The sequence below is a fragment of the Rhyacophila brunnea genome, unplaced genomic scaffold, assembly GCF_057557595.1.
Source record: "Rhyacophila brunnea isolate RB1 unplaced genomic scaffold, BYU_Rbru_1.0 scaffold_16, whole genome shotgun sequence".
In the NCBI taxonomy this organism is placed as follows: Eukaryota; Metazoa; Arthropoda; class Insecta; order Trichoptera; family Rhyacophilidae; genus Rhyacophila; species Rhyacophila brunnea.
In genome coordinates this window covers 487635-559723 of record NW_028232816.1, presented here as the reverse complement: position 1 = coordinate 559723, position 72089 = coordinate 487635, and the positions used below count along the sequence as shown (strand labels likewise).

The following is a 72089-nucleotide window of genomic DNA, read 5'->3' as shown; positions in this document are numbered from 1 at the left end:
CTTATATGCACTGTATGTATGTAAATAAAATATCAAATTGATGTTTGTTAAATAGATATTTAAAAAGAAATGAATGTGACATTTGCTGTTTTTACACAATTTTTGGACCTTTGTCGTTTTTATAACAAAATTGAAAACATGGAAAAGCAAATAGTATGAATAAAATTATAATTTTATTAAATAAAACAAAAAATATATATTTCTGTTATTTTTTAATCATAATACTACATTTAAGAAGGTTTTGACACATCATAACCAATTATTAAGCTACGTACTTACATGTTTTAAAAAAATCTTCAATTAAATATTTAAAATAAAATCAATCATGTGCATATTACTACTGATTAGTCTTGATCACTCACACCTTCACTGTCTTCTTCAACGTTATCATTTGTATCATTGTCACACGGCAAATTTTCATAAAATGATGCATTTATTGGATTTTGTAAATACTTAGTTAATTTTAAAATATCTTTTTTCTTTGCGCCTTTCAATGGAATTAAGCCATCATATGCTGGCTTAAATGCAATCGTGACTGGCATTTGATGTCTTTTCACTATATTGAATCTATCCCACAGTCCAGAGAAACTGAGATGTTTGCAAAGCACTTCTCCCTTACAATCCTTGTCTATTTTGTACATTCTAACTTGCCTAAGATGAAAATCTCTGCCGAAGGATGACTTAAAGTAAGGCTTTAACGTATCTTTAATATTTAAAAAATCTTTTTGCTCCGGTTTCTCCAGAATAAAGGGCCCAGGAGTTTTTCTGGCTTCCAATACAACTTTATCCCAATCCTCTGGCACGTCTGCAAGGATTGTTTTCCTTGCACTGCTGAACAAATGAAAGTCAGCGTCATTTGGTAAAAATGTGTGCCCTCTGATAGGAAATATATGGATGACTCGTTCAATTTTTTTTAATACATGTACCACCATATACCAAAACCAAATCATAACAAAATTTTTGTTTTGTCCAGCACATCCGTCACTCAAAATATACAATGTTTTCGTGCCTGCTGGCAGATGGTGGTTTATGTAATGTAGTAACAAAGATGTTACATCATTTTGACCTCGTTTGGCGAATCCTTCATGATACGTGTACATATATACATCATTTCTGGCTAGGTCATGTATCCCAAAAATGTAATACCATAGCTGTCTGGAATAAAATACCGCATTTGTTACCATATTCGGTAAAGGCAAATTTTGCATAAAATCAAACGATATGACTGTGGTATCACTTGAACCACTTGCGAGTTCTTTTAATCTTCGCTTCGTTGTAGTAAACTGTTGTGCTTTAGCCAGGTGAAGTTGATAATCTATCTCAATCTTACGTTTTTCATCTTCAGAGAGATCGGGTAATTTCAGTTTGGTTGTAACTGAATCACAGTATGAACACGTATCGCTTCGAGGAGCTCCAAATGACAAATTATATCTAGTTGTAAATACTCTGTAGTATGTGTCATAGTTTAGTTGAAGCCTGTATTTACTTAAAAACATCTCGTGCATTTTCATAATAGTCAAATTTTCCGGAAGATACCTAACATTCTTATTTTTCGCGAAAGAATAATGACTTTGACGTGCCTTAAATGATTGTATATGAATGTGAATCAAATGAATCACTGATTCAGGCACTGCTCTTGGGCGATTTGGATGCTTTCCTCGTTTGTCCATAGGAGCCGAACCCGAAAATGTGATGTTGTCTTGAATACGTCGCAGCCGGGAATGCGTAATACCATGTATTGCCACAAATGCCTTCATACAGACTTCTTCGTTAATACCATCAGATGTAGATCGTATCTAAAGTAAATAAAGAGAAAAAATAATTAGTTTTTCAAACACATTATCATTAGGTATAATAGGTGTAATGCCTAATTTGAATGTACATTTTTTATTAATTCAATGAATACTCACTTTATATTTATATGATGCTGAATGCTTGAATATACCATGATCATTGACATCATTTATTATTATCGGAGTATTTTTTCTCGGACGTCTTCTCTTGATCGGTACTACTTCTATACATCCAGATATATAGCCATCTTGTTGATTTTTAGAATCCATTTCATAAAAATTCTCAAATATTTCTTTCCGTAAATCTTCATTTATTTTTGTAAAACAATGAAACCTCTTGCACCTGGAAACATAATAATCAATTAAGTACAATCCTACATAATATACTTTATTACAATCATACATACATTTACATAAAACAACATAGTAAATACAATGCTTTGCATTCGAAAGAAGTCATAACTTCAAAGTAATCACAGCCATTGTGAACTAAATTTAATCACACAAACTATTCAGCATGGTAAATATTTTAGTACGTAAATAATGTATAAGTTTTTAATTGAATATATGTTATGAATACATAATTATTCCTACCTGCAATCTTCACCGATAACTTTTTTTGAGAGTCGTTTCCCAACATGATTGACATGATCACTTCCCTTTATTTTGGCGGTTTTTATTATTGTTTGCTTGGTTTTATTAACTTTTCTCTTACGAGGCGTTTCGGATGTCTGTATCCTATTACATTCCATGATAAAATATACAAACAATCGTTAAGGAACTTCATAAAATGGCAATGCCAATGACTGAACGAATGAAAGATAATTTTGACAGGTCAGGCACTAACAAGTATGGAATGTATACTAACGCCTAACGCCGCCTGGTGATAAAAGTGTGGAACTACTGGACCTTTGTTGTTTTCAAACAAAATTCCTTGGACTATTGCTGTTTTTAGAAAAGTGGCATATTTTTGAGAGCGGATTTGAGGGACTTACGATTTTTTAAAAAAAATATATCTTTGCACAGTTGTATGTAACCATACACAGGGAATATAGAAATGCAATAAAATGAAAATGGAAAAAAGTGGACATTTGATGTTTTTATGCCAAGATCTTCAATTGATTATATTCGTTGTCAGTGTGTATTGACCTTTTGGTGAGTGCATTTAGTGCATGATAATGCCATGCCGAAGGGCGAAAACCCGGTTCGCAAAAACGACTCAAATGGAATAGTACAAAATGTATATCCATTAGAATTTAAATTCAAATTCCATCAAGTAGGTACCTTCGGTCGATAGTATTAACTCACTCGCTGCTGACAAGATAATGATTTTTTAATTACCACCTTTAAAATGCACGTTAATTACATCGATCAGCCGCCTGCTCATTACGCGCCAGGTGCGTCTTCAGCGTCCAAAATATTAATAATATATTATATTTTGAATCTGATTCAGAAGTGCGGCAATTGTTTTTAACATCAATGCATCAAAACAATCCGATTACGGTCGTATAAAGCAAGAGAATACTTACGATGTATTGACACTACACAACGATCATTTGACTAGGTAACTACCTACCTATAGGTTCTGCGTCTCTGTGGCTGCTGATTCACTACATTCATTCATCTGAAGACAGCTGGTGAACGTTTATTAATAATAGGTAGCTAGACAGTATCGAACCGTGATACCTACAGTAGGAAACTTTCATGTGTTTGCGCTAAACGCATAGGTAATAATAATATTGGTGTAAACACATATTATAAAATATCTTCTGTCCTATTTTTCAGAGCCCTGTAACCAACCTTGCTGGTATTAAAACTGAGATTGATACTCTCCGAGTTGTTTTCAATGAAGAATTTGTCGAAGACAGTGATCCGAAACCTAGTTGCTCATATTCAAAATGCGACCCAATAAATCAGGCGCTTCCCACTTTTACAATAATTGTTATTTATTTTTAAATAGGTAGGTGCTATTATGCGATTATCTGCACATATTATAGTTAATCTATAATATCTAGGATAACACACTTCTTATTTAAACATTAGTTTCTTTATTAATAAACCTTTTCACTTCTTTGAAGTCCCTAACTTACTTTAATTTCAATGGAGCACAATATTTTCATTAAGTACGTAATCATTATACTATATCACTTTCAAAAATGCTTATATTATTTTAATATTAGTAGTTATGTATGTTTCTTCTGCTTCTTTTATTTTTTAAGTGTGATCGTGAAAAAATTATATACAAGGATCAAATCATAATATTGAAATTTGAGGCAAATTTGTTTACGAACGATAACTGTTGTTAAACTTGTCTATTTAGGTAAAATTTAAAAAAAAAAGTGAATAAATCAATGCAAGGACCACTAATGCATTGACTGATTTAAAAAGACAAAGTGAAGGCATACATAAAGGAAGCTTGGAGCTTTGGAAATCAAAATTTTAAAAAAATCGTCATGTTTCCACTTTCAAATGATTTTGCGCCAGATATATTGAAGCAAACAAAAATCTATTTACTGAGCGCTTTGACAGTTTGCTAATGCACTTTCCCCATTATTTATTTCACAAATTTACTCTAATAGTAAAAAAAATCACCTGCGGAGCTACTTGATTTCAAAGCTATGATACCTATATTTACCGTTGCCATGAAGAACTCGCACTTTATTTAGGCCCTTAAATCATGGATATCCCATTTATTATTATATACAGAAAAATCTACTTTAAGCTATTTGTAGATAAAATGCTTATGCGTAAAAATAAAAATGCACAAGTAGTTTAATTGAATGTTTTCTATATAAAATTAATCAATTTCCAAAGTCTGATCGATATTTTGATAAGACAGTGATAGGGCTATGTAAAAAGATATACGTTAGAGAAACCCACATAATACTTTTGTAAAGTGAGACACTATTATAAAATGTTATTTGTTAGAACAGCAAAAGCAATTTATGTGTTTGTTCAACTTAATTATATGACTGATGTGCTCGTATAAAGCCTCCTATAATATAACGAACCTTGAAGTTTAAAATGTTCACTGCATCTGACGATAATATGCCAAACTAATCCTTAATGTAATGTTATTAGTGTTCATTTTATCATGTTAACTTCACTTCATATGGCGTTTATTCCCAAACACTAACCGGAAATTCCCGGTATCTCGGGCAGCTCATAAAAACCTTTTTACCCAGATTTAGAAGAATACAAACCCTTATTACAAGGTCTGTAAAGTTTACATCAGTTTGTGGAACATGTGCATTTGAAAATATACCTACCTCGAGTGACCTGCACAAAAACGCACAGCAAGCGGTCGGTTTGCCTTTGTGCCTATGAGTACTTGCATATTCTACCTCTATAATAAATTATATTGTAGTTATAAATTACTAATAATAACTTATGCCCGAAAAGAATATTTAGTCAGGACATGCATTTCAAATACAACTAGATATTCTTTTGTTTATGAAGTATGTAGGTATACAATAGTCGCAGAAAGTATTTTTAGTATTTTCAATAGTATAAACGACTTTCTCGTGGTACAAACCACTATGCTTTCTTTCAGTTGGTTTCGTCTAATGAATAATTGCTTACTTATATTTATTATTATCTTTTTTATTTTATACAAAATAATATTAATAATTTCATGTCTAAATAATTAATTATAGTAAACCTGTTGCATTTACTTGTAGGTATTATACTATAACATTAACTCCATGTTATTATGTCCCTAAAATCAGTGAATTTTAAATAGGTAGGACTTATACATTTAAGATTACCTACTTATTATTAATTTTGCTTTTAATGTCATAGGTACCAAATAATACTATTTTATTATAAAAATGTTATCATATTCAATCTGATGTAGGTATAAACATAATATAATATTATTTCTTTGCACCCCATGTCTGTAAAATCAATTCATTTTATGTTGGTATACCATTTTGGACATAGTCCGTACATAATGGTATTGACTAAAGTTAATGTAAATTGCAAAAAATACCTCTATCACATGTATAAAATGTTTTTATGTACAAGAAATGAAAATATAATTAATATTAAATTCTACAGGTTTTTTTTAAAAAGGTTTGTCGATAGCTATTTCGGTTGTAACACCATTATCAAGACTATTCAGATAGGCCGTTTGCCTTTGCTTAAATACTATACGTGTATAGATAGAGACAGAATACATTTTCTTATTGGTTCCAGCAATATTATGAATTTTTACATTATTATTAATTGTAATATTATTAATACTTTGAAAACCCTAAGTGGGTTTTTTAAAATGGATATCGAAATTTTCAAAATTTATCAAAATTACAGTGTTCGATGGTTATTTATTGACATTATTAATCAATTAAAATATTATTAAAATAATTGTCTTAATCGTGTGTTTAGATTATATTTAATAGTGGCGACGAATACATTACCAAATTTTCAATAATTATATGATTACTTTTGGATAATTCGCGATTAATTTCCAACTGTTCAAGTAAATTTAATTTTAGACCTTTATAACATATATGCAAACATTGTGGCGTTTCATTATTACTGATGCTATGCGAGTTTGATATCAAATGTTTAGCAAACTGAGAATCTGTTTTGCCATTCCTAAAAGACCGGAGGTGCTCTTCAAAACGAGTTTTTATTGACCTACCAGATTGACCAATGTAGCATAGACTACATGTGCCACATGTTATTTTATAAACTCCGCTTTTCTCCAGTTTGTTGATTTTATCTTTACTATTTTTTAAGTTTAATCCTAGATTATTATTAGCTTTGAATGCTACGTTAACGCTATGTTTAATTTCTTGATAAATTTTGTCTGAAATAATGCCGTGATAACCAATACGTAGCATTCAAAGCTAATAATAATCTAGGATTAAACTTAAAAAATAGTAAAGATAAAATCAACAAACTAGAGAAAAGCGGAGTTTATAAAATAACATGTGGCACATGTAGTCTATGCTACATTGGTCAATCTGATAGGTCAATAAAAACTCGTTTTGAAGAGCACCTCCGGTCTTTTAGGAATGGTAAAACAGATTCTCAGTTTGCTAAACATTTGATATCAAACTCGCATAGCATCAGTAACAATGAAACGCCACAATGTTTGCATATATGTAATAAAGATTCCAAGAACAGTTGGAAATTAATCGCGAATTATCCAAAAGTAATCACATAATTAATGAAAAATTGGTAATGTATTCGTCGCCACTATTAAATATAATCTAAACACACGATTAAGACAATTATACTAATATTATTTTAATTTATTAATAATGTCAATAAATAACCATCGAACACTGTAATTTTGATAAATTTTGAAAATTTCGATATCCATTTTAAAAAACCCACTTAGGGTTTTCAAAGTATTAATAATATTACAATTAATAATAATGTAAAAATTCATAATATTGCTGGAACCAATAAGAAAATGTATTCTGTCTCTATCTATACACGTATAGTATTTAAGCAAAGGCAAACGGCCTATCTGAATAGTCTTGATAATGGTGTTACAACCGAAATAGCTATCGACAAACCTTTTTTAAAAAAACCTGTAGAATTTAATATTAATTATATTTTCATTTCTTGTAAAATGGAATTCTACCAAGTAAATGCTAACTCAATTAATGTTTTTATGTATTTTGTATATATTATGTAGGTAATGTTATTCTTAATATTATGCATTTCATAAAGTGAGTATTTTTCTTAGAAATATAATAGTAGGTAGTTTTATTATTTCGGTTGTTTTATATTATAATATAAAGTTATGAGTCACCATTTAAATTTTAATTAGATAATATTATGTAGATATATTCATTTGTAGTTTGTATAATATGTTATGCTTAGAAAATTAAGTTAAAACGTAGTACAATGAAATAGGCGTAATGGGAAAACCACAGATTTAAAAAAAACCACAATTTAACTGTACCTCCACGGTGGTGTGGAATTCAGTACAATTTTTGAAGTAAGGGGTCTTTCACACCGTTATCTTCCACTTAAGTAAATCTAATGATTGTTTTATTATATGTAGGTAAGTATAATGTTTAGTATCTACAAAAATACACAAGTATTAAATTATGGTTCCTATCAAATACATCAGTGATTTCAAACTTAATGTCATTACGCCTCCTTTTTTAAAAAAAATCGAAACTTGGCGCCTCTCCTCTTTATTTCATTAAATAATTCAGACACCTTTTTAAACAGTCAAAAATGTAGGCACTAATACAAAAATGAAGAAAACTTAAATATATAAATAATAAACAAGGTTTTACTACTTATATTATATTTATTCATTTTTAAATTAATTTGTTTTTCATGCGATGTATGTGTAAAAAAGATTTTGCGAAAAACGAACCCCTAGGCCAGGATATTTGTCGGGCCCACCTACTTATCTCTGAGGTTAAGGGCAGTGTGGTACTATAATGTAGTGTTTCCTAAATTATACACATATACGGGAGTTATCATTACATATATCAATCATGATATAGGTATCACATCAAACGTAGAACTACCTACATATTTAATATCATAGTTTTGAAATCAAATGATTTTTTTTACTATTAGAGTAAATTTGTGAAATAAATAATCTTAGCAAACTATCAAAGCGCTCAGTAAATAGATTTTTGTTTGCTTCAATATATCTGGCGCAAAATCATTTAAAAGTGGAAACATGACGATTTTTTTTTAAATTTTGATTTCCAAAGCTCCATTTTTTTATGTATGCCTTCACTTTGTCTTTTTAAATCAGTCAATGCATTAGTGGTCCTTGCATTGATTAATTCACTTTTTTTTTTAATTTTAACTAAATAGACAAGTTTAACAACAGTTATCATTCATAAACAAATTTGCCTCAAATTTCAATATTATGATTTGATCTTTGTATATCATTTTTTCACGAGATTGCCAGCACACTCAACAATAGTATAGAAGTGAGGTATTAAAAAAATAGTCTACATAATATCTTCAGACAGGTTTACAAACAACGTTTTTTAGGACTGTTTTTATGTAGTTTATAACTAGCGGCTGTTTTATAAACTTTATTTGCAAACTGTAATCATGACGTGGCTTTATTTGTGTAAAACTTTTCATGCCTCCCTTCGCAACACTGCGCACCTACCAGTTTGGCAATATATAAATGTATGAAAGTACATTTTTATGGAGAAACAATATATTTATTTTAACATAGACTAGAAAACCTCTTGTTATGAAATTCTCGAAAGGTGGGTATATTATAGATTTACTACATGCGTATAGGTACACATAGCGTAGTGATTTAATTTTTATAATGTGTAATTATTTCAGCATAATAAACATAACATTGAATAATTTTAGTGGAAACTATAAGATTGGATTATTTTTGTTTTTAATTATTCTTATATAAATATTTAACGTGTTTTGAAATCCAATTTTTAGGAATACTTAATTATATGATACAATAAGATCAGTGTTAAGAAATTATATTATAGGTGAGATACCCGGCTTCGCACAGGGTTGCTTTGTGGATACATTTACCTTAGATATTTAAAAAAATAATAATGAAATTATCTTTTTAATATTAAAATATCTGTGTAATACAATATGACAATATGTAAGTAATTCTAATAGGAGAAAAGGTCAAACAAAAGAACAGTCAATTAAAATCGAATCCAAAATATGCAAACGTTATTAATAGTATTAATATGTAGTAAAAAATTCAAAATTGGATGGAACACACAAACAACAAACTTTGTATTTTATATAATACTAACCTTCCCAGGTGTGCGAACAACAACTGAGAAAAATTTCATCGCAATCTAGTGAATGTTATAAGAACGCATACGAATAGAAGAAGAAGATAATTGCACTAATTTAGAAACCTTCGCGGGTGTTGGCACAATTACCGACGAAAGTTTTATTGAAATCGGATGAATGGAATAGGAACGCATACGAATAGAATAAGAGGAAAAATATTGTTGTACTAATTCAGAAACCTTTGTAGGTGTGGGCACAACAATTGACGAAAGTTTTATTGCAATCGGACGAATGGTATAGGAATCATACGAATAAAAGAATATAGAATAAAGACGATGAAGAAGAAGAAGATGGTTGTACTAATTAAGAAACCTTTGCATGTGTTAGCACAACAACTGACGAAGGTTTCATCGCAATCCGATGAATGGTATAGGAACCATATGAATAAAAGAAGATATAATGAAGAAGAAGAGATAGTTTTTCTAATTCAGAAACCTTTGGGGGTGTGCACACAACAACTCACCGAAATTTCATCGCAATCGGATGAATGGTATAGGAACTATATAAATAAATGAAGTTAGAATGAAGAAGGAAAAGAAAATGGTTGTTCTAATTAAGAAACCTTTTCGGGTGTTAACACAACAACTAACGAAGGTTTTATCGCACTCGGATGAATGGTATAGGAACCATATGAATAAAAGAAGATATATTGAAGAAGAAGAAGATGATTTTTCTAGTTCAGAAATCTTCGCGGGCATGCGCACAACAACTGATCAAAATTTCATCGCAATCGGATGAATGGTATAAGAACGCATGCGAGTAGAAGAGGAAGAAAATGGTTGTACTAATTCAGAAACCTTTGCAGTTGTTACCACAACAACTGACTAAGGTTTCATCGCAATCCGATGAATGGTATAGGAACCATGCAAATAAAAGAAGATATAACGAAGAAGATGGTTTTTCTAATTCAGTAATCTTCGCGGGCATGCGCACAACAACTAATCAAAATTTCATCGCAAACGGATGAATGGTATAAGAACGCATACGAATAGAAGAAGATAGAATAGAAGAAAAGGTTGAAGAAAATTGTTGTACTAATTCAGAAACCTTCGCAGGTGTGGGCACAACAACTGACGAAAGTTTCATTGCAATCGGACGAATGGTATAGGAATCATACGAATAAAAGAATATAGAATGAAGACGACGAAGAAGAAGAAGATGGTTGTACTAATTCAGAAACCTTTGCGAGTGTTGCCACAACAATTGGCGAAGGTTTCATCGCAATCCGATGAATGGTATAGGAACCATATGAATAAAAGAAGGTATAATGAAGAAGAAGAAGATAGTTTTTCTAATTCAGAAACCTTTGCGGGTGTGCACACTTCTTCTTCTTCTTCGATGGCGCTACAGCTCAAGTCGAGCCCTGGCCAACTCCACCGCTGTCCTCCAGCCAGAACGGTCCTCCGCACGTCTTTTCCAGTTCCTGATTTTTAGCATCTGGTTGGCATCTTTTGTAACCCATCGTGTGCGTGGCTTTCCCACTGGCCTTTTCCCTCCTGGGTTTCCTTCGATGATTTTCTTCGGTATCCGTGACTCAGGCATGCGCTGGACATGGCCTGCCCAGTTTAGCCTCTGGAGTTTTATGAAGTTGAAGAGTTTTGAATCTTGGTATAAGCGGTATAGTTCCGTGTTGCACCTAATTCTCCACTCCCCATCATCATTCATGGGTCCGTATATCCGCCTAAGGATCTTTCTCTCAAAGCAATCCACCATTTCAGCTGCTTTCACATTTAGCGTCCATGACTCGCACCCGTAGTGCACACATCAATTCACCAAAATTTCATCGCAACCGGATGAATGGTATAGGAACGCATAGGTCAGACAGACAGACAGACTTTCATTTTTATGTATAAGATATAGTCTATAATCTGCGCGCAAGTGCAAGCAATAAGTTGACAAAGTTTTATCGCAATCGGATGAACGGTATGGCAACGCATAAAATACGAACAAACAAACTAACAAATATTGATTTTTATATTATAGATTATAATCAGGGAATCGATGTTGCAAAATTATAAGTATTTTTTTTATATACTAGGTCAAACTAGGGAAATTATCTAAAAGTATGTAAGATATATCTATAGTCTTAGAGGTATAGACTTAATACGTGCGTATAAGTTCAAGTAGCGTAGTTATTTATATTTATTAATGTGTATTATTTCAGCATAAGAAACATGATATTAAAATATATTTAGTGGAAACTATACGATCAATTGGAGTATTTTTCTTGTTTAATTGTTCTTATGTAAGTATATTATTTTAATGTGTTTTAAAATACGATTTTTAAAAATACTTAATAACATGATACAATAAGATCACAGTGTTTTAAAATTATATAGGGAATCGATATTGCAAAATTATAACTATTATTTTATGTGGTGAACGTGATAAGGCAAGTCCACACAGATGTTATCCTACCTAATAACATCCCTCGTTCGCTTCGGTTGAATTAGCCACCCCCACTCTCCGTGAAATGGCAGCGTATGTTTGTTGTTCCATTTAAAACAGACCGAGACACGCCGTGGCTTAGATATGACGTACTTATTATACACGATTATAAGATAATTGCATGTAATATACATAGAATAAAATGTTAAACGATGACTAAACAGTATTTAAAAACATACTTTACCTTTTGAAGCAATCAATTAGCTTTTAAAATGCCCTAAAATGCCAATTTTCTATCGTTCCACTGAGTGGACTGCATGGGAACGCGCGTATTTTTTTGCCATGGTAAGGGAAAGGTTAAATATGTAGGTAGTTGTGCGTTTGATGTGATACCCATATTATAATGATTGATATATTTAATGATAACTCCCGTGTATGTGTATAATTTAGTAAACACTACATTAGAGCACCACACTGCCCTTAACCTCAGAGATAGGTAGGAGGGCCCGACAAATATCCTGTCCTAGGGGCTCGCTTCATGATGTGGAGCCCATGATAAAATTCATCTGTCAATAAACAATGATGAATTTGGATTGAATACTAATGAAATCTTTTTTACACATCCATCGCATGAAAAACAATTTAATTTAAAAATGAATAAATATAATATAAGTAGTGAAACCTTGTTTATTATTTATATATTTAAGTTTTCTTCATTTTTGTATGAGGGCCCACATTTTTGACTATTTAAAAAGGTGTCTGAATTATTTAATGAAATAAAGGGGGGGGGGAGGCGCCAAGTTTCGATTTTTTTAAAAATGGAGGCGTAATAACATTACGTTTGGAAATCACTGATGTATATGATAGGAACCGTAATTTAATACTTGTGTATTTTTGTAGATACTAAACATTATACTTACCTACATATAATAAAACAATCATTAGATTTACTTAGATGGAAGATAACGGTGTGAAAGACCCCTTACTTCAAAAATTGTACTGAATTCCACACCACCGTGGAGGTAGGTAGAGTTCAATTGCGGGGTTTTATCTTAAAATGTATTAGTCCTACCCATCTAAGCTTCACTGATTTTAGGGACATAATAACATGGAGTTAATGTTATAGTATAATACCTACATGTAAATGCAACAGGTTCACTATAATTAATTATTTAGACATGAACTCACTAATATTATTTTGTATAAAATAAAAAAAGATAATAATAAATATAAGTAAGCAATTATTCATTAGACGAAACCAACTGAAAGAAAGCATAGTGGTTCGTACCACGAGAAAGTCGTGAATACTATTGAAAATACTAAAAGTACTTTCTACGACTATTGTATACCTACATACTTCATAAACAAAAGAATATCTAGTTGTATTTGAAAAGCATGTCCTGACTAATAATATTCTTTTCGGGCATAAGTTATTATTAGTAATTTATAACTACAATATAATTTATTATATAGGTAGAATATGCAAACACTCATAGGCACAAAGGCAAACCGACCGCTTGCTGTGCGTTTTTGTGCAGGTCACTCGAGGTAGGTATATTTTCAAATACACATGTTCCACAAACTGATGTAAACTTTACAGACCTTGTAATAAGGGTTTTTATTCTTCTAAATCTGGGTAAAAAGGTTTTTATGACCTGCCCGAGATACCGGGAATTTTCGGTAAGACGTGTTTAGGAATAAACGCCATATGAAGCGAAGTTAACATGTTAAAACGAACACTAATAACATTACATTATGGGTTAGTTTGGCATTTATCGTCAGATGCACGGAACATTTTAAACTTCAAGGTTCGTTATATTATGGGAGGCTTTATACGAGCGCATCAGTCATATAATTAAATTGAACAAACACATAAATTGGTCTTGCTGTACTAACAAATAACATTTTATAATAGTGTCTCACTTTACAAAATTATTATGTGGGTTTCTCTAACGTATATCTTTTTACATAGCCCTATCACTGTCTTATCAAAATATCGATCAGACTTTGGAAATTGATTAATTTTATATAGAAAACATTCAATTAAACTACTTGTGCATTTTTATTTTTACGCATAAGCATTTTATCTACAAATAGCTAAAAGTAGATTTTTCTGTATATAATAATAAATGGGGTATCCATGATTTAAGGGCCTAAATAAAGTGCGAGTTCTTCATGGCAACGGGAGTGTTAATGTACCTCTCTATCAATACTCATAGTATATATAACTATTTTAATTTGAATAACGTATATTCTTCTTTTATATTCTTAATAACAACGTTATATTATACTATAATAATTATATGATCATAAAAAGATACTGATATGCTTTATAAATTATAAAATCAATGTATTTTTATAGATACCTTAAAAATACCCGACCACTGTAAAACCGGAGACTGATTTTGAGCGGGTTGAATCAGAGAATGAGATTGTCCAAGAGGATGTAGAGAAATGCAATTACGATTACCATCAACCTAGTTGCTCTTATTACGAATGCAACTAAGGAAATCAGGTAGGTATATGATAATCTATTAATTTAAAATAATCTACTTATACTGATATAACATACACTTCTACCTCTAAATTCGATCTTCCCAAAAGTCAATATTCCTATAATATAATCTTTAAGATGTTTGATGTTTAAATAATATTCTCTGATATACCTAAGTCGTTTGATTATGTTAACGCGATGTTTACCTTATTTTAGATGATTCCTGCAACCACTTCCGTGACCTATTTCGGTAGTCTCGGGTTTTCAGAGAGCAGCAAACCACAAGAGGCATACGATGAAATACAGATCGACGATCAAAAAATTAAAAAAGAATTGAAAATAATATATGAAACCAATAAAAATATAGTCAGTTGCACCACCAAATGTAAGCATATACATTCTGACTTCACATATTCCAAATTATCAGTGGCTTTTATAAAGTTGGAGAAAAATTCTTTTAATAACGAAAATTTTGTGTGCAGTTAATGTTTTAATTTTTATGCATCGTTATCTCTATTGACGCTTCACAAAGCGTGTCATAAAAAAACAAATGCGGACAAGACGGAAAATTGCTTACACATTCAAACTAATTTCAAAAATCTAAACAAAATGAACGAAAATACTAGTCAAAAACGATTTAATTGTGACCACTGCAATTACTCTTGTGATCAATCCTGTAATTTTAAAAAACACAAAATGATTCATTCCGGTGAAAAGCCATTTAATTGTGAACACTGTAATTACTCGTGTATAAAATCGGCTAATATGAAATTACACAAAATGACTCATTCCGGTGAAAGGCCATTTAAATGTAACCAATGTAATTACTCATGTATTACATCTAGTAAAATGAAATTACACAAAATGACTCATTCTGGTCAAAAGCCTTTCAAATGTGACCAATGTAAATACTCATGTAAAACATCTCATAATATGAATAGACACAAAATGACTCATTCTGCAAAAAAAGCCATTTAAATGTGACAAATGTAATTTTATTTGTTCTCGCTCTGATTCCATGAAAAGTCACAAAAAGACCCATTCTGTTGAAAAGCCACTTTAATGTGATTAGTGTATGTACTCTTTTATTCGATATTGTTCGATGAAAATGCACACAATGACTCATTCTGGTGAAAGGCCATTTAAATGTGACCAATGTAATTTTATTTGTTCACGCTCTAATTCCATGAGAATTCACAAAAAGACTCATTCAGGCGAAAAGCCATTAAAATGTGATCAATGTAAATACTTTTGTATATCATCCGGTAGTATGAAAAGACTCAAAATGACTCATTCAGGCGAAAAGCCATTTAAATGTGATCAATGTATATACTCATGTAATAGATCCAGTAACATGAAATTACACAAAATGACTCATTCTGGTGAAAAGCCATTCAAATGTGACCAATGTGTTTACTCGTGTATCACATCTGGTAACATGAAAAAACATAAATTAACTCACTCTAGTGCAGTCATTTTAATGTGTACAATTTGATTATTTATGTTTGACATCTGGTTAGATGAAATTACATAAATTGACTCACTGGTGAAAAGCGTTTTAAATGTAATATTGTGTGCTTCCTTTGTATTACATCCAGTAACATAAAATCTTATAAATTTACGCATCCGGTGATAAGTTTACATGTATCGAGTCTAATAACACATGTATATCACTGATAGGATAAAAGCACACATATTAACTCATATTGGCTAATATAAGATTTTACAACAATTCCATTACGCTTTAGAAAAAAGCATGGGCGCTTTAAATAATAGGAACTGTATTTTTCATATTCTTTCTTTCTTTTTAAAATTATCAATGGTTGTGTTGACTCGCCAAACCTACTCGAAAGGGTGGGTTTCCATTGTCTATCATTATTTACGCGAAACCAAACTTTGTTCCATATCAGTCTTAGCGGTTCTAATTATGCACAAAACTCTTTTATTCGGCTCTCTTGTTTAAATTATCACATGTATTTCTCCACCATTGATCCTTTTAATAAAACACCTCTTTCATTTAAATACGCTATCTCCAAAATTTTGTATAAATAGATATACTTATATATAATTTTTTTATGTTATTTTTTTTGTATATAATTTAACTATTCATTATTCTTCCTCATTTTTCTCATGTAATTTTCTTATGTAATTTGCAAACGAAAAAAATCGAATGATAGCGCCAACAAAGTGTTAGAATTAATCACCGACAAACTAAGCAAGACTGAAGATGAATTTGATGTTTTTGGCAAAATGATGGCCATGAAACTACGATCGATGTCACAGGGACAAAGATTGGAGATTGGATCCAAGAAGCTGATGCATGAAGTTGCCTTTATGGGACAAAGTGACAAAATAATGCCAGCAACTACTGTTCATACTCAACCAGTTTATCGTATATTAAGCAAAAATGTACAAAAGCCGGTATAATAAATTAATGTTTTTTGTGTGAATAAATATCTTGTAAAATATTTGTTTTTTTGTTTTTTTTTTATGCCTATAAACCTTAAGGCTTAAGCGATACAACAAATGGTAAGTATTTGAGTTATGTTAGCATACCTATATTATTATGTGGCCTCATTTAGAAATCAAATTCCACGCTTGCTTTTCGAAGAATATGACTAGTATTACAATACATTCAACAGGAATAATTAAGTAGCTTGCTTACAGCCTATATGGAGAGTCCTGGCTAGGTACAGAATTCTAACGGTCTATTGAATATTTAGCATGTCAACGATGGCCTTATTTGTGACTATATATATACCTATCTCAAATGCATCTTGTCTGTCATTCTTATGCTGTTGCCGTCTATGAGTTATATAGGTAAAACAATCCACTAAACGTTCACTTTATAGGACCAACCGATGTCTACTTGTTAATTATATATTTGTAAATTTGCCCAACTTTATTAGATGACGTATAATATAATACACACCTTGAAATATTCTCCTTTCAAAACGTCAATGATGACTTGGCAATTTTCGGGAATTATCTTGCCCAGAGTTTGTCTTCCAATCGCAGTTCTATAATGCAAGTCAGTGAACGTTCCGCCGGCAGTCAAAAATCGCAGGGTTGCACATAATCTATCATGAGGAGAAATAGCTTCCCTCATAATAGTATTTTTTGTTTAATAAATGGGGAGACCAAATTATACAGTTCTGTGTATACATCCTCCGACATTCGCAAATAATTGCGGAAATCGCTCGGTTGCAAACGCAATTCTCATATTAAATTTGTGTGGGATAATGTCGTTCGTTTCCTTATCCAATGTTTCACCCAGTATTTGTGTACCCTTTGCTTCGTTATTAGATTATCTGCCACCAAAAAACACAAAACGTCGGTATCATTTAACGCCATCACGATTTAACTGTCAAATTTACGTATATTATCTATGCTGTCAAAGTCGACGGTTTTACTCGTCAAATTAATAATATACCTCGTTTCGTTGAACGTCTGTTAGCCAGTAGCAGAATGTAGAAAAATCTGAAGACATTGTCCTCGGACTTTTGGCTCGCCAATAGAGCGCTGGCATAAGGATTTAATGCCGGTGCTCCATTGACGAGTCCGAGGACAATAAATCGTTCGATTTGTGATCACTCTGTTACTGATTAACGAACGAATAAAAAAGTTAAGCTGTCAAAAGTTGTGGTTATCGTAATGTCTTTCGATAATCCTACAAATTTGTGATATATTTTGTAGACTTGCAAAAAATAATATGGTTGTGAAAAAAACACAAGTTTTACGTCTTCTTTTATGCATTTCATAAATTAAAAAAAAATCTCTCATTTTCTAATATGTAAATTAACTACGTACCTATTGATGTCGAATCGACGGACAAAGTCTGGCAACTCGGAGAGTACCTATCAAACATCCAACGAGCTTGGTCTGCGAATTTAAAAGTCCCCAGATCTTGGGAGCTCCAAGCTAAACAAAAGTCCGAACACTATAAGGCTATCCGCTCACGTGAATACTCAAAAAGAGATGAGACTGAAATTAAAGTATCTAGCTAATTTATTTCAATTGCAGCTCGCTGTCGGCAAGAAGGGTAATCTCTCAGTTTTTTTAAATGTCCGCAACCGAAACCGAAGAATCGCCACATGCTAGTTTCCAGTCACCAATAAAACAGTGGCACCAGTATAAGTAGATTAAATTAACAATCATATTTTCTACACCAAAATTGGTTGTAGGTACTGAACAAGCAAAAACAAGTAAAGACGACAATAAATAAAAATGGGCGAACCAACTTATAATAAAATTTAAAATAAGTGGCAGATGTTGAGAAATACTCCTTCCTGTATAAATATTGTTTCTGTATAACATGCTAGAATATTCCCGTAAAGATATTACGGAAAAAGCTTAGAATGAAGTAGAAAAAACAATGGGTTTGACAGTTTGAGGTTAGGTATGTGATTATTCGGGTTCGCCGTCTGTGAAGGATTAGTCACTGAGCAGTTTAGGAGTTTCATCACCAACTAGTTCGTCAAATTTTAGTTTCTGCGTGAGCGGGTGACCCATTCTGTTGAAAAGCTATTTAAATGTGATGACTCCTATATTAAAGCCAGTACCTACCTGAAAAGGCATAAAATGACCCATTCTGGTGAAAAGCCATTTAAGTATACCCAATGTAAATACTGTTGTATCCGATCAAGCGATTTGAAAATACACAAAATGGCTCATTTTGGTGAAAGCTCATTTCAATGTGTCCAATGCAATTACTCATCTAAAACATCAAGTGATATGAAAATACACAAAATTACTTATTCTGGCGAAAAGCCATTTAAATGTGACCAATGCAATTATTCTTGTATAACATCTCGTAATATGAAAAAACGCGAAATGGGACATTCTGGTAAAAACCATTTAAATGTGACCAATGTATTTACTCTTGTATAACATCTCGTAATATGAAAAATTCTTCATTCTGGTGAAAAGCCATTTAATTGTAACCAATGTAATTACTGTTGTATCCAATCTAGCGATATGAAATTACACAAAATGACTCATTCTGGTAAAAAGCTATTTAAATGTGACCGATGAAATTATCTTGTATAGCATCTGGTAATATGAAAAAACACAATGGTGAAAAGCCACTATAATGTGACCAATGTGACTGCTCATCTAAAACATAATTTGAAATTACACAAAATGACTCATTATGGTAAATACTTAAATGTTTTCCCCATTTGAATAAATTATGGTAAAAAAATTGTATTTTTATTATAATTTTGATAAATACTCTTTGTACTTGTGTAATAATTGCATATTTAAATTCAAAATTACCAACCGTTAATATTTTACAAAATGATTAAGTAGGTGTTTATATAGAACAGGTAGTTACATTATGAATTTAAATATAATGATTGATATTTTAATTTTGTAAAATAGAATTCTAGGTACCAGAATATGCTTACTCAATCATATTTTTTTAAAACAGGCAAATGTGCATCAGAATATCAGTCCTATGCTCCATAGTGCATAAAAATGGCTAGGTCTCTGAAATAACAATCTTTCGTTCAGTGTCTGTTCTATCTGCACCGGTCAAACTATTCGAGTCAATTTTACATACCTACCTAAATATATAAATATGTGGATGGTCAGCTGACTGACGCTCAACATGGTTTTCGATCTACTCGATCAACAGTTACCAACCTCATAGAGTACACTGAATAAATATCTCGTTCACTTGACAGACATTGTTAAGTTGGTGCAATCTATACGGATATGTCAAAGGCCTTCGATCGAGTTGATCATGGCTTTCTAATAATTAAACTGAGTGCAGTAAGCGACATGGTGAAAGCCATGGATGGATTTGAATTTTTACTTTTTGCAGATTTGAAATTATATGCAGAAATTTGCAATGAGTTGGACTGTTGCATATTACAGCAAAATCTCTGTTCAATAAAGAATAAATTAGAATTTAATACTGACAAATGTTAGTATAGGTATTACTTTTTCTATGTCAAGAACCCCGATTTAATACGATTTTTATTATGACAAAAATTTCATTAAAGCGTCAATCTGAGGTGAAAGATCATGGGATAATTTTGATTCTTCATTATCTTTTCACTCGCATATAACTTCTACGGCTTTACGTGCGAGTAAGCTTTTAGGATTCATCATGCGACAGTCGAAACCATTCAAAGTTTGTAGCATACTTGAATATGGATCGATTATCTGATGTCATGAGGTTTTCTATCAGCTTATTTTAGAACGCGTCCTGAAGAAATTTCTTCGATGTCTTTATTTTAAGTATGGACTGCATTCTTACAAATAGCAAAGACGATCCTTAACTCGTTACTCACCTTGAGTGCATCACTCGGATCTACTCATCAAGAGTCGGGTCACTCGATACAGTCGACCGCCATTCCACTCGAGTTCAATCTTGCGGTCCTATAATGTCTCAATAACATCGATCTCACCAGTACATCCATCCCGCGATTATAACATTATTTACTCAGTCATCTTTATCATTATATTTCTTTATTCTTGTATCAATAATACATAAACTCTCTCCTCGAAACATCCAACCAGCTATGACTATTCTCTTTCCACACCTCATCATCCCCAAAATTCTATCATTCTAAATAAACAGCTTCTACGAACACATGGACTTAAAACATTTTAAACAAAACATCAAATAAAAAGTACATTTTTTTTTTAACTACCCAAAGTATAATTTTTTAAATATAAATTATGACTTTTCCCAAGACATTATTTATGATGGTTTTTAAACAATGTTAAATTTTTTAAGTTAAATTTGACCATTTAAGTTGACAGCTGTTTCGGGCTATAAACCCATCATCAGAACGGTTGATGTGTAATTAACAAAAATAACTTTGCTTTAAAACCAGTATTTGTATGTCTGTCATGTAAACGTGCACTTCGGCTCGTCGGCCTTCATCTACTGTCCAAATTTTGTCGAAATCCGATGCGCTTGTGGATTTGTATAAAGAAAAACCGAAGGATGGTACAGACATACAAACATCCAAATATATTCTTGAAATTATAGTATAGAAAGGTGCCCGCAAGATTGATTACAAAATCAAATATGTATGTTGGGTTAGTTATGGCAATATTTTATTTGAACTCACAAGAACAATATAAAACAGTTTAATAATTTCGAAGAGTGTGATATTTCTGCCAACATCCTACTTTGTGCAGAGGAACATCACACTCTTTACACATGTACCGAGTCTCGCCTCTCTTCTTCATCTTGGCACATACCTTACATACCCTAGACGGGTATGCCTTCTTCTGCGTCGCTGGAATCGCCTGTAAGGTATGTCTGGACATATCTCCAGATAATCTTACAGGCGAATCCAGCGTCACATGACGCCTTGGAGCCGGAGAAGACGAGACATCGGCACCAAACGACATTAAAAAAATTGAATAGTCTACCAAAAAATCCTTAAATGCTAACTTACGACTAGGGTTACATTTTTTATATATCACAAAAGCATTAAATTGGGCACACATTAGAAGCCAGAAAAACATTTTTTTTGTCCACTTCATCGTTTTCCGGTGAACGTTACAGTATGAGAGAAACTGGTCTGCGCGATCATCCCCTCCCATATATCTGTTATATTCCACTACAGATTTGGGCTTCGTTACAGACTCATCTTTGCAATTGGGGTCCTGATCTATCATGTCACCGGAATGGATAGTTGAGATCATCCTCACTATATTCTTATCTCTCCAAGAATGCAAGAGGATATCCCCCTTTCGACAGACAACTGACTCGCCCTTGCGCAGGTCTTCCGTCAACAGATTGAACTCAAGCGGAAGACCTCTATCTTTGCGGATAGTCCCACAGACTCTAATATTTTTCACCAGCAGCTCCTCAGCCAGCCCGACGCTATTATAATAATTATCCATGTAGCAGTGGTATCCTTGGCCGACGTAATTACGCAAGAGCGTATTAACAGTGTGTCCCAACGTACTTCCCTGACAGTGATAAATTAAAAAGTCGCATATATAGCCGGACTTGGCTTCGCATAGCATGCGAACCAGTATCCCGTATTTATGAATTTTGTCAGGGTTGTACGTTCGGATATTCAGTAACCCCCGCCAAGGTACCACTGCTTCATCCAGAGAGAGTTCCTGCTGTGGAGTGAAATATTGGCTGAAAAGAGGCTTAAAATGGTTTACAATTGTCTGTATTTTATAGAGTCTCGTGGCGTTGGAAGGTCGCGTCAGATTATCGTTGAAATGAAGCATCTGAAGGATTTGCATAAAGCGATTCCGACTCATCGTTTTTCCGAACCAGGGAGTTTCAAAATAGGGACGAGTGGACCAGTATTCGCTCAACGTGGACCTCCTAATGTGGCCCATCATAAATATTAATCCTAAAAAGTTCTTCATCTCCCTTACGCTAACATCCTTCCAAATTAAGTCCTTTCTGTTACCACTAATCTTACTACTATTTTGTCTATAATACAAGTTCGTTTGATTAACTAATAAATTAAAAAAATTGACGCAAAAAAACAGTTCACACGCCGCTTCAACAGACTGAACGTGGCCAACATTCACTTTTACACCTGGGTTAGCAGTAAACTGTCCGGGTGCCGGAGTATAGTCTGCTGTTGACCACGGTTCAGTCACCCTAGCACTACACCTCGTTTGTGCACCTCGGCTGTCTTTGGAACGACCGCCCCTACTTCCTATTCCACGCCGGCCACTCGCTCGACTTCCGGTTTCTGTCCAAGATGGGCCAGGGAGTGGGTCCTCAGGCGTGTCGACTCCTGACTCCGTACTGGTCTCATCAAGTACCTCTGCAACGCGGTTAATGAAACCGTTGAAGTCGTCCTCAAAGTTTTTCGAGTGACCGGCGGTGAAATCGGTGATGTCTGCGACATCGGTGGTGGCATCCGGTGGAACATCCGAATCAGAGTCATATACTAACTCGAATGCGTATTCCTGCTCCAATTCGTCTGTTCCCAAGGTCTCCATTTCAGCTGGAATAGAAACAAAATTCCACTTTAGTAAACTGAATATAATTCTCGGGAAACACGTGGCATTATCAAAACGTTCGATTGTTTTATATTAATTATATTTTGCAAATAAATTATTACCTCGTGACGAATCTATTAGTCGATTATCCGGATATTGGAGGCTAAACGATTGGTTTGTATTAGCAGTAAACAACAAACAAAACGCCATCAAAAAACAAATTTTGGAAAAAAACGTGGCGATAAGTAAATACTTGTTTATACATTATATTATAATTGTATGGAATATGTATAATAATTCAATGTTCTAGACTTATTGAGTAATACATCGGAAGATTATCAAGAAATTAAAAAATAGTAATAACTTTCCAACTTTGAAATCAGAAACAGTAATATTTTTACATACCTACACGGATAGACTCGTAAAATCAATTTAAATCACCACAAATCATTAATAAACATATACAATATGTCTCTTGTCTTATTGAATCTTTGTTTGATTATTTACGTAATTTTCGTCCTCAAAATCAGAAGACAAAATCACACGACAGAATGGCGTCTCAACAAAGTAAAATTGAGGACTTTGATCAATAATATTACATAAGGTAAAACAGATATCGGTTTTCTATCTATACCAGTCGTTAATACAATTTTTTTATAAAATAGGACTTGTCAAATGTTATCGTTAAAAGCACATGGATGGCATTATAAAAATATAATATAAACGGAATTCTCCGTCAGCGGTGCTTAACGTAATTTTTGTTATCTCGGAAATCTCCGTTTACGGCTACGACTAATATTTTGGGATCTGTGAGGTTAGGTTAGGTTGTATACTATGCTTACTTTTAGCAGTGTGACTGACTATATTAGTTATCGTTTCATGTATCCCCAAATCTTTTTTAATGTCTTGATGGTCAATATGCATTTCATCGTATGGCTCTAGGACTTCTAAGACTCTCTCTGACAATCCGAGTGTAGAGAAATAGGGCATGGCAGTGGTTGCAGGAATTAACTGAAAGAACGTGGAGTATTGCATTAACAAGAAGATAGGTATATATGAGAGAACAATATTAAAAAAAAAAAAACACTTTAAACATATAATATTGACACGAGGGTAAGATATAGTTTAGAGCAGCAGTGCCCAACCAGTAGCTCGCGAGCAACGTGTTGATCGCGTACGGTTTAAGTCGGCTCGCACATCAGAATTCGCCTCATGTGCCGCATGTGGAAATCGTCAATGTGACTTAATCGTTAATAATAACAAACGTTGTCAAATGGAGCTTCGCAGATTGGTCGAATGCGAAAGAGCAACAAATGCAACATATCGAGGATCGACTCTTCTAGCATGTTGACTGTCGCGCGCGCCGATATCGTTGCGGACATTTGTTGTACTAGCTAGACGTCAGTGGTTACTGGTCACGCTTTCCACACACAACACATCAAACTGAGACATCAAATAAATAAAAATGGCAGACGAACGCTTCAACATTATGACTGAATCCAATATATTCGATTTCTATTTAAATTTCTGAGGTACCAACGTATGATAATCTCTGCTTCAGCGTTCGATGACATTTTGCGTAATGCGTCTGGCTGGGAGTATATCTATTATTATTATTTTGACGTTTCGAGACGCAAGCGCCGCAAGTCACGCTTAGATGTGCGCGTTCGTCACGTGCAACAATGCTCAGAACTCGGTCGCGTTGAACGAGGCGAGTTTTGATAATATGAGAGGCGCGCTCGCGTATTCAGATTATATTATATTAAGCGCGCAGTGTATGTAAAAATCGGCAAAATTGCTACTCACTGTGGCAACACCTTGTCGGCAATCACCACTGGCGAAAAGGCGAGAATAATTAATAGTATATTAAACTATGAGCCCTATGCACAATCGTCTGTCATAATTACAACAAAATTACAACAAAACACTATCCAGAAAGCCTTTCATAGTTATGATCGAGTTGTCTATGGTCCACCAAATCTGCAATAGCTTCGTTCTGTTTTTCTATTGAAAATATTACCATATATAAAAATTCTCTTTTCATAATTTAGGTAAATTATTTTGTAATTGTTAAACGATGACAAAAATATGAAAAATATACAAAATAATTTCAATAACTATAAATACACAATTAATATTTAATAAAAATGATAAAATGTCTCCGCAATTAGTGAATAATATGAGTTATTTTTTGACCATGTTTTTCCCGATACGGTAACACTTCCCGTTGAAATGTCAGATTTTGTCATTTACAATTATTACAAATATATGCCATGATGTGAATAATTATATAGAGTGATTAAAACTAATATTACCATGTTGGTGTGTAGGTAACCAAGTACTTATATATTTCAACTACCTATCTATTGGTTTAATATTACATACATATCTAAATCTGAATAAGAAAAGTTAATTCATAATTCATTGACACTGACATTTCAATTCGATAATCGGTTTTACTAAATTAAGTCATATACAGAATCAAGAAAGTAAAGGAAAATATGTCGTATTAAATGTCACGGATATTTAATAGTTGTTCAATACCCATATTGAGATCAATTGTTAAATGAATTTGAGTGTATTGGCCGTTTTAAAGACACGTCAATTTATTTTGACAGCCGCTGTCAGTGGTAAATGGTAATACAGAAGGGGGGCAAGGGAGCGAGTTCATAACAAAAGTAGTCTATGGTTAAGGATTCCTTATCTCTACAATATATAGTTAACAGATGGATTTCGGCTACTTACAATTTTTACTGTTATTTTATGGTAAGTACGAATTGAGCATCGCGCTCTATGGGCGAGACGAAAGGCGTTCTGATACAAGTGTCAGTTTGGTAATTTTATTTAGCATTTAGTTACTCAAATCTTAATATTTATGTCTGAATATGAGTCAGAAAAAGAAAAAAAAACGGAAGTATAATTTTCAAGAAAATTGGGAAGAGAAATATTTTTGTATTTATTTTAAGAATAAATGTATTTGTTTTATTTGCAGTTCAAGAGTTAGTTGCTATTGGAAAAAATGGGTGTGTGTACTTATGTACGCGCGTTAGAAGTTATACTTCTTTGGCGTAACAAAATAAAATAATCGCACACCGCGTTAGTCAATATTCACATTAACCAAAAAAATTCAAACAGTTAGATAATAGTTTTCAAATAAACTAAATATGTAATACCAAACAAAAGTAACGTACCTATAACACTTAAAAATATTAAGCTTAGTTTTGACAGCTAATCACATATAAAAAGGAGTAGGTACAATTCACAACGCGAAAGAATATTTTTCACCAAGCAAAATAATCTATACTCCTTATTCTATGGTCACTATGGTCGGCTATGATTACATTATGTTTAATATGTTTAATAGAAACACTAAGATACGGGGCATAATCCAAAAAAATATCATACTAACGCATTTACACGTACATTGATTCACCTGCACTAATAGTGTGTATTTTAAATTTTAAATTGTTTACAATATCATTTTTCAAACGTAAGCGAGACGCGATGTTGTCATTAGGACACGTTCTTGGATAATCGGTAGACGTCAAAATATTCTTTGCGGTGTAGTTCGTATTTCTATCGCCAGGTTCGCCAGTGTCAGTGGCGCATGCGCACCGCCATGCAAGTACCGATAAAATGCATGCAATCTTGCACGATGATACGTGTTTACACGACCATTTTCTTGTTATGGCCGCGATAATACGTACTGTCAGCAGTAAATCCATGCACGTGTATACGGGGTATACTCTATCATATCACAATTACACAATAATAAATAAATTAATAATATAAACGTTCTTACATACCTGTTCTCCTGGCTTGCATTCGGAATATGAGCAACCCGGTTGTGAATCTTCATATTTGATTTGGCGATTTGTGTCTTCTATAAGTTCTTCCTTCGAATTAACTAGTTCGGAATCTATCTCACACTTCAGATTAGCAAGGTTAATTTGAGGCCACTAAAAAACAAAATAATAAATAATTTTATTTATACATTATCACATCTCCATTATTTTAGTATGAGGGAATTACTTTTATTTATAAATAAAATTGCATTGATTCGAGAGAAGAACAAAGTGGAGGGGACTAGGGGAGGCCTTTATCTAGCAGTGGATCAACATCAGCGAATGATGAGGGTATCGATATCTAGCTATCAAACTAGAAAATATGTCATATGGATTTTGACATAGTATGGATTTATTATTGACTTGTTTGATAAAAATTTTGTTTGTGCCAAAACTGTATTAGGTACCCAATTAACTTTATGAAATATTGGCGCCAAAATAAGGACCAAACCAGTTTTTAAAAGCAAATTAGATAAAATACATCGTCAAAGTATGTATTAGCGTAATCTAATATGTCAATAGCACACAACAGATTAATAAATAGAATTCAGATAAGCTATAATATCTCAATTCATTACATTTTAAAAAAGGAATTTGAATGTGTGACCTGCAAAAATGATAGACGAAAAATAGTTTGTGTCGCAACGTGAATAAGCGTCAGTGCATAAACCGAGAATAGTTGTCAGAACGAAGGACAAGCTTAGAATAACGTATTCTTGACACAAGTTTAAGTTTATCCCATAGTATTCTAAATCCAAGATCGGTTGCCTGTTACTCTACAACCGTTAGGTATTTGAGGAGCAAACATTCAAAAAGTGATTTGTCACACATTTTGAAAAATGCCGTTTATTGTCAATTCTGATAGTCCATATTGAAATCTATGAAAGGAAACGAGAATCAGTGTTAAAAGAACGTTTTATCCTATAAAAAATTAATCCTAAAAATGACACATTCAAGCAAACCATGATTTCTCCAGCACTCGATTTCAATCATGCAATGTTTTGTCCTATTAACCAATCACAGCGTAGGAGCCGCCATATTGCATATGTGACTAATCACATTTTGCACGGAAGCTGTGAGCTGTTACTTCAGTGACAGTATTGTTTAAAGAGTTTTATTATAACAATTTACGATGCAAGAAGATAGTGAGGACCATATCGAAAATGTACTTGCCAGACCCAGGATTCGAACCTGGGACCCACGGCGGCCACCGTGGGTGTCTCACAGTGGACACTAAGTCCCTGAATAAACTGTATAAAGACTTCCCATGCATAAGTGATTTAAAACGATTATCACTAAAAGTAGAAATAACACCATGTGGCCAAAAACGAGTACTGGTTAAAGGAAATACAAATTTTCATTATATTAGCGATAGCCCGGAAGAATACAGTTACTTGGTGAAGAAAGGTATATCTTATTCACATTTGTAACGAGTGCAACCAGACACGTTGCCCTTATCACATTTTATATCCCAAGAGAAGAAAAATGATGTCAATAAATTGCTAAAAGTAATGTTTGGGAACTGGAAGAATCTTGGGGATAGAGGACTAGAATGGTACAAAAAAATACTTTTTGATGAACCATCGGCCAATATAGAAGAGCAGGAGGTCATATGTGACTGTGTGGAGCCAGAACCTTTTACTTTTTAACAATCTGTACATAATATTATACAATATGCTCCCTAATACATGTTATTAAAATAATATATGATATAAATGAAATGCCTTGATTTTCATTCAAATGATGTTTTGTACACAAGTTTCATGCAAATCGTGTTTTGTCCAAATTTCAAATAAAAAATGAGCCACTTGAGTTTTAGATTATACAAAATACCAGGATTAAAACTCTTTTCTTAAACAGTTTTATAATAAAAAAAACCATTTTAAGTACATAGGCTAGGTTATTAAACAATATGTTTTTCGTGATTATCTCAGCTCAACATCTGTGTGACAAATCACGTTTTGAATGTTTGCTCCTCATTTCGGTTCCCATTAATTCTATGTTCCCGGTCAATACGTCAGTAAAGAGGCTATAATTAAGTGTCCACAAAGCCTCTGTAACCACTGTCACCACAAAAACATAATGAAACCAAGCCCACATGAGTGGCAAGAGATGGATAATAATTTGAACGTAGTTATACACAAAGCAACCGGGCCACAATTTTGAAAAAAATGAGTTATTGTGATTTCCACGTACATGACAACGGATGCGTGTAGGCTTATTACAGCTATACAAGCTATAGATTCAAAAAGTTAAGTGCATACCACGAGCGTATCCAGTTCAACCGTCGTGGAAACCATAATTCTAACCGAGTCTCCGTGCAAACTTTGTTAATCAAACCACCTGTATCCGTGTTGCCGGCACATGGTGTTTCCTTAATTAGCATATAATTCATCAAACGTGTACTGTGCTAGGACGAGAGAGCATGCACCAAGGACCAGCTTCAACCAGACCGCAGAACATCATAAAAGGTCAGTGCTTGGCATCCTACGTCTAACTGCCCCCTTTCAGCATCCATATCCACAATCATTCCACTAATCAATTACAGTCCACTATGAAAAACGCAACCATATATTATATTTCATACAATTCCGAAGTGTTTGAATTAACAAATATAAAGTAAGTAAAGGTAGTAATAACACAATGGCAATGGAACATACCTGTGAATCGTTATTGAGCATCGACGCATCCGAGCATTCACCAAACTCCTGGAAGGCTTGTGCTCGAAGGAGAGCCACTTCATTATCAGTCAGAGATACGTCATGCATACACTTGTGGTAGGTCAGAATCTTTTTTGAAGAGAAAAATGCATGACATATATCGCATACAAAATTATTGCGATAAAAGGAAGATCTTGTGAATTTTAAACATATTTCTTTATCGGAATCATTCACTATTTCCTGGTTAATGTCATGTTTGTATATTGTACCTGCGTCGCACGGCATTGCGGCTTGAATCGTAGGAATTTCGTGTGCTCCGCGCTGAAAAAAATGAAGAGAAAGTTTCTTGAATTACTTTCTTATGAATATTGTCATAAATATTGTAAATTCTAAAAATAACATATATACCTTCGAGCCTACCTATCTTGAATGATCAACTTAGCTTTCTTAATAGCCCATTGCTATATCCTATATGATGGTTCATTTACGATATACAACATTATTTATATGTATGTATTTGGATATAGGTATGTATAAAAAGTAGGTATCATGTAAGAATATAATTGAATATTAATTACATAACGAATAACTTTAAAGACTGATATCATAGATAGGTAGTATATCTCATTAGTTAACTCCATCAATTCCCAATACGTTACCATTGTTCCCAGAGCGGACGATTTTACACCTCTTGAGTGTAGTATTTTTATTGTTTATAAATTACTTATGATTATACAACAGAACATCGATAAATATAACCATTACCTTTCAGGAAAAATATAAATTTAATATTGAAATTGTCCTATCTCTATTATGTTGATAGATTTTTAATAGCACAGATTTTCAATACGCCATAATAAATCAAATTATATACATAATTTTTACATCTAGGCTAGGTACAACGAAATAATCAGTTTAATAATTCTGCAGAGATAAAAAACGGAATTTTAGCTATTTGAATATGTATTATAAACTATTAGCAACATTAGGATGTCAGGATTAAAAAGTGATGGACAATTTAATTCTTATCAGGGTTTCCATTGAATATGGACAAACAAGATAGTTGTATACAATTATACATAGTTTGCAGATACAAATTATTTCCAAAGCGCCATAAAATAAATGCATTTTATAATCCATTCCATGTCTTGTTTTTTCCCTAATTTAATAATTTAAATGGTTTTACAACAAATAGTGTTAACCTACGGTAAATCAAGCAGTTGCATAATTGCCAAAATGTTAATCGAGATTATTGCAGTGGGCTTTAGGTGCTACGGATTAGTGTTGATTAAATTTATCATTCGTAATGCCGAACCCTTTTAGGAAGCGATTTTCATTTTTGAAGATATCATTAAAATGTGTAAATATCTGTCTTCAATCCCAAAATACAGATAAATTGAGGTATTTACGCCGAAATATCTCAATTTATGTATTTACACCGAATGACCAACATGCAGTGATTACATTATGCAATTTTATACCTGTACTCCATATATAAAAATGCATTATTTTCAAAATAACGGTATTTGAAAAAAAAATGAAAGTATATATTATACCTTGATGATTTCGCTTAAAAATTGTTTTTCTTTTGAATATTAAATATTTAAAAGTATATAAGTATATGTAGGTATTTCGTTTAAAATTTAATTAATAAATAGATTCCACATACATTAATGTTTCATATTTTCTGTTTTGTCACTGTTCTGTTTTGTCATATTGGTCACCGTCGTGTTCACACAGAGAATGGTTTGATTTGAATAGATGAGTTACATGATAAATAATACACTAGCATTAACACATCTTCTACAATAATGTAATGCATAGATCAATGCTACATATTTTTTGGAAATCGATATTACCACCAGTTTTTCTGTGAAGACTAGTCTGACTTTGACAGCTGATGACTAACAGGAATGTATATTATTTATAAATACTTGACACTGATGGTTCATAATATTTGGTTTGAGATTTTTTTATAATTCAATTTGTAAAGAGAAAGGGCGACTCAATATGTCAAGCAATCTGGGATCTGATTTTGACAGCTGAACAGTGGACCACTCGTTGCTTGTGCAAAAAGATATGCTCAGGCTTCATTATTCTAAAGATGGCGCTGATGAAAACACTTTTTAAATATCTATAAGCCAGATATCAAAATACAGTTTTTAAGAAAGAATGTCGGTCCACGGTCCCAAGACCGGAATTACACGAAAAAAATATCCCGACATGACTTAACCTAAAAACAATATTCATTTATGATTTTCGTTATGACAAATATTTCGTAATTGTCATTTTATCGATATATTATTGCGCTACCTATAAACTAAGTCTCTATGCCATCGTGGGTGCCATGGAGCAGTGTTTATATTTTATACATTTAAAATAAAAATGTATCCGACAATTAAATTTGTGTCCTCGTAGACAACGAGCTGTAGCAGATTCATGATACCTACCATTGCCAATTGAAGAGGAAAGCCGATACATTCACAACTGGTCCTACCTTTCCGCCCCTCCCGTTGTCTATGTATGACCTGCCATTCTCTATAGAGTGCTCATACTGACGCGTCTGTCGTGTTCACTTGTCTGAGTATTCTTAGATTCAGATTTCTTTCAGATTATTTTAACATATCTTGGAGACCTTGGAGTTCATCTGATTTAGTGGTTATGTGTTGTGATTAATTGGAAGTGACGATCAAAGTAAGTAAAATTCTTCTGTGTATAATAATATTATAATCAGCGCTCGAAATGGAAAATTTTACGAACCGGAGCGCTCGATAATTTTATGAAAATATTAACGTTGTTATCTAATTGTATATGGATTTTATAAAAATAAGTCTGTTAGATTTTTTATTATATGACATATAGCTCAGGCGGTCAAATTAATATTTCCACGAGACGGAGCGATAATTTTGGAGATTTTATGAACCGGAACGGCGCTCGCATGCGTTCCGGTCCATTTCGAGCCCTGATTATAATACACTAGGACGTTTGTTAATGTGACAGTCGATTCTAAACGACAATTACTATTAACTTATTTATACTCTTCAGTCATTATAGAATACCAAACTCTGCTTGCAAGTACGTTATCAATAAATTGTATGGCAGTGGACCACTCGTTGCTTGTGAAAAAAGTTATGCTCAGGCTTTATTAATCTAAAGATGGCGGTGTACATACTCATCTCAAGTTAACATTTCATTCAATGTGCTGCTGTTTTAGAGACAAATGTATTATTAAATTAATTTTAGATACTGGCAAAAATGATTAATTGTCGGAAATCGCGTCCTCGTAAAATATCTGTCAATTCGTTCAAATCCAACCATCCGACTTCGTTTATTTGGTTTGAAATGCTATGAAACGTATTTACAAAAAAACGGGTGGATGTGCCTGGTGCTCCGCTAACATTATCTGTCAGTCGCCATTTTGGAATTCAGCTATCTTTTTGTCATCGAATTATAATACGCGGTCCAAGACATTCTAGTATTTCGGCAAAAATTTTAGGACATGTTGAAAATGTAAGTTTATTGTTTGTCACATAAACATAACGGAGAATTCGAGAAATTCCGATGCCCTGCTTTATTCAAACACCTCTTACAACCGAAAAATGCTAACACAGGCCGCCGTCACTAACTGTCACGTTAGTTTTTTAGAGTATACAACGCAAGACTACGACCATAGACTAATATCGCACACTGAGATCTTATATTATTTATATTATATAGATTATATTTACTACGTCCCTCGCGTCACGTTATTACGATTTGCTGTGATTGCAGTACGAACATTTTAGAAGGCAACTTGCGTTGTAATTCTTAAAAAATGACGTGTGACAGTTAATGGCGTCGCCCGACGACGTACAACAATATATTATGACCCCCTAACCAAACCGGCGAATTCTATTCCATTTTTCAAAATTGTGGTATTTTTGACGTGGGTATACTTTTTTAATAGTACGCAGACCAAAATTTACTATAATTATAGTTCGGTTGACAGCACTGCACTCACTGACAGATGACAGCGAACGGTGGCGGAGAACTAGTAAAACAACCCAAAAAAACGAAACAACGTCTACATACGTACTACAATTATTAATAATTTATATGCAGAAACTAACCTCAAAAATGCACGTGGCTTCATCTCTACATTATTCAATGATAATATTAATGTTATTTATGTGTAACTATGATTCGGTCAGATAAACCCTTTTATATTATTACCTACCTATATTATCATTAATCTTAAAATAATCTTTTTTGCGAACATAAGAACAACTCCAACACATCTTTAATAAATTTATGTTTTGCTCTTTGAGACGAAGCCATTCTAATAAATTCTTCAAATGGTTTAATGCATTGTTTTACTAATCACTAATGACAGATGAATTAAAATTTCAAAGGTAAAGCATATGCCCTATGGTGAGATCTTGACAAAATTTGTACTAACAGAATGCATCACGTCACACTTAATGCATAATATGCCATATTACAAGTCCTGTATTTTGTACACACAGAACGCATTATAGGTCATATCATGCTTTCTGTCAGTATAAAAAAATAACAATATGACTTAATGCGGTTTCTATTTTCTCACCAGTATATCCTATGACTAAGTGCGTTTTACCAGAACGTAGATCGTAAATTGTATGCATTTTGACATTTAAAACAGAAACACAGCAAAAACGCACTTAATGCGTTCTGCAAGTATAACCTCGTCCTCGATATTATCCTTTGATATCGGCATTGGTATCACAATGAATATGAAAAGGTTTATCTATGATCAATGACAACTCTATCGTCACGACTAATTTGCTATGCTTAGGTCTACAAAACTGTTCAGAAAACAGGCACAAATCGGTAAATAAAAAAAAAGTAAGAATCAATTAAAAGTGATAGTACGAATTATTATATTTTAAAACTAACCTCAAAATTGACATCGACTGCATTTTCTTGCTTTATAATATGAATTTTCGCATCTGGACTGTCACCACACGAATTTTGGCCATTTGTATTAGCTTCGAGTTCAGCTGGTTCACGTTTTATATCCATTTTACGTCTTCAATTAAAACAAAAACAAAATCAATGCGTCAAAGTTCTTAAACCACGTGCCGGTGTACCGTGAGCAGTATAATGTTATTATGGAATATTATATTAGTCTATGGCCATGAGGTATAAGGATGGGGCAATAACTAGGGCCGTCGAAAAAGTAACGATCATTTTTGTTACTGTCCAATCATTCAATACTTTTCCCTAGTGTTGGAATATTCAAATGCTGAATAGCATTTATTATACCTACAATGCTTTAAAATATTAATTTAAATTAGGTATTGTTTGGAATAAAAGACTCATGTATAAGATAGGTATTATGAAAATAATATAATGTATTTTATTTTAAATAATAATAATATTATGTTCTAGTCTTTACTATATTTAATTTATTTGTCACAGTTAGTACCTAGGTACACGAAATAAAAAATTTAACGAACCGGAGCGCTCTTTAATTTTCTGAAAATATTAACAATATAGTTAGGTATATAATATATTTATGCGTTTTATAAAAATAAGTGTGTTTGATTTTTGTTATAATAAGGCCATTTTAATTCAAACGATAAAATTATTTTTCCACGAGACAGAACAACAATGTTGCCGAATACGCGACCCGAAACGGCGTTCTGGCCCATTTTTGATTTGTCATCGATTTATTGACAATGACGACTTATTTGACATTATTGATTTAGAATCTTCTCCAGGAAACACAAAATTAATAGGAATTTGAATAGGTACCTAACTGGTGTGGAGTAATAGGCTACTGATCTCGATTGTGGAGGAATACGAGATAAACTTAAACACGTGTCAAGATTACGTCATTCTAAGTCATAATAATGATCTCTTGTAAATTCCTAAGCGGACTTTCATTTATTATTGTTTTCTTTCTATTTGCTCTAAATTGTCCGCTAAATGAGCGCCCTCCTCCTCAGTCCTAAATATTTTGTTTGGTTTTACACTTAAGCATCCATTTTTGGCACGCCGACCGGTGGAGATTGATTATATGGTAAGTTCTAGTATAGTTAGCCAATGACATATTAAATGGACGACTCACTTCATACCCGGCGCGCACGAGAAATTGTGCATGAAAGTCATTCACAGATGTAAAGGTAGATGTCAGTTGACCATATGACGTTCCGTTTCCATTATGCGATACAAGCTTCGAGAATTTATAGTAATATAACCTTTATTGTAATGGCGTATTAGTGTCATGACTCATTGCGTTAGAAACAGATTCTCGGTTACTTACGACTTCTCGGAGATTAGATGCAAGTGAGCCCAGCGCATCACAGGCGACTGTCCAATGGTTTCTGTCATTCAATTGCAATGAATAAACATTCACCAATATCTTAAAATGGCATTTTATAAATAATAAATAATACTAACACATGAAAAGTGATATCCCATCTTTCTTGGAGTGTTTAGTAGATTTTTTTTACAATTTTTTACTAGGCACATTGGCATTTTGTAACACAATAATAACGGTGGAGTCGAAACCTGGCAGTCAGAAATTTTGTATGGGCAGACCCAGCGGTGTCGCTAGACCGGTTGCAAGCAGAATGTTCATTTGAGCGTAGGACACCGATATTAAAATATGAATTTCGCCATCCGGCAGACCCGACACAAAGTGAGTGTCATTTTATTTTCTAGATGCTTCGTCCATATTAATGTCATTGTAGTTAGCGAATCCACGACCCATCAATCGTATTCATCACCCGTATTATTTCTTTATATGCTCTCCTTTCCCTAAAGAACCCCCTAATGCCGGCGCTCCATTGGCACGCAAGTCAGACGATTTACAGTATTGCGTGGAGCACCCCAGATCTGCGGACTTTTTAACCCGCAAACCAGGTTCGTTGGATTTTAAACATGTTTGAAATTTTACTCTCCGAGTTGCCAGATTTCGTCCGTCGATCACTATGCAAATCGTCGTGGTAAATGCAATAGGTTGTATGTCAAAAATACCAAACTTTTCAGGAGAGACAAAAAACTATCCCATCTTAACCCCATTTCACCGATTTTTTTCACAAATTTATTTTCATGGTTAAATTTGTTCCCTGTTAAGATGGTTATCAACATTTTTACGTAAGATGAATATTTAGAAAGTTAGGTTGACATACGACTATTTGCTCATCAATGTTGGCCACTTTTGTTGACATAAGTCCAATTTTTATGTATACATACCTATATTTAATTCACTAAAATTTGGTATTTATAATGAAACGAATATAATATTATACAGATTATATTATATTAATATACATATTGTTATACACTTGTACATAAACGCTTAAAAAGTAAGCTTAGACTAATGAAAAAGTAGATTTATTATAAATTGGAGATCTGTTTAATTAGGTACTTTTAAAAACAATTACAATTTTTAAAAGAAAAGATTAAAGTTAAAATACAATACATAAAATATTTTTTAAAAAAGCATTAAAACAGAGCAGGTAAATACCTACTTAAAAGTAAAAATAGCAGTTTTAAAAGAATACTTAATTTTTTTTATAAAAAAGTATTTTTTTTATTTAAACGGTAGTCTGGTGTAAAAATCTCTGTAGTCCTCTGGAATTAATAGTTTTAGTACCTGCAAGTGTTGGTATTTACTCTCCTCAATAGGGCAAGGCCCATTGTATAATTTTAATCGTTCACTGCTTGCGATTGAAACTCGCGCTCGTGTTGGAAGTGGTTTCCATGTATGGCCGAAGTCCAATTTAAAGTTTATTAAACCTTCTGGAGTATACTGGTATGCAACGACATCGTTTACACATGGGTCGCCAGTTTTCTTTCCAGGCCGAATACTGCTGTAGTAGTCTGTGCTGAATTGTTGAAAATCGTCATGGCTGAGATAAAGTGTTTTGTATGGTTTCTTTACTCTTGCACTTTCAATGATAGCCATGTAGTCGGCAGGGACGAAAATTTGTTTTCGATTTCTCAGCTTCGTTTCGATTGTTGAATGGACGCTGTCAACCTCCATGTGTGTATGCCCTACTTCCAGATATTTGTGTTCTATGATAAGATTATTCTTCATACTGATGTCGAGTAGTGCGTTTGATAATTTTACATTCCTATTTTGATACGCACAACCATCGCTCCATATTATAACTTTTTGCGGTACCAGATGGCCGATTTCCTTCAAGATAAATTTAGTAGCTATAGTGCAAAAGACGTCACTTTCAAGCCCCCCAGCTCCCTCATGCCATACATAACACGAGACGTCCTTCGTGGCTTGGTTATAATAGACTTGGTTGTGTACTTTTAATTTTGTTTTATAATAATTTGCTGAAGCATTTAAACGAGGCGAAAGAAGAACAGCTTGCAAATCGACTGTGTAACATCTGATGTTTTCATTTTTCAGAGCTAAGGATTTATCAGACTCTTTTTCCGCATTAGCATCGTTCTTTTTTTTAATGTGTTTCTGAAAACTTTCTTCGTCGAGTGTCCCGTTTTTGTGCAAAGTGCACTCATTGCACTGATCTTTTTTTGGCGTGTAAATGTCTAGATTCAATTTTTTATAAGTATTTTGAAATGTACCCCATGATACTTTTCTTTTATTTTCAGAAGCACATTTTTCTAGATATAAGCGATGCATGTCTCGAAAACTGTAAAAAATTGGCTCCAGGTATAACTTACTTGAAGAGGATCGACAATAGTGCGATTCAACTTTTGGCAGAGAGTTAAACCAGGTCTCTAACTCTTCTGAAATAGTTAGTGTTGCATCTTTCTGTTTATTTAAATTCGTTTCAGATGACTGCGGCTCTTCAACCTTCGAGGTCCATAATTTTAAGCATTTTTCCCCTATACTTAAAGTGTTTAAAAAAAATTTTTTGCAAACTTGTTTTTTAATTATATTTTCAGTTATTTCTTCAGTTTCTTCATTTTTTGCTGTAAAATAAAAGCGAAAGCTTTGTTTTCTTCTTGAGTTTTCACTGGCGATTCTTCTGTATTTTGGGGTGGTTTGCAAAACGTTTTCGGTGACAAATGTTTTTTTGGAATCCCAACTTGTTTTTTTCCAAAAATTTGTGAATATCACGGTGCGTTGTTTATCACTAATTGTATCGCACTTAAAGGCTGTTTTTGGCCCACCCTTTTGAGGACGCACATTATGCCCACCACAACGTGGACCTATGGTCTTAGATTTTTTTTTAGACGTTTGTCTATACTTGCCGGACTCTTCACTCTTCTCAAAACCCACATAAGACTTGCCTAGCAATCGCAGTTGAGAGTTTTTTTGCCTCTTCCACAGTTTACAATTAATGCTTTGCCCTTTTCGTTTTCTTTGATTGACTTGCTCATTAGGTTCATCACCATGGGTGTCAGACTGCATAGCAAACTCCTCTAAATCTTCTGATGAGCTTGATTGATTAGCTTCAGGTTGATACAGATCTTCAGAGTCACTACTGCTGTCAGATAGTGAATGTTCAGGGCCACTTAGATGTTCAGCCATCGTCATATCATAATTTATATTTTGTCTCAGGGCTGATTGTGTTGATACAGTGTTCTCTGCTATCTCTATGTCCGAAGGTTGCTTCAACAATGATTCTGCTTGTTCTAAAATTGGAGTTTCAACAGTCAAAGTATTATTAACTTCAGCAAAATCGAGTTCTATTTCTGAGCCAATATTTTGAAAAATTTCTTCTAATGGATGCTTTAAGAGTTCAATTTCCGCCGCATTCCCAGGTTCAACTTGTAACGCCACATCGTCAGTGGTTCCTACGACTCCACAGGTTACTTGAGGTCCTGAAGAAAATAATGATTTTTAAATTTGATAATCGTTCATGCTCCTCAGCAAAATGTCATCTCCACTCCACACCGTATTGTTTTATGACGAGATAAACTTATTTATTCTTACCGTTATTCTTAGATGAAGTAATTTTGCTGACTGCTAAAGATACCAAGTACCGCCCACGACTTCCATTAATCATTTTGATAGCTTTTTGGTAATCTGGAACAGATGCAATTGATCGTATGTCAAAACCGATGCTCGGAATTCCCTGATGCAAAAGGTTCTATGTCAAAGATTCGTGTACCAAATTTCTATTTAATTAATAATAATTGCATTATTATATAACTAATTTTTACTCTAAATAAACAGTGTCTTATTAAAACTGTCGATCTTGAACAAATAATTACTTTGGCAATAATAAATAAATGAGACAAAAAGTAAGGTTAGTATCTCTAGAAAGAATCTTGAAAAATTTACTAAAATTAACAACAGTAATGTAATTATAAAGTAGATTTAAATAAAACAGTGGTTAGAAAATTACTTACATCAAATTATTTGATGAATTCTTGAATATAACGTCAAGAACGAGGAATAGAAACAAACAAAAACATTACTGTCATGATGAGGTTTGACATACAACTGTTTGGCTTGACCAATATCAATGACGTGTCGATTCGTCTTTTTGCAAGTGTTGAAATAGTCGACTTCTTATTGGTTCAACGACATAAGAGCTATTCGAGGTCGTGTAGATGACTGAGCTGATCACTATGGCGCAATAAAACAGTTTTGAGATTTTTTTGACATACGACCTATTGCATTTACCACGACGAAATACAATATAACATTAATATTATGATCATTCAGACCGGAAAAAAATCTGTAATTATTTTAAACATTTTCATTGATTAATTTGTTAATTTACACATTAAATGAGTGATTTGTCAATTATTTATATTTATGAAATTCATAAAAGAAGACGTAAAATTTGTGTTGTTTTCACTGCTATATTATTGTATGCAAGTCTACGTATAAATAACACAAAATTATAGGATTATCGGAAGATATTACGATCGACGCATCAACGATTATCAACGACAGAGCGACTTTTTTATTCGTTCGTTGATCAGTAGCAGAACATATACAAATCGGACGATTTATTGTCCTCGGACTTTCGGCTCGCCAATGGAGCGCTGGCATTAGAGTCTCGTATTTTAATAAATTAATTGTCAAAATTACTTTCAATGCTTTGTAACAAGATGTAACTCGAAAATTTAATTAAGCAATATATTATATAAGAACATTTAACACTAACTTACACGTAACATGCGTTTTTGGTGTCTTTTTAAGCATTTTTTAACATGAAAAAAAAGACCAAAAACGCACGTATTTTTAACATGAAAAAACATGCGTTTTTGGTGTTTTTTAGGCGTTGAAAAAAGGCCTTTAATTTTTTTTTTTTGAATTTAAAATTTTTTAATTTCATTTTTATTGAAAGCCACTTTAATAATTTTCTTCGGCAGTCTATAAAGTCGCATGCGTTCTGCAGCTGTCATGGCTTTTTGAATTGGTAGAGAAACTCTTGCTTGAGGTTGAGATACATTTTCCTATTTTTTTCACAATCGATAGTGCCGGCAATTTTCCACGTTAATCTTCGGCGTCGCAAAAACTAGAATTTTTGGAGCGCCGCTGGCTAATTTTTTCACTTTAAAACATTTTTATCATTAAATAAATTATATAAAAGGTAACAATTATCACTGTGATTGCAAATGGCTGACAATGACTGTTATATTGGTATACCTCGATCACGCGGCAGCTGGCGTCATTTCCAGTTCCGTAATGTTGTCTCAATTAATTTTTTGCCTATTATCTATTATGGCTTGGTTCTCGCAGGATTTATTTGAATTTTATAAAACTAACCAACACTATCTGTAAATTGTAGTTTTATTTAAAAAAAAAAAAAAAAAAAAACAAATACGTACGTCTCACAAAGTTTAATGTGAACTATTTATGGCGCATCTTAACAGCCTACCTCCACCCTTCGCCACTGCATGATAATATACATAGGTAATGATATTAATCAACTCTTTGCATAGAAAATATGGCTGGAATTTTGGGAAAATAAGACCAAAAGCGGTTTCTCGTTCGCGTAAGGTTACTTATGAATAAAAGGTATTGATTATTAAGTTATAATATAGCGAATTCAAATGAACTCCAATGGTGTAAATGTCTCAAATATTAATATGAACATCTCACGATATATAAATGCCGAATAATGCTTATCATCTAAATTTTTCTTAATCATAAAAATATTATAATTTTCATAGGTAACGCAATATGTCGAGAAAATGACAGATAGGCACGGAATATAATAAAAACCCACGCCACCAGATGTTCAATTCAATTTTTATTCAATTACTGTGACTTACTGCGATGTTGTGAAATTAAATTTATTGTGTAACCACTTCAGTTGGCAACCGTTCGTAGGTAATATTTATATCAAACAATTGTCAATATCGCCGCGGCGAGCGGATAGCGGCTGCCAACTTAAAGTTCGGTGGTTCGAATTCACTCGTGGGCGCGTTTTTTTTCATGTGAAAATAAATGATTATTGGCGGTGAGCAGTATATTATATACATCTTTTATCTATGGGCGCATGCGGCCGCCATGACAGGACAGTATATAATTTCAAAAAAAGTATTACTTTAAAAATATTATTCTATCTATAAAATATCGAAAGTTATGCATGATTTTAATTGCATAATTTTAGATACTATTTTATAGTAGAACGAGTATTTTTTGACTATTATTAATTGTGGTTTCGTTTCGCAGGGTTAATCCGGTAAAGGTAGTATTATTTCAATGAAAATAAATATGTATGACTGACAAAGTTTAGTGTGCACTATTTATGTCATGTTGTGAACGTCTTAAACTTATAATTTGTAATGTCCACAATATGTTAAAAATAAAAAATAAATAAATGGCGGATCTTAAGAGCCATCCTCCATCTTTCGCCAATGCTTCGTACTTACTAGAATAGCAGAAAAATAGATTTATAATAATAAATCGGTTTTCAATAGAATGAATAAAATATATTTACTAATCACATGGTTCTAAACGTTAGGTATGATAACATTTATTTATGAACTTATGCATCCACCATGTCTCTTTTTGTGTTTCTTTAATTTCTTAAATACTATACACGAGTAATTACAGAGGTCGCACTTAAAGGGCTTTACAACAGAATGAGTCATCTTGTGTACATTCATGTCAATAGAGCTTGCACTACAATAAATACACTGGCTACATTTAAATTGCTTTTCACCAGTATGTGACATTTCGTGTATTTTCATGGTGTTAGATCGAATGCACGAGTAATTACTAGTTTCACATTCAAATTAATTTACACTCGAATGAATCATTTTGTGTCTTTTCAAGCTATCAGATCTACTGCAAGAGAATTTACACGTGCCGCATTCAAATTTCTTTACACCCGAATGAGTCATTTTGTGTCTTTTCATTAAAGAACATGTTATACACGAGTAATTACAAATTTCACATTTAAATGGCTTTTCACCGGTATGGGTCATTTTGTGTATTTTCATTTGATCAAATCGTATGCACGAGTAATTGCATTCAATACATTTAAATGACTTTTCACCAAAATGAGTCATTTTATGTTTCTTCAAAGCACCAGATGATATACATGAAAGATCACATTGATCACATTTAAATGGTTTTTCGCCAAAATGCGTCATTTTGTGTTTTTTCATCGCGCTAGATGTTACACACGAGTAATCACATCGATCGCAAACAAATGGCTTTATACCAGAATGAATCATTTTGTGTGAGTTCATCCTACTAGATTGTGAGCATAAATAATCACACTGGTCACATTTAAATGGCTTTTTACCAGAATGAGTCATTTTGTGTGTTTTCAGATCACTTGATGTTATAGAGGAGTAATTACATTGGTCACATTTAAATCGCTTCTCACCGGAATGAGTCATATTGTGTATTTTCATCGAAAAAGATGCAGAGCACGAGTAATTACACTGATCACATTTAAATGGCCTTTCACCAGAATGAGTCATTTTGTGTCTTTTTAGATCACTAGATGTTATAGAGGAGTAATTACATTGATCACATTTAAATGGCTTCTCACCAGAATGAATCATATTGTGTATTTTTATGTAATGAGACCTTGCAGATGTGTAGCTACATTGATCACATTTAAATAGCCTTTTACCGGAATGAGTTATTTTGTGTTCTTTTGCCTTGTGAAGCTTTAGTAAATATAACGATGCAAAAAAATCAAAACAAATACAGCATACAAAATTCTTGCTATGAAAAGATCTTCTCTCTATTTTTACGACAGCTTCTAATAATAAATCTGGATATTTGGCGGTGGATTGTATTTGGTTACAATTAGCAGTGCGGCTGACGGCGTCTACACTAGTAATCGTTTCATATAGCCCCAATTCTTTTTTAATGTCTTGCTCGTCAATCTGTATTTCATCGTATGGCTCTTGTAGTTGTGATATTTTTCTTGACATTCCATGACTATCCGTATATGTCAAGGCAGAGATTGAAGGGGCCAACTGAAAACAATGGAGTACTGCATTCAATTTGATTCATATTCTAAATTAGCATTGTAAAAACATCTAATAATGTTGAGATGCATTACAGGGTGAAGTCTATAGGAATTTTCTATGTCTATGTCTATAGAATTTCATCATTTGAGAGGCTTAATGTTAGACATATTTACTGATGGTCTAGGATGATTTGGCGCAGGAACAATTGGGCACCACGCAATCGATTGAAATTCAAAAATAAATATACGTTCGTAAATTATATGATGCTTTTGCAACTGTGGATTTATTTGTTTAGCTAGAGTTACTAATCATAAACATTAATAATCAAAAAAACATCAGAAGCTTGATGCTAAGTACCTCCGCTACACGAAAGTACATTGGAACATGTATATGTCGAAATTGCATAGGTCGGGAATCGAACCCGGGCCGCCCGCGTGGCAAGCGAGACCACTACCACTGAACGACCGAATTGCATATCGGCTGTTGTTATATTTTATAAAATGTCATTTTGTATATTACAATATGTATTCACTTATTAACGTATATTAATTATTAATATTAACGTTTAAAATATAAATTAAAATACAATATTAAAATAAAATATAAAAAATATTTGTCGGAAGATGGATGGATTCGAACCCATGCGAATTTGAATCTTAGACCGTGAAAAATTATAATAAAATATTTCCAAGCGGTCACCCATCCAAGTTGTAGTCGCGCTCGATGTTGCTTAACATCGGTGATTGAATAACAAGCTTTAAGAGCGCCCTCTTAGGGTAAGCGAAACGATGACGCGAAAAATGTTGTTTAAATAGTTATAGTAACATCACAGTTGAATTTCTGCACACAATTTGAATCGTGGCCAGCAGTAAAAAATATACATGTTAATAATAAAATATACATGACGAAATAAGTATCCAGAGTTACTTCGCCAACAGATGGTATTTTGGTATTTGAAAAACAAGGCATTCTCTAGGAAAACAAAAACCACCATATATAAAACTCGCTGCGCCCCGTTTTAACAAGGGGAAAACTAGGCACTCAGCAAACAGGATGCGATACATATGGATATCATAGACGAGAGTTTTTAGAAGAATCTTTAGAGCTGTTCAAAATATGTTTTTTGGAGAATAAGGTATTATTAAAAGCTGTACACACTTTATGGGGGTGGAAAATTACGTGGCCAGATCGGCCATGTGCTTAGAATGCCGGAGGAGATATCAGCATATAGGGATATGTACGAGGGAAATAGAAGACTTGGACGAAGAAAACTAAGATGGCTGGAAGCATTACAGGAGATTGAAGATTGCTCTGTCAAGCAACTAGAATGTCGGCGCTAGGTCGTCTAGATTAGAGGAAGTTTTTGAAGGAGCCCAAGGCCCGCGAACGGTTGTAGTGCTATAAATGATGATACCTAATCACCGTTTTCCACTTTAAAACCAGACATGCATGGGTGGTGCTGAATGAAGAATGAAGAGGGATAAGGCAGAGGCATACTTCGAAGCCAATATACCTAGAGGTCATTATTGAAAAAAACCCTAGAAAGCAAGACTCACCCACTGCTGATAAACAGGAATGAAAATCATCACAACGGATAATATTAAAAATAAGTACGAAGCAGATCGATTCATTATTATCAGACAATCAGAACCTCTGTGGGAACCAATAATCCAAGCCTCATCAGCATGTAGGTCTGTGATATTATTGGAGCTGAACTCAATTTATTAAATATTCACCTACCTAGTCAGCAAGTATCTAATTATTGGAAACTCCAAAAAATAGCTGACCTCAATTATTATAATATTTGTTAATTGAGTCTATAATCGCGCCTCGGACTGAGCATTCTCCACCGCGTCTCATCTTGCATTGTTTAACTGTCGGAAATACGGAAATATTATTTCTCCAGTAATAAAGTCGCAAATCTCAATCCACTCGAGCAAGAACTACCAGACTTCATCATCGACACTCGAATTCCAAACCTCTAAACGCTACGTAAATTTACAATCTATTTATGAGGAATATGTAGGACCACTAAAATATGGTGACCGTTGCGTTGAGTTATGAATTCCCAGATGTTTTACTAAGTTCAAGTTATCATTTTCATTATTTAAAACAAATAAAACTTTATAAAGGATGTACCTGTTTTACCGGCTTGCACTCCGAATATGAGCAACCAGCTTGCGAATCTTCATAATTGATTCGCCGCACCGTGTCTTCAACGAATTCGTTCGTGATAGCAACTTGTTTTGAATCAATCTCATATTTAACACGGGCCAAGTTCATTTCGGGGCTCTAAAAAGAGAAATTCATATGTACATAAGTTAAATTATGATGAACATTGCATTCGATACGAATAATAACGCTTTACATGGCTGGGACATGTATTCCAGATGCCGCCGGAGAGTATGAATCTTCGTACCCTTGTGGTACAGCCTCAAGGGTTCCGTCGCCGTGGCCGGATCTCTCTCACACGGCTGCGATACTATAAAAGTGATCTACGCGCTGCAGGTCTGGCATGGCGAGAGGCGCGAGAGTTGGCGATGTACCAAGGGAAGTGGCGCGAACTTGTGCTTGCCCTATGCGTTGTGGAGATAGGATGAAAGTAGAAGAATGTTCCAATCTTGTATACTATTGAGTCATTTTATGGAGGTTCTATTCTGTCGTCCAAATTACATATTGCTTGCCCTATGCGTTGTGGAGTGACAGGGTGAAAGTAGAAGAATGGTGCAATTTTGTATACTATTGAGTCATTTTATGAAGGTTCTATTCTGTCGTCCAAACTACGTAAACGCACATCAATTGGTTAAAAGTTAGTATTTACCGATATATCTTCTTTCATATGGATTGCTTCCACATGAATCTGATTGTAGCTAACTGACAATGTAAGGTTACATGAGACATAATCTATTAATTATACTTATACTATCAACATACTTATACCCCGTTTACAGTGCATGGTTTTACTGTTGTACGTAATTACTATCGCGGCAATGTCAAAAAAAATGCACGGGAAAATTGCAACATAGCATGCATGCAGCGAATTTTCTCGCGACAATTGCCTGCGCAGTAGAACAACAGTGGCGAACCTCGCGGTAAAAGAACGAATTACACCACGCAGACACATTTTGAGGTTAACAAATTTTCACGACTGTCAAATGTAGGTACCATAAAATGACAACATCGCGCCTCGCTTACGCTTGAAGAATGAGATTGGCGAGGCAGTCGGCATTTTAACGCGTAAAAAGTTATAATAGCGATGGTTTAAAGTGCATACTATTGGTGAAAGTAAATCCATGCATGTGTATAGGCGCTATTAGTTTCCATCAGTAGCAAGCCCATATTATGCTCTATTGTCACACGCTTGGGCTTAGTTGCAAAGTCACAATATAGGTAGTCTTTTAGCTCGGCATTACTAATAAATACAGAAGAGAGGCTCGGGAAATTATTACTAATAAGTAAATAATACATTATCATAAGCAGGTGTTGACGCCTTTAATCGCACGCGCGTAGTTAGGTTACAATATCGAACGTATATGTGAAGGCTATTATGATTTAATCGTTCTAAATAAAATAATCTCCTATATATTATTATCCTAAGAGATTTTGGAAAATTCACTAACGGCTCATTTAAGCGACATTTTATTGTTATTTTTACATCTTCACTTCGAAATGTGCGCTACCGATTCATCTACCGTTTGAATTGACCACATTTCAGAAATTTTCAATGATTTCACAGGTACGTGACGTTTATATCCGATATTTTCTTACATACCGTATACGATTCGCCATATTTCATTTAACGTACAGCAGAATGACGTCTTCGTCGCTTAAGACCTTCTCATCCTTTAATTGACAAACGGAATCGATTATTTTTATTCAAATATCGTAATGTAGGCATTGGCGCACTTTTTTCCGGTGAAAAAACCATAATATCAGTACAATTTACTACGTATAATATCTTCTGACAGCGGCGTGCGCCACTGTCCGCCATTTCATAGATAACATGATATTCAAAATTTGATTTTTTTAAATACTTCTTTGTGGCTGTTACGCACAATTTTTTTTTATTGAATAATTACGTAGGCCCATAGATCACAATATAGTCATTTTAAACTAACAAAGTTGCCATTGCAAACAATGAAAGAAATTGACACGAATTGTTATAGTTATCAAAATGAGTCATATTGTATAATATCTACCTATTTTTATCGTCCCTATCATTATCAATCTTGACCTATCCACTGCTGGATGAAGGCCTCCTCAGCCTTATTCGACTCCTTACTTACACATGAATTGTTATATTTATCAAAATCAGTGATATTATATTATTATCTACCTATCTATATATAATGTCATTATTATCACGAGCCTCAATAAATCCACTGCTTGATGAAGGCCTCTCTACGTTGATTGTATTCTTGACAGTATTGAATTTCTAATGTTATTTATCTACATATTCATATCGTCATCATAATCATCATCATCATCAACCACGATCAATCCACTGCTGGATGAAGATTCCGCAACCTGATTCTACTACTATTAGTTCAACGAATTTGTGATATTATACATATTTCTATCCATCTTATCATCATCGACTTGAACCAATCCACTGTTGGATAATGGCGTCCCTAGCCCGAATCTACTCCTTTTTGTCATATGAACTGCTGTATTTATCAAAATCGGTGATACTATATTTATCTACATATTCATAATGTCATCATCATCATCATCAACCAGGATCAATCCTCTGCTTAATAAAGACCTCCATAGACTGATTCTACTCCTTTTTGTCATATAAATTTCTGTATTTATCAAAATCGGTTATATTATATTTATCTACATATTCATATCGCATCATCATCATCATTACATCGACCTGAACCAATCCACTGCTTAATAAAGACCTCCCTAGCCTGATTCTACTCCTTTCTGTCATATGAATTTCTGTATTTATCAAAATCGGTGATATTATATTTATCTACATATTCATATCGTCATTATCATTATCTTTATCATCGACCTGAACCAATCCACTGCTTAATAAAGACCTCCCTAGCATGATTCTACTCCTTTCTGTCATATGAATTGCTGTATTTATCAAAATCGGTGATATTATATTTATCTACATATTCATATCGTCATCATCATCATCATCGACCTAAACCAATCCACTGCTTAATAAAGACCTCCCTAGCTTGATTCTACTCCTTTCTGTCATATGAATTGCTGTACTTATCAAAATCGGTGATATTATATTTATCTACATATTCATATCGTCATCATCATCATCATCGACCTAAACCAATCCACTGCTTAATAAAGACCTCCCTAGCTTGATTCTACTCCTTTCTGTCATATGAATTGCTGTATTTATCAAAATCGGTGATATTATATTTATCTACATAATCATATCGTCATCATCATCATCATCACCGACCTAAACCAATCCACTGCTTAATAAAGACCTCCCTAGCTTGATTATACTCTTTTCTGTCATATGAATTGCTGTATTTATCAAAATCGGTGATATTATATTTATTTACATATTCATATCGTCATTATGATGATTATCATCATCATCATCATCGACCTGAAACAATCCATTGATTAATAAAGACCTCGCTAGCCTGATTCTACTCCTTTCTGTCATATGAATTTCTGTATTTATCAAAATCGGTGATATTATATTTATCTACATATTCATATCGTCATCATCATCATCATCGACCTAAACCAATCCACTGCTTAATAAAGACCTCCCTAGCTTGATTCTACTCCTTTCTGTCATATGAATTGCTGTATTTATCAAAATCGGTGATATTATATTTATCTACATAATCATATCGTCATCATCATCATCATCACCGACCTAAACCAATCCACTGCTTAATAAAGACCTCCCTAGCTTGATTATACTCTTTTCTGTCATATGAATTGCTGTATTTATCAAAATCGGTGATATTATATTTATTTACATATTCATATCGTCATTATGATGATTATCATCATCATCATCATCGACCTGAAACAATCCATTGCTTAATAAAGACTTCGCTAGCCTGATTCTACTCCTTTCTGTCATATGAATTTCTGTATTTATCAAAATCGGTGATATTATATTTATTTACATATTCATATCGTCATCAACATCATCATCATTGACCTGAACCAATCCACTACTTAAAGACCTCCTTAGCCTGATTCTACTCCTTTCTGTGATATGAATATCTCTATTTATCAAAATCGGTGATATTACATTTATCTACATATTCATATCGTCATCATCATCAACCTGGATCAATTCACTGCTGGATGAAGAGTTCCGCAACCTGATTCTACTACTATATTATACCTATTTCTATCGTCCTTATCATCATTGACCTGCACCCATATACTGCTGGATAAAGGCCTCCCATGCCTAATTCTACTCCCTTCTGTCATTTGAATTGCTGTATTTATCAAAATCAGTGATATTATATTATATCTATTTATATTTCCATTATCATTATGAGCCTGAATCAATCCACCGGTGGATGAAGGCCTCTCTAAGTTGTTTGAATTTCTGTCGGTCATATGAATTGCTATATTTATCAAAATTGCTGATATTATATTTACCCATTCATAATATCGTCATTATCATCATCAACCAAGATTAATCCACTGCTGGATGAAGGTTATCCTAACCTAATTCTACTCTTCTTGGTCATATAAACTGCAATATTTTTTTTTAATTTGTGATTTTATATACCTACCCATTTATATCGTCATTATCGTCATCAACCTGTATCAATCCACTGCTGGATGAAGGCCTTTTTAAGCTGATTCTACATCTTTAGGTCTTATAAATTCCTATTCTTATCGGATATAATATGTATTGCTTCATTATTTATCAACATTTGTCTCGATATGAATGTCCCGCACCGGGAAACTATATTGTTTAAGGTTAATTTTTAAAACAAAATATGATTTTTAAAATATTATTCTATGGGTCCAAGCATTTATTTTTTATAGACAATGAAACAAAATAATGTTTAAATTTATTTTTTATGCTGCTTATTTTTTTCTATTATGTAAATGGGACCCGAAAGAGATTAATATTCGCGTAATGTTGGATCGCTATTTATGATAATCACGATTGAGATGTATAATTTTTTTATCATATTTAAATGCACATACCTACACATATATTGTATTAAAATGACAGTGGTAGCAATCGGCGATTGCCAGCTGTTCTTCTAGGCCTGGCAGCCTGAAATGGTGTCAGACGATATTGAGAAGGCCAGACTTCAGAATAGACTACGCACATGACTCCAAATTTGTATTGGCAGTGACGACATGCAAATCGTAAAACTGACAAATCAGCTAAATTTTTAACTGTCTGACGAGAATGAAAATCCACCCCGAAGGGAAAACTATGGCGCCGTCTGTAGACACTTTACAATTATTATATTAAAATCCAACACCAAGTCAAGTGACGAAAAGCTGTCTGCATGACCTAGCGAGACAGACTGGCGAGAGCCAGCTGGCTCAGCTAGTCTTTTATATATTATTATCCTAAGAGATTTAGGAAAATTTACTAACAGCTCATTTAAGCGACATTTTATTGTTATTTTTACATCTTCACTTCAAAATGTGCGCTACCGATTCATCTACCGTTTGAATTGACCACATTTCAGAAATTTTCAATGATTTTACAGGTACGTGACGTTTATATCCGATATTTTCTTACATACCGTATACGATACGCCATATTTCATTTAACGTACAGCAGAATGACGTCTTCGTCGCTTAAGACCTTCCAATCCTTTATTTGACAAAGAAATTCGATTATTTTTATTCAAATATCGTAATTTAGGCATTGGCGCACTTTTTTCCGGTGAAAAAACCATAATCTCGGTACAATTCACTACGTAAATAAAATTATGACAGGCGCACCCGCCTCTGTCCGCCATTTCATAGATAACGTGATATTCCAAATTTGATTTTTTTAAATACTTATTTGTGGCCGTTCACACACTATTTTTTTTATTAAATAATTACCTAGGCTACTTATTTCCATAGATCACAATATAGTCATATTAAACTAACAAAGTTGCCATTGCAAACAATGAAAGAAATTAATACGAAGTGTTATAGTTATCAAAATGAGTCATATTGTATAATATCTTCCTATTTTTATCGTCCCTATCATCATCAATATAGACCTATCCACTACTGGATGAAGGCCCCCTCAGCCTTATTCGACTCCTTACTTACACATGAATTGTTATATTTATCAAAATCAGTGATATTATATTATTATCTACCTAGCTATATATAATGCCATTATTATCACGAGCCTCAATAAATCCACTGCTGGATGAAGGTCTCTCTACGTTGATTGTATTTTTGACAGTATTGAATTTTTAATGTTATTTATCTACATATTCATATCGTCATCATAATCATCATCATCATCAACCACGATCAATCCACTGCTGGATGAAGAGTTCCGCAACCTGATTCTACTACTATTAGTTCAACGAATTTGTGATATTATACATATTTCTATCCATCTTATCATCATTGACTTGAACCAATCCACTGTTGGATAATGGCGTCCCTAGCCCGAATCTACTCCTTTTTGTCATGTGAATTGCTGTATTTATCAAAATCGGTGATACTTTATTTATCTACATATTCATAATGCCATCATCATCAACCTGGATCAATCCTTTGCCTAATAAAGAGCTCCATAGACTGATTCTACTGCTTTCTGTCATATGAATTGCTGTATTTATCAAAATCGGTGATATTATATTTATCTACATATTCATATCGTCATCATCATCATCATCATCACATCGACTTGAACCAATACACTGCTTAATAAAGACCTCCCTAGCCTGATTCTACTCCTTTCTGTCATATGAATTTCTGTATTTATCAAAATCGGTGATATTATATTTATCTACATATTTATATTGTCATTATCATGATCATTATCATCGACCTGAACCAATCCACTGCTTAATAAAGACCTCCCTAGCCTGATTCTACTCCTTTCTGTCATATGAATTGCTGTATTTATCAAAATCGGTGATATTATATTTATCTACATATTCATATCACCATAATCATCATCATCAACCTAAACCAATCCACTGCTTAATAAAGACCTCCCTAGCTTGATTCTACTTATTTCTGTCATATGAATTGCTGTATTTATCAAAATCGGTGATATTATATTTATTTACATATTCATATCGTCATTATCATCATCATCATCATCGACCTGAACCAATCCACTGCTTAATAAAGACCTCGCTAGCCTGATTCTACTCCTTTCTGTCATATGCATTGCTGTAATTATCAAAATCGGTGATATTATATTTATCTACATATTCATATCGTCATTATCATTATCAACATCATCGATCTGAACCAATCCACTGCTTAATAAAGACCTCCCTAGCTTGATTCTACTCCTTTCTGTCATATGAATTGCTGTATTTATCAAAATCGGTGATATTATATTTATCTACATATTCATATCGTCATCATCATCATCACATCGACTTGAACCAATACACTGCTTAAAGACCTCGCTAGCCTGATTCTACTCCTTTCTGTCATATGAATTTCTGTATTTATCAAAATCGGTGAAATTATATTTATTTACATATTCATATCGTCATCGTCATCATCATCGACCTGAACCAATCCACTACTTAAAGACCTCCTTAGCCTGATTCTACTCCTTTCTGTGATATGAATTTATGTAATAATCAAAATCAGTGATATTACATTTATCTACATATTCATATCGTCATAATCATCAACCAGGATCAATTCACTGCTGGATGAAGAGTTCCGCAACCTGATTCTACTACTATATTATACCTATTTCTATCGTCCTTATCATAATTGACCTGAACTCATCTACTGCTGGATAAAGGCCTCCCATGCCTGATTCTACTCCTTTCTGTCATTTGAATTGCTGTATTTATCAAAATCGGTGATATTATATTATATCTATTTATATTTCCATTATCATTATGAGCCTGAATCAATCTACCGGTGGATGAAGGCCTCTCTAAGTTGTTTGAATTTCTGTCGGTCATATGAATTGCTATATTTATCAAAATTGCTCATATTATATTTACCCATTCATAATATCGTCATTATCATCATCAACCAAGATTAATCCACTGCTGGATGAAGGTTATCCCAACCTAATTCTACTCTTCTTGGTCAAATAAACTGCAATATTTTTTTAAATTTCTGATTTTATATACCTACCCATTTATATCGTCATTATCGTTATCAACCTGTATCAATCCACTGCTGGATGAAGGCCTTTTTAAGCTGATTCCACATCTTTAGGTCTTATAAATTCCTATTCTTATCAGATATAATATGTATTGCTTCATTATTTATCAACATTTGTCTCGATATGAATATCCCGCACCGGGAAACTATATTGTTAAAGGTTAATTTTTAAATCAAAATATGATTTTCTAAATATTATTCTATGGCTCCAAGCATTTATTTTTTATAGACAATGAAACAAAATAATGTTTAAATTTATTTTTATGCTGCTAACCTTTTTCTATTATGTAAATGGGACCCGAAAGAGATTAATATTCGCGTTATATTGGATCGCTATTAATGATAATCACGATTGAGATGTATAATTATTTATCATATTTAAATGCACATACCTACACATATAGTGTAGTAAAATTAAAATAACAGTGGTATCAATCGGCGATTGCCAGCTGTTCTGCTAGGCTTAGCAGTCTGAAATGGTGTCAGATGATATTGAGAAGGCCATACTCCAGAATAGACTACGCACATGACTCCAAATTTGTATTGGCAGTGACGACATGCAGATCGTAAAACTGACAAATCAGATAAATTTTCAGTTGTCTGACGTGAATGAAAATCCATTCCGAAGGGAAAACTATAGCGCCGTCTATACACACTTTACAATTACTATATTAAAATCCAACACCAAGTCACTATGACGAAAAGCTGTCTGCAAGACCTAGCGAGACAGACTGGCGAGAGCCAGCTGGCTCAGCTAGTAAGTTCTAAATAACTTACCTCAAAAGTGATGCTGGCATTATCATCGTTCTCTTGCTTAATGTACGTCACAATATTGATGACTGGACTGTTTGGATTCAACATTGGCACCACATTATACCTATGCTGCGGTACTGTTTCATCTGCGAAATCATTTAATTCGCTTTTTATATGCATTTTACGTAATTAAGCCGAGAATCTGTCACGAAACAGCGTGGCTTTCCAAATAATATTATCTATGATAGCAGCCATCAGTGTTGCCATCTTTTCTAAATGGAATTATAGTATAGAGCCTCCAAAATTATAGTATTTGGGAAATTATATAGTACGCGCTGTCATCTCTTGAAAATGTATAGGATTATTGTTTCTCGGAAAATAATAACGGAGAATTCGAGATACTCCGAGACCGCTTTTTATTTAGGTATGTACCAACCTCTTCCGATCAAAAATGCATAGGTACAGATGAATCGAAAAATTTCATTTTTAAACCAGTCAAGGGATTTTTTTACGCTATTCGAGCAATTTTTTTCCAAGTTTTTAGATTATGGTTTTTTATACAAAATATTAATTAGCGTACCTACCTATCCATTATTAAGTGTTTGTTATACTAGATAGGTAGGTGATAAGGTGTTCTATTGGATTGTATTAATTTAATATAATATAAGTTTAAAACAACTACTGTAAACCTTGTCCGTGTGTGTTTAATTTCTCGGAATATAATTTTCAGTACTTATTTCGGCGATAGATAATTATTATACGTGTTGCGGCAACACTTCTCTAAAATTAATATATCTTGAATGGATCCGGTTTGTCACGTTGTTCCTGACATAATATTTACCATTAAAATGGACGTAAAGCGAGAATGTGATGGAGAACAATCTGATACTGAAGGCAAACATTTGTTTGATACACAGACTAGCCATCCAAACAGCCCGGAAGTCCGCACTCGTGTAAAGCAGGAGAAAGCAGACGATTCAAGTTGCAGTTTCGAGGTTAGTTTTTGGAAACTGATTTTTTTTACAATAACTGTATTGCGAATAACAATGATTATTATTATAAAATGTTGATTTTTCTACAAACAGCGTAAGACATACGATGATATTAAATGTAGCTTTAAAAATGACTTAGGGCGTAATGCTCAATTCGTACTTACCATAAACTTACAGTAAAATTGGTAAGTAGCCGAAATCCATCTGTTAACTATAGATTATAGAGATAAGGAATCCTTAACCATTGACTACTTTTGTTATGAACTCGCCCCCTTCTGTATTACCATTTACCACTTACAGCTGCTGTCAAAATAAATTTACATGTCTATAATACAGCCCATACACTCAAATTTATTTAACAATTGATCTCAATATGGATATTGCATATTGGAGTTTGCAGTTATTGCGAACAATGTTGTACGCAGGATAGAATGTAGAATTCGCGCAAAATGCCGATAATGGACAATCTCGAAAATAGAGAACCGAGATCTTTTGTTTTCGATTGAAACATAATACTTACGATAATATTATATTGTGAATAATTGTCAGCAGTCCTTAACTCATTCATTACTCATTATTAGGTACCAGGTAGTATATATTATTATTATAATGTTATGAGTAGGTAGGTAAAATTTCATAACATGACAAAAAAGTCATTGAAAAAGATTAGGTACCTACCGATGTGCCTAGGTAGGTACGATGGTAAATATACGATATTTTAATTACCTATTGCAAATTAAAACTGTTGAACAACTATTAAATATCCGTGACATTTAATACGACATATTTTCCTATACTTTCGTTGATTCTGTTAATGTCTTAATTTAGTAAAACCGATTATCGAATTGAAATGTCGGTGTCAATCAAAGAGATTGGATGTCAATGAATTATGAATTAACTTTTCTTATTCGGATTTAGATATCTATGTAATATTAAACCAATATATAGGTAGTTGAAATATATAAGTACTTAGTTACCTACACACCAACATGGTAATATTAGTTTTAATCATTCTATATAATTATTCACATCATGGCATATTTGTAATAATTGTAAATGACACCATTTCAATATCAGCTGACATTTCAACGGCAAGTGTTGCCGTATCGCGAAAAACATGGGTCAAAAAATAATTAATATTAATTCACAAATTGCGGAGACATTTAATCTTTTTAAATAAATATTAATTGTGTATTTATAGTTATTGAATTTATTTTTATATTTTTTCATATTTTTGTCATCGTTTAACAATTACAAAAGAATTTACCTAAATTATGAAAAAGAGAATTTTTATATATGGTAATATTTTCAATAGAAAAACAGAACGAAGCTGTTGCAGATCTGGTGGACCATAGACAACTCGATCATAACTATGAAAGGCTTTCTGGATAGTGTTTTGTTGTAAATAAATTATAGTTATGACAGACCAGTAGCGCACCCAGGGGGGGGCCAGGGGGCCTTGGCCCCCCCCAAAATATGAAAATCATCAGAATGATTTTACACATTGAAATCGAAAGCCAATAAACTATACCTTGGGCTTAGACAAACAACATGGCAAAAAATGATTTGTAATTCTCCAGAACCCTTTTTAGTAAAATTTCTTAGATTTTAATTTCTAACACAAAAATTTCGAAACACTGATGTCAGGTTTTTTTAGAAACCCGTTCCCTAATGAAATTCTCGGTGTCCACCCGAATTCTGGAGTGGTATAGGTGATGGCTGGGGAGGGTTGACAGGGCTCTAGCCTGGGGGCCCGGGCTGTGGGGGGCCGGCGTGTCGGGTTGACCAGATAAGTGAGATAAACACACATCATCACAACATTTTAAATTATATAATTGTCCAATATATTTTCAGATTATTATGTGTCGATACTCGACAGCTCCATTATTAAAGTAGATGTATTGAAAATCGCCAATAATTCATTGTATAAGTACCCTCAATTTGAAGTAAAACACAATTTAAAAAACGTTAATGTAGTGTTTTACACTGTCTTTAATCTAAGCCCCCTGCCCGTCAAATATCCTAGCCCAGTGGTCGGCAAACTCATTAGTCAATAGAGCCAAATATCAACAGTACAACGATTGAGATTTCTTTTGAGAGCCAAATTTCTTAAACTGAAATTATATGCGTAGGTAGTAAGTAGGTACACTGCTAATTTACTTAATAAACTTTAGTTAAAGTTTTAAGTCATAATTAAATTATAGGTAGGTACACTGAATAAAACTGAATATCATACGTAATAATGATCTTATTTATTAATACAAATTAAATTGTAAGTCAGGTATCCATAAAATTGAATCATGACAATGACTGACAAACTCAATGTAAATAATGGCCTTGCATCTCCTTGTAAAGTTTGGGTAAGTCAGGTTCGTATGTTGTTGATTTAATTTTAAGCACGATTCCAGGTTCTCATCAATAAATCGATTTCTCAATTTACTCTTGATTTCCTCTCTTGGAAATCTTTTTACTAATCACAAAACTTGCAATATTAACATTGTTGAAAGATGTTATTCAGTACCTAATTAAATACAGAACTTTATTTTTCTTGACTCTTCTCCTCAGCTGCTTTCTTCCTTGCATAATCGACAGAATATTTAGCGCAAAATTACGAGTTTTTAGTTGTAGTATCTCTCTAAATTTGAATGCGCTAATTTTTCCCGACACATAAATAAAGGTTGGTAAGCCATTTAAGTTTTGAATAAACGCAAAGTCTCGGTCTATTCAACATTACATTTACGGTTATCCTCTTCCATTTTCTTTGCTTCTTCTTTGTAACCATATCAAATATGGCAGAGAGCATCTGCGGCAGAGCCGCGCTCAAGGGGCCAAAGAGCCGCAGTTTGCCGACCACTGCCCTAGCCTGAGGGCCCGTTTCAGGATGTGGGGGCCATGGTGTAGGTACACCGAGTGCAATAGACAAAAGACCGATAAACGAGATATTAGGCTGTGTTGTATTGAGTAGGTTGTGTATAATTTAAAAGCAATAATACTTTTTTGTCCATTTTCAATTAATATGTTGAAACCTCAATATTAAAAAACCAAAAATCTGCGATAAACATTCGGCGAAAAGAACGACTACACCCACTACGGTGGTGGTGTAAATCAAAAGAACATTTTTTTCGGTGGAAATCGGCATAAATATTGTAGCTCTCTAGACCAGTGTTCCCCAAACTTTCGACATCTGTGTACCCCTTCTATAATTTTCGTAACACTGAGTACTCCTCGTCAAAGAAAAATGCATATAAGTACTTTAATAACAATCAAAATATATTCCTTTTGTAGTACATAAACAAAATAATAATAAACGAAAAATAAAATTCATTCATAATAAAATATAAATCAAAGTTATATTATAAAAAAATAACATTCATTATAAACCATGAGAAGGATGAAATTATTTATGTTGAAACGACAGATCATCATAATTTGGTTCCCTGGTTATTAATTTTAATCTGAGATGCGGTTCCACACCCAAAGGCTGTTCCTTTTTTTGACTTAATGTCTACAAATGCTGAAAAAGCAACTTCACATAGATATGAAGTTTAAAAAGGCAATGTATTTCAAGAATTTCTCTGTTAAAACTGGATACACATGTTGCATTTGCAACCTAAATGATGTTTAAGTACACTCCTTATATTTATTTTGCAAGAATCCGTCTGAAGCTAGTAATTCCAACAATTGCTCTTCTTCCGCATGCGATAAACCTAGCATGGATGTTGTATTAATGCTTGTTGCACCAGGCGTAGCCATAACCCGGTGCAGCACGTACCCCCACCAAACTCTTCCCGTACCCCAGGGGGTATGCGTACCAAACTTTGGGAAACACTGCTCTAGACCAAGCGGGTAGCACAGCCGATATTATTTAAGCAATGTTTCAGCATACTAGGTACACATGTCCAGCATGGTCGCTGTTCACTTCCAATCCGCCAGTCGCTGATGACACGCTCAACGGTTACCGCCACTATGCCTCCAATTTAATAAAAACTAGGAGAAACTGTACAAATATATCGCCGTGTATTGTGAAATTATTCAAAAATATTTATATGAAGAAGAAAAGGAGCCTATGGGACTAATTTCCATTCTCCTCCTTCGCCCCCCCCCCCCCCCCCCAATAATAAATCCTGGGTAATCTGTAATCAACTGTAATTCACTGTAATCACTGTAACTATAATTGTATATATATTCAATAACAATAGTAGATTCCATCAACGATTCCGTTTGACCAAGCACATAGACACAGTGACGTCTTTAGGTAAAGTGCCGCCCTAAAGCAGAATAAAATAATGCAACCCCTTCCATTAATATTCTAAAATTGTACGGCTAATTTAGTAAATACTGCATATCGAAGGGTTGCCAGAGTAAACGTTTTATAACTTTGCACTTTTTTGCACTCTTTACTATACTGATAAGCCTCTTTGCGTAATTACCTCGCATAAAATTAGATCAAATGAAATTTACTTGTATTAATATAATATATTATTTACTAATAAATAAATAGACAAACAATACATGTAAAAAAAAGTTTTTAGAATATGTTAAATCATTTTCATCCTAGAGCTGGAGTGCAAAGTTATGAAGCATATACTCTATCAGGGAACTCTGAGTGTGGACATTTTCGACTAAAGTAGAAAGCCGATACATTCACAACGACTGGTCCTACTTTTTCCGCCCCTCTCGTTGTCAGTGGCGCACCCAGGGGGGGCCAAGGGGCCCTGACACCCCCCAAAATTATCAGAATGATTTTAGACACCCAATCCCTAATGGAACTGTGAAAAAATTCTCGGTGTCCATCCGAATTCCGGAGTGGTGTAGGTAATGGCTGACAGGGCTCTAGCCTGGGGGCCCGGCGTGTCGGGTTGACCAGATAAGTGAGATAAACACACATCATGCATTAGCTTTAATAATAAAAAAGTCGCCTGCGGCGCTATTATACTTCATAACCATGAACATGTTCAATTATGTAATTGTGCAATATATTTTTTGATTATTATGTGTCGATACTCGATTGCTCCATTATTAAAGTAAATGTATTAAAAATCGCCAATATTTCACTGTATGAGTACCCTTAATTTGAACTAAAACACAATTTGAAAAACGTTAATGTAGTGTTTCGCACTGCCTTTAATGTTCGCGGTAGGTAGGGGGCCCGCCAAATATCCTATCCTGAGGGCCCGTTTCAGGATGTGGGGACCATGGTATAGGTACACCGAGTGCAATAGACAAAAGGGCGATAAACGAGAAATTAGGGTGTGAAGAAGAAAAAGATCCTATGGGACTAATTTACATTATCCTCCTTGGCCCCCCCCCAATATTAAATCCTGGGTGCGCCACTGTGACAGACGATTGAGCATCGCGCTCTTAGGTAATTATACACTTTGATAGCTACGATACATTTGTGATATAGGTTAGGTTACCTACTAATTCAAGTGATTATAATTATTATTATACATTGTTATATGGATATTTGATGAAGTTTTTGTATTTCGAGGTTAGGCCATCCTCCCACGGCGCAACTTATGTCCGTCGAAACTGAAACTAAAATTCCAGCCAGTATCTAGCTAATGTATTTCAATGGCGGCTCGCTGACGGCGAGACTGGAATCTCTCAGCTTCAAAACGGTCGCGAAGAGATGCGACATGCTAGTCGCGCGGTCTCTGAAGTTTCCAGTCACCGTAAAACAGTAGTACCAACATCATTAGATTTCGGTGAAAAATCATATTTTCTTACCAAAATTGGTAGCACTTCGTAAAGCCGCTAGCGTCATATCGTAAAAACCAAAACAACCAGATACGTCAAAAGTAAATATTAATCGGAAAATTAAAATAACATAATTGTAAACGCTGCAGCGCGCGTATTGTCAATTTTTGTACAACACAGCTGACAGTCCAGTTTGATAGTTTGAGGTTATGTGATTATTATTTCAACTGGGTTTCAGTAGCGCCGTGTGCGAAGCATCACATTGGTCAGTTTATGAGTTCCTTCACAAACCAGTTCCATCAGATTTCAGTTGCGCCGTGGGAGGATGGCCTTAGTCTTTTTGATACTGTTTCCTACGTCCTCTTTCACAATCATTAATTTGGAATATCAACGATAAGTATAAGATTATATTATTTTGTTGCGTTTTTGACAAAATATGTAGGAACATTACGATGATATTAAACTTTGTTTCAAGAAATACAGGTAATGGTGCCTTTTATAACTTTCTTTTTAGACTAAACATAACCTGACCTTACCTAATCTAACCTAACCTAAACCTTAGTGTGTGATAATACTGCATCGAAATGTATGTTTGTTTATAATTGTCTACGTGGAATAAACTGTTTCCGCCAACAAAATGATAAATAGTCATGCGGTCATCTGCGGCACTATAACCGAAATACATTTATTATATACCTTCCTACTAATTTATAGTGATGATAATTATAGTTAGCTGAAACTGGTTTTACTGTGTTACTTTGCCTCTTTCAGTTCCTTAAAGCGGACCTATCTGATATAAAGTCTGAGACAAATGATCAACCAGCCGTCATCAAGCGCGAGATTATCGAAGACATAATTGACACATCATATTGTGATAATGAAGATCCTCAACCTGGTTGTTCGTATTCAGATTTCAGACCATTACATCAGGTTCGTTTAATAAAATTGTATAATGTGTTACTTTTCTTTCCTTATTAAAGGTTGGAATTTGAAATGCATGTTTTAAACTGAGAGCCGTTTCACACGCGACACCATTGTCTTGAGACGCTGCATGAATAGGCGCGTTCAGACAGAGAAACACTTATGTCAAGTTCATTTATATGTATAATAATGCAGTGTTCAGACTGTTCAGAGAGAGACACCGGAGTTCAGATACCAGTGTCTCGTGTGAAACGACCCTTCATAATGAACTCTTTTTAAAATGCATGCGTGAAATTGTATCATTTAGTGTTTGTGGAGTGGTTTCGGGTTATTTGTCTCCCATTATGGTTAAAGTATGATAAACCACCAATTTGTACGGTAAAAAAACAGGTAATTGTAATGTAAAAGCCATCGCTGTTGACAAATATTCTAAAGCAGGGTATTTTATGGCGGTCAAGCCTTAAAAATCAGAATTAACAGTGCGTACGACGCTATAATATTGGATGTGCGTTATAGTGACGTAACAGACTTTAATGCATATTATTATCATACAGACGTAACTAATAACACATGTTTATCCCATGTTTTTCCATACCTCAAATCTATGTGTAGCCTATTATACTACAACAAGTAGGGCAAGCCAGTTCCCTGGTTCGAATAGTGTAAAAAAAATAATCAAAAACTTACGAGTGGCTTTAATATAACACGGTATGGGTGCATGTTGGATATCATGCGACAAATAGCTAAACTAATGAGATTGTTTTGGGCCGGAACGACGCTTGCCAAATACAGTTATACATAAGCGGCCACTGACAGTAGAAGAAAGACCCGTAGGTCAAATTACATTGGCAGATTGCGTCTGGCCCGATTGTCTGCCACGACTGTCAAACTCTATTCTCTATGGTTTTCAAGGATCGTGAGTGATCGGGACAAAAGTGGAAAATTTTCTATTATTCCGTCGTGCGATCCATTCATTAGCAAGCGAAGATTGCCGAAAGCGTATGAAAATAGCCGAATACGCACCCGCTCGCGAACCACGAAAACGGTCGTTCATTCTACTGCTCGATTTCAACAACTACAAGATGGCGAAATCTCAAAAAAATGTGTGGACTAGCCACGCCAGTTTAAATGTAGCCATACCTACTCGCTACAATTAGTCTTAATCGATTGGCTTGGAGATTCAAGCTCGCCTAGTTATTCATGATGTAAATTAAGAATAAGTATACAAAACTTTATATAAATGTCAAACGGCCGCACAAATTTCATCAGATGCTCGCTAGGTTTGAAAACTCAGTTTTTTGACATAAAATTGCGCGAGAATACGTTCAGTGTAGCACCAATCTAAGAAATATCTAGTTTTCGGTCAACGTATATTTTTAATAATAGCAAAACTATGTTTATTGTAAACCAATCAAAAGCAACGACCAACGCGATTGAATCGTTGGCCACGACGGTTGTTGGATCGGGTTGGGTCTGCGCGTCTGCCAATGTAATTAAGCCTTGTGGAAGGCCTACTCTGGCTTAACATAAAGGTGATACTTGCGAAGGTGATGCTTGGTGCAGTTAAGGGTGTTCGTTGTCAATGTGTTTGCCTTTGGTGAGTGTACACGACGCCTGAAGATGCCGAAAGGCGAAATCCGGGTCGCAAAAAACGACTTAAATGGAATAGTACAGAGTTTGAATCCATTAGAATTTAAATTCAAATTCCATCAAGTACCTTCGGTCGAAAGTACTAATATCTTATAAATAATGTCATATATCTTCTTTCTTAAGTAAATGCTATGTAACCCTTTATGTTAAACAGAGACAGCGCTGTTCATTCTCTCGCATTGTGAAGCCCAGTGAGTAAGAAAGAGAACACTCTAAGACAGATTCTCTGTAGTCAGATCTCGTACGTGTGAGCGAGACAAGTTCCCAATCTTAAAATATAAACGAACTAAAGGGGAATTCTTTTGTGTCGAACTTTTGAGATGCGATTATTGATTTATATAACTTAAATGAAAGAATGAATATTGTTTATGTTATTAGAATGTAGTAATTAAGTATTCTTATAAACTTTATTAACATATTGTAATGGTTTTAGCGGTAAAGACAATAATTCATACAACATGTCAACTCAAGAGATGAGTTGTATGGAGAATTAAAAAGTTAGAAATATTCTATTTCCGATTATTCTAGCTTTCTTAAAAATATCCAATTTACTATCTATTAATCAATTCTTTCTTATACATACATTTTCTGAGGAAATCATCATGTATTTACTGACAACCACGTATTTTCTTTCTTACGAGAAAGAGACAGGAGGTTTTTCTCTCTTTGGCAAAGCCCCCTCTCCGATGTCCCTCTGGACCTCTATAAAAGAGCATAATCTCTTTCATCAAATCAGATCCGTCCGAGCCGTGCTCCTGCGACGTCTCCGTAACCCGCTTTAGATCTCTTCAGATCTTCGCGAAGGGGTTCGATAATTCAAGTTCAGTTCCGTTCGGACCCTACAGCTACGATGTTCTCCGTAACCCGCTAGAGGGTTTCGATAATTCTAGGACTACGCCCTCGCGTAAAGTTCTCAGCGGAAATCCCGCTCGCGCTAAGCAGACGTCATACGCAGATGACGTCACCTCACAGTAACGCGAAACGAGTACTGAATTTTATAAACTGACGTTCTATATGAACGCTAAAATAAATACGTGAATAATCTTTCAAATTTAATTGAACGTTTACCTCTCAAACTTAATAGTGTTTTAAGATTTAGTTTTTAATAATAACTAAATATAAGAATATTTTATAAATTATAAATATATGCTAAATAAATTAAGATTTTATGTAAATAATTAAACAAATAAATAATAAGTGTCTACTTTTAATTGAAAACCTGAATGTGTAACTAAAAGACTATATATACAAAAACATTTATTAAAAATACATTAATTTCTACAAATACTTTAAATATATACTTCAATAACTTTATATTATTATGAACAATATTCTGTGACCTTGACCTCTGTAAAAGATTGTGCCATAGACAATAAATTATAAATATTTTAAAGCGAGTTATCATTATTAAGTGCCTTTAGTGGATCACCATTCTCGGGTGCATCCACCTTCTACTCCAAATCCTCACTAGATGAAATTCCTCTTCAAGACTGAGCTAGTCGAACATCGATACTTCTGAGGGACTGATAACATCCTACTTCTCATAACGAGGCTTGTTATCAACCCTCGGTGGTAACACCCCTTAAGGGGGTGACAGCCGCCATTACGTATTAACTGGCATGTTCAACCTATTACTCAAACGTGTATGGGGACCTAATAAGCGTGGAGACTGAACCCAAAGGTCTGTTTTTATGGATGTTAGGAAATTAAGGACGTTTATAGATCGGTCTCAATCCATATGCGGCATATTTCTATACTAATAAACCCGTTAAGTGAAAATGACCCAAATCATTTAACGCAATTTTGCGAGAAAAATCCAATAACTATAAGTTGCGTGAATCGACAACTTATTTTCTAGGTAGATTTGGTAAATTTGTTAACGTGACTCTATTCGTGTTGCTTTGCCAGAGTAAACCAATCATAAATGTCATAAAGTTAACGCGTGTTACACATCGGTTTGACAGTTTACCCTTTTTTAAGTTCTATATTAGCAAAAAAAAACACGTATTATTTATAACTCTCTTATTTATTTGTTTTAATATTGTTGAAATAAATATACCAACCCAATTCTTTTTGTAGATTTCTCCCCAGGAACGTGTCACATATAATCCAATGGACGTCGTTAAAAAAGAAACGCTTGACAATAACCTGACCAGGAACAACATAAAAGATGCAACCAATAAAATGGATATGATACAGCATTCAGAGATAACTATAGATGAACAAAGCGTAAAACAGGAAGTTTCGAAATTATACTTGCCAAAAGAGGTTCGAATTGTGTTGAGAAGAGTTACATATTTTGCACGTAATTTTATTTGCAATTGTTGTTATGGAGTGTTTAAATGTGTAAATCATCTTAATGGTCACTACATTTCATGCATAAAGCCTCATCTTGTCAGGACATACAAAACGTGTACTGGTGACAACCCAAATCAATGCAAACTGTGTTTTAAAAAATATCTTACAATTGGTAGTCTCAAAAGACATCAATTGACACATACTGGTGAAAAACCATATCAATGCGATGTGTGTTTACAAAAATTTCGTCAAATTAGTGGTCTCAAATTCCATCAAATGAAACATAGCGGTACAGAACCACACGAGTGCGATGTGTGTTTTAAAAAATTCACGCAGCTTAGTTATCTCAGAACACATAAAATGTCACACACTGGAGAAAAATCACATCAATGCGATGTGTGTTTAAAAAAATTCCAGCAAATGCATGTTCTCAAAACACATAAAATGATACATACTGGTGAAAAACCACATCAATGCGACGTGTGTTTAAAAAAATTTCAGCAAATTCATGTTCTCAAAATACATAAAAAAACACATACTGATAAAAAACCTCATACTGATAAAAAACCTCATCAATGCGATGTGTGCTTTAAAAATTTTCTGCATCTTGGTTATCTCAAAATTCATAAAAGGATACATTCTGGTGAAAAAGCATATCAGTGCGATGTGTGTTTTAAAAAGTTCATAGTAAATAGTGATCTCAAAAGACATCAATTGACACATACTGGTGAAAAACCATATCAATGCGATGTGTGTTTACAAAAATTTCGTCAAATTAGTGGTCTCAAATTCCATCAAATGAAACATAGCGGTACAGAACCACACCAGTGCGATGTGTGTTTTAAAAAATTCACGCGAATTAATATTCTCAAAATACATAAAATGACACATACTGGTGAAAAACCACATCAATGCGACGTGTGTTTAAAAAAATTTCAGCAAATTCATGTTCTCAAAATACATAAAAAAACACATACTGATAAAAAAAAACCACATCAATGCGACGTGTGTTTAAAGAATTTCCAGCGGATTGGTGATCTTAAAACACATAAAAAAATTCATCCTGATAAAAACAAACCTTATCAATGTGATGTGTGTTTTAAAAAATACGTAGGAAATATTGAACTTAAAATACATAAAATGATACATACTGTTGAAAAACCACATCAATGCGATGTATAATTTAAAATTCACTTTCACTAGTTATCTCAAAATTCGTAAAATGAACCATACTGGTGAAAAGGTACATCATTGCGATGTCTGTTTTAAAAAGTTCATAGCAAATAGTGGTCTCAAAAGACATAAAAATCACATATCTAAGTACTGATGAAAACCACATCTTGATATTTACTTCTAATCTAGTAGACAACAAATTACCTAGCTACCAATTTATTGAGATACAGAATGCTTAACAAAAATTAACAGGATACGTAGCTGCGAAAATTTGAATGTCGTACAACGCACGAAATCAAAACAAATACTTTTAGTCCTTCAAATATCATAGTGATACTACTTCCAATTATCTCGTCCCAAAAACACTTCGCTTGTCGAAAAAATGACCACCTAACCATTGTCTGCTAAACTTATTTACTTCACGGCACACTGGTGAATAGAATTTGTTCCGCGGCACACCAAATAAAAATACCTTAAAAAAGGAAATGTACCTTATTAATATGAATAAAGGAAATCATAGCGTAGGATGTAGGTAACATTTTTTTTTTTAATAGTTCATCAATATTAATATATTGTAACGATCTACGTTACGAAGAATTGTTATCTCTGGTATAATTTCTGTACTAGCAACATTTGTGGATTGACGGAGAAGATACACGGGAAGGTTGGTGCAACTGGTAGTTTGCGGAGCGGTAGAAAGAGGAGGGGGTTGGTGGAAGCAACGATGAACGGCAAGCGTCTTCCCCTCTCTCCATAGACTAATATACTTTTATAGATCCGCCACTCAGGGATACCAACTGGTTCAAAGTTGTCTCTCTCTAAAGTAATATTCTGTCTCTCTCTAACAACTTGGTGTAGCGGGCGGGCTTTTTTTTAAATAATCTGTTGCATTGTAATATGGTAATAAAAAGTCAAAAAATTGATATAAGTATTATTTTTATTGCAGAAATATAAATGTACAACAAAAAATAATATTACATAGCATGATAAATGAATAATATTCCAGACATGGTATATTATATTACATATTACATTATCACAAAACCATGAAAAATATAAATTTTATCATAAACAATGAAATTGTGAATTACATTAAGATTTTACATATTAATTCAATTAATTCAAAAAACTGATTATTGTTCTCTGATCAACAGCATTTAAAGATCATGATTCAATTCCCAATTTCAACATTTGAATAATGATTATACAGACATATAATAATAATTATACAGCTGGTTGGAAATTATACAATTAATTTGGTATGTACTTAAGTATTATTAATTGCATGTTATCGTCATGAAAAGATTATATTTTAAATACTAAGAATTAATGATTTTTAAGAGCAAAGGGATAAATTACTATTTTTCATTAGTTTGTTTGCTTAAAACCTTAATAACAAAAAAAACCGATTATTGAAAATGCCAATGTTTAATTTATATTGCATTTAAGGGTTTATTGGCTTAAAAAAATAGCTGTATTATTTTTAATTGAAATTATAAATTAAATCATCATTTAAGTACAAGATTCGTTTGTCAATCACTACATAAATTCAATATTTTGACATTAATACGCAATGATTCGAACTGAAAAAAGCTGTAATTATTATAAACATTTTTATTGATTAATTTGTTAATTTAGATATTAGAAAATGAGAAATTTATCAATTTTATTAAAAATTTGGATGTATGAAATTCTTAAAGGAAACGTAAAACTTGTGTTATTCTCACTGCTATATTATTTTATGCAAATCCACATATAAATAACAGAATTCTTTACGATTATAAGACATTACGATTTGTTTAACTATCTCAACTGTCAAGCTCGACCTTTTTACTTGTCTGTTAGTCAGTAGCGAAGCATAATCAGACGATTCATTGTCCTCAGACTTTTCGCTCGCCTGCGCCTGCATTAGCATAAATTAAGAAAAGGACAATTTAAAATAAATTACTGTAAATTGGTTACATATCTTTTTAGATAAATATTAGTTCTTTGCTGTACAATGTTTGAAAATTAAATATTTCCACAAAATGTACATAAACCCCAAAATTCTTAATTATCAACTTATTTTTAAAAGCATTTAGGTACAACTGTATTTAGAGTCGAGTTAAAATTGAGAGCGTACACAAGTTTTGCAGGAGAGACAAAAAACATCATGGTTATTATAGAAATATATACAAACATAAATGGTTATGGAGTTTAATCATCCATGGTTTAACAATGTTAGATTTTTTATGGAATTACATCATTTGCAAGACGGGTAAATATTAACAACGGCCACTAGATGGCATTGAAAATCAATTTTCGATTAAAATGGAGTCACATTTTTCTAGTTTCATCGACGAATATATTATACAATGAAATTTGTGAATTACGTTAGGATTTCACATTATTTCAATTACTCCAAAAAACTGATTATTGTTCTCTGATCAATAGCTTTTAAAAATCATAATTCAATTAGGATTTAGTCGTAATAATTCAAATTTCAACAGTTTAACAATGATGATACAGACATATTATAATAATTGTACAGCCGGTTGGAAATTATATAATTACTGTGGTATGTACTTAAGTATTATTAATTGCATGATATCGTCATGAAAAGATTATATTTCAAATACTAAGAAATAATTTTGTAATAGCAAAAGGATAAATTAATATTTTTCATTTGTTTGCTTTTTTAAAACCCCGATAACCTAAAAAAACCGATTATTTAAAATGACAACATCTAATTTATTTTTGCATTTACGGGTTTATCGGCATAGAAAAATAGCTTTATTGTTCTAAATTGAAATTATAAATTAAATTATCATTTAATTAAAAGATTAGTCTGTCAATCACTACGTAAACATCTAGAGCGGGTTTAGCGATTGATATATTATTATGTATATTTATTTATCCGATATTCAGAGGTTATTTTATAACCCAACACAAACGTGTTTGCTTTAAAATATCAGAGAAAGTATTCTGCCTTGGGAGTGAGTTAATCAACACGAGAGACACCAACACGCACTAAGATGCAGCCATATGTTTTATCTGAAACATCATAAAACAATGTATTATTTACTTATAATTATTAGAGTAAATGTTTTATTTTTCAGTTTTGTATAGTTAGCCATGGCATTAATCAGATCAGTATAAAATGGCTGTAAAGCCTGAAAAGTCACATAAAAAATTGCTACCCATTTAATTAATTTAAAACAAGAGCTATGATGTTTTTGAGAACACCAAATGTAATTTGTATACATTATAATTTAATTCTTATTCTTGCAAGTCGGTTCCAGTCAATTTAGCACCTTGTGAACCTACCAGTTGATGAAGTATTGATATTTTTTAGTTGTGTGGATAGGATCGATTTGAGTCAATCAGCACTAGTAATTATGTACTTCAAGGCAACTAAAAACTTAAAAAATTACTCACGCTTCTCTTTCTGAACAGCAGAAGTGCTAGACCTCTCCAACTGAGGCTCTTGCTGCATCGTTAGTGATCCTGGCGATTCTGCACGTTCAGCTGAAATCGTGTAATATTCACCATCGTTAGTAATCGTTGAAGAACAGTTTACCATACTTAACAAATCGAGGAGAATTGAAATAAAGTTTGTGTCCACAGATTCATTATAACTTGTGTATACAGAATGGATCACACTAGTATATAACATTATAGCTCCATGTGCATGGATTTACCAGCACCAATAGTACATCCACGTTGGCCGCGCGGCTTAAGCGTCAGCCTATAGTGTTGTGGGTCCCAGGTTCGAATCCTGAGTCTGACAAGTATACATAGTTTTTTCAATTTGTGTATGAGTTGGAGTATGGACCTAATAGGTTGAGCAAGTGGTTGATACCCATTTCTCGTAAAAACAACTTCTGTTAATACAAACCTCCACCCTGTGGAGGCCCATATGATCCTATTAGGATCGGACATGGTCGAAGATAGTGTGTAAACTATACTATCCCAATAATAAACGTTTACACCTAAAAGTGCTGAATGTCCCGCCAATCTCATTCTTCGAGCGTAAGCAAGAC

At 33.5% G+C, this 72089-nt stretch overlaps 2 protein-coding genes and 2 long non-coding RNA genes across 4 annotated transcripts; 1 reads left to right on the top strand and 3 right to left on the bottom strand.

Annotated features, from left to right (window-relative positions):
- Positions 1-1619: 1619 nt before the first annotated feature.
- On the bottom strand, positions 1620-2471 carry LOC147074105 (uncharacterized). The gene is made up of 3 exons (XR_015070256.1): positions 2388-2471; positions 1911-2136; positions 1620-1796 (listed from the first exon to the last, which is right to left on the bottom strand). It is a non-coding gene; the product is annotated as an uncharacterized LOC147074105 (long non-coding RNA).
- Positions 2472-37478: 35007 nt separating this feature from the next.
- Positions 37479-40342, bottom strand: LOC147074104 (uncharacterized). The gene is made up of 3 exons (XR_015070250.1): positions 40220-40342; positions 39801-39893; positions 37479-39688 (listed from the first exon to the last, which is right to left on the bottom strand). It is a non-coding gene; the product is annotated as an uncharacterized LOC147074104 (long non-coding RNA).
- Positions 40343-42941: 2599 nt separating this feature from the next.
- LOC147074103 (uncharacterized) lies at positions 42942-55447 on the bottom strand. Its single transcript, XM_085943891.1, has 4 exons — positions 55358-55447; positions 46406-46558; positions 44045-44272; positions 42942-42956 (listed from the first exon to the last, which is right to left on the bottom strand). Exons 1-4 carry the CDS (start codon positions 55439-55441, stop codon positions 42942-42944), a joined length of 480 nt encoding a protein of 159 aa, XP_085800017.1. The 5' UTR covers positions 55442-55447.
- A 677-nt stretch (positions 55448-56124) lies between these two features.
- LOC147074102 (uncharacterized) lies at positions 56125-68980 on the top strand. Its single transcript, XM_085943577.1, has 3 exons — positions 56125-56328; positions 62797-62955; positions 66676-68980. The coding sequence occupies exons 1-3, from the start codon at positions 56134-56136 to the stop codon at positions 68074-68076; spliced, it is 1755 nt and encodes a 584-aa protein (XP_085799703.1). The 5' UTR covers positions 56125-56133; the 3' UTR covers positions 68077-68980.
- Positions 68981-72089: the final 3109 nt, after the last annotated feature.

Excerpts from the sequence above, each read along its gene's own strand:
- LOC147074103 (XM_085943891.1), bottom strand. The coding sequence starts at position 55,441 with ATGTTGAATCCAAACAGTCCAGTCATCAATATTGTGACGTACATTAAG. Across the intron at positions 46,559-55,357 it reads ATGCCAGCATCACTTTTGAG|AGCCCCGAAATGAACTTGGC; the intron begins GTAAGTTATTTA and ends TTCTCTTTTTAG. Across the intron at positions 44,273-46,405 it reads AGTGCAAGCCGGTAAAACAG|TTGGCCCCTTCAATCTCTGC; the intron begins GTACATCCTTTA and ends CATTGTTTTCAG.
- LOC147074102 (XM_085943577.1), top strand. The coding sequence starts at position 56,134 with ATGGATCCGGTTTGTCACGTTGTTCCTGACATAATATTTACCATTAAA. Across the intron at positions 56,329-62,796 it reads ATTCAAGTTGCAGTTTCGAG|TTCCTTAAAGCGGACCTATC; the intron begins GTTAGTTTTTGG and ends TGCCTCTTTCAG. Across the intron at positions 62,956-66,675 it reads ATTTCAGACCATTACATCAG|ATTTCTCCCCAGGAACGTGT; the intron begins GTTCGTTTAATA and ends TTCTTTTTGTAG.